This window comes from Malania oleifera, chromosome 12 (assembly GCF_029873635.1).
Source record: "Malania oleifera isolate guangnan ecotype guangnan chromosome 12, ASM2987363v1, whole genome shotgun sequence".
Lineage (NCBI taxonomy): Eukaryota > Viridiplantae > Streptophyta > Magnoliopsida > Santalales > Ximeniaceae > Malania > Malania oleifera.
The window spans coordinates 67,299,156-67,371,244 of NC_080428.1; the positions used below are offsets into that span (position 1 = coordinate 67,299,156).

General features: G+C 35.2%; 2 protein-coding genes across 3 annotated transcripts; both read left to right on the forward strand.

Moving 5' to 3' along the window:
* The first annotated feature begins 30,693 nt into the window (after positions 1 to 30,693).
* LOC131144946 (uncharacterized) lies at positions 30,694 to 32,826 on the forward strand. 2 transcript variants are annotated; one of them, XM_058093933.1, is made up of 4 exons: positions 30,694 to 30,788; positions 30,897 to 31,130; positions 31,252 to 31,325; positions 32,438 to 32,826. In XM_058093933.1, exons 2-4 carry the CDS (start codon positions 31,016 to 31,018, stop codon positions 32,588 to 32,590), a joined length of 342 nt encoding a protein of 113 aa, XP_057949916.1. In that variant the 5' UTR covers positions 30,694 to 30,788; positions 30,897 to 31,015; the 3' UTR covers positions 32,591 to 32,826. The 2 variants fall into 2 exon arrangements, with proteins under 2 accessions (XP_057949916.1, XP_057949917.1); XM_058093934.1 differs by lacking the exon at positions 30,694 to 30,788 and having other exon boundaries at positions 30,846 to 31,130.
* Positions 32,827 to 35,240: 2,414 nt separating this feature from the next.
* On the forward strand, positions 35,241 to 37,028 carry LOC131144947 (uncharacterized). Its single transcript, XM_058093935.1, has 3 exons — positions 35,241 to 35,509; positions 35,615 to 35,688; positions 36,661 to 37,028. The coding sequence occupies exons 1-3, from the start codon at positions 35,395 to 35,397 to the stop codon at positions 36,811 to 36,813; spliced, it is 342 nt and encodes a 113-aa protein (XP_057949918.1). The 5' UTR covers positions 35,241 to 35,394; the 3' UTR covers positions 36,814 to 37,028.
* The last annotated feature ends 35,061 nt before the right edge of the window (positions 37,029 to 72,089 follow it).

Here is a 72,089-nt window from a genome sequence, read left to right on the forward strand (position 1 = left end):
ACTAATTTCCTAGGCTATACTCCTCTTCTTGTTAATCCAATCAAAGCATTAATAAGATGAAAATTTCAAACTTAAGCTTCAGTGAATTTTTCACATCCAAATGGAACAAAATAAATACTCTCACTAAGCATCAATTGAAATTCATGTAAAAATTAATTGATGAAAATCTTAGATTAAATCAAGGTTTTGTTGTGCCTAACGTCAACAATAAAATAAGAAATAAGAGCAAACGATTTATCAATGATCCCTTCAATTTTCAGTTTAGCCAAATGAAAGTTTAACGATAACATCGAAGGAAAACTAATAAATCATGAAAAGCAACCGAGATTGAACCACAACCCAAGCTGTAAAACTTAGCCACCCATGTTTGCAATCCAAAATTTTTGGATCAAATTAATTCCACAATAACTCATTACAACAATAAAATAAAAGACAGCAAATTAAAAGAACAAGAGACTAATGTATACTAAATTAAAGCAACAAATTACTTCGATCTTGAAGCATTTAAAATAACAAACTAAAAAATAAGAAATTAATTAATCTAGTAAACTACTAAAACAATAAAGTAAAAATTAATATTCAATCCAACATTAAACTACTCAAAGAATGTATAAAAGCAAACATTAAAATAAAGAAATAAGAGAAGAGAGAGAGAGAGAGAGAGAGAGAGGAAGAGAGCGAGAGAGAGAGAGAGAGAGAGAGAGAGAGGGAGAGAAGAGAGAGAATAAGAGAAGGAGAGTCGTAGGTAACTGTGCTATTGTTCGGGTACTTCCTCCCAAAGCAGCCCCTGTATGGCGCTACCCCCAAGGAAAAAGAAGACCTCCTAAAAGAAAGCCTACGCCAAAACCCTAGCTGCCAATCCCCTTTTATTTTGGACCCATCTCACCTGGACATAAAGCCTACAGTGCATGCCTATGTTGTAATAACCCAAAAAATTGCTCTGATACCAACTATAGTAACTCGAAAATTTGCTTTGATACCAACTATAGCGACCTAAATTTTAAATAGTGGAAGACCTCAAATTCATTTATACTAGAGTACTAAAAACCTTATTATAACAATATCTCCAAAATAAAATTTAATACATCCTTAGAAATTCTAAAATATACAAGAATAACAAATTTAATATCTAATCTAAACTGCGCTTTTTAATCCCACCCAAACTTCCTCTACGCTATTCGGATTTCGGTTAGACTCCTAAGGGTATCTGAAATGTATGAAAATAATTGGGTGAGACACCTCTCAGTAAGTGTGGACTAGATTATTATTAATGTGTGGTTAAAATGAGTTTTAGTGTAAAAATAATTTAATTACAGTTTTATGTTAATAAAAAATTTATTTATAGTCTGTCAATGACATATATAATCAAATACTCGTACTTTTCTTCAAAACACCATTTATGCCTATCAAAGGTCATCATCACATAAATACTCAAATATGTACACAAGACTCCTTTCGTCTGATGCATGTCATGTTTAAACCCCATGACCAGGTTGTGCGATCCGAAAATAGGACTTAGCCTTGGTTGGCTAACCAAAGCTAAATCAAAGGTAACCCGTTTGTTAGTGCGACTTGCCTCACATCCTGGTTCGGAAACAGGTGTGAACTACCCTTTTTTAGGGCAAATTCACTATCCACCGCCAACACTTTCACAATAGAGTGACTACACTAATACTCATCTGTAACTACGATACCGAGCATCCACCACGCATCCGGCCCATCAGGACTCTTAAAATGTATAATTTCAATTTATGCAACAACATAATATAGTGGTCTCATCATTTCCTTAACATATAATTTGTAACATTATCTCATCAATATTCCCCATGAGCCACATAATCACTATAACGACCAATAATAATCATCATTTTCCATCGTACAATTTTTCATAAATCTCATCAATATTTCCAATCAAACACATATCAAATATAACATCATAAAATTTCAATTTGCTCAATTAGGAAACAAAATTAAATAAACTCATGCCACACAATTTATTCAATAATTATAATTTCACAAATTGCCTGCAGAATTTTCAAAATATATACTCGATAACTTTAATAAAAATGTGGGTATGATCAACTCTTTTTTTTTCAAATTTAATCCACAATATATTTAAAAACCCAAATATGATTGAATCCCTGTAGTATAATTTAATTCCAAAATATTCCCAAAAACTCAGGCATATAGAAATAAATGAATTCACATAAATATAATTAAATCCACGTACTCAAATTTAATTGGGAATTGTTTAAAATAAACCTGACATAATCTAGTCCACTTACACTAGCCTTGAAGTGGTGGCTACAATGAGCAGATGATGAAATTTCTCTGGTTAAATCATTGAAGAGTGGAACTAGGACTCGGGAATGATGTCTGTTCTTCTGGCGAAAAAATAGCAGAGAAATTAAGAGAGAGAGAGAGAGAGAGAGAGAGTGGAGAGAAATTAAGGGAGAGAGACGGCAGAAAGAGGGGGAGTCTCTATAAAGTTCTCGTGAAGCTTAGAAGGTTCAGGAGGTAAAACATATATATAATATTATGATATTATATTATATTATTTAATTAATTAAATAATTAAATAATATAATTTAAATACTTTTTTTTGGATTGTTCCACTAATCTTGTATATATATTTTTGGGATCGTTACATATGTGCATGCCCTCCCATATGGTTTCATCAAGCCCAGCTAACCCTTGCATTTTGAAGCCCATTAAAAATCTCACAAGCCTTTTGTTTTTGGTTCCCCCTAGGCACGGCTGCCCCTCACACACGTACACAAGCGCATGGGCCTCTTCAGTGCGTGCATGGGCCGGTCTTGTCATGTACACGGCCCCAAATCCTCTTCAGTTGCTGACAGCTGCCTTCTTTTAAGTCCATCCCCCAGTGCATGGCTCCTGTCACGACCTTTAGTGCATGCCGGCAGCCCATGAGGTCACATCCACGCAAGCTCACGAGCCTGCCTCTTCTTGCATTAACGCACATGACCCAACTCGACATCCCACTTCACTTCATGCATGAACCCCAACGTATCCTTTTGCATTCACGCGGCCTAGCTTCACGTAATGGCCTAGACGTGCAAAGCATGTTAAGTATAATTAATGAGTTTAGGAATACAGGAAATAAATTAATCCAAATTAAGTATCAATTGAGAGATTTATACATCATTTAATAAATCGATCAAAGTAATGGAGTGTAACAAAGCTCGCGTGCATGAGAATAAGGTTAGAATTCCAAGATTGACTATCAATAGAAATTAAAGATTTTAATCATAACAATTAAACTGAGACAACCGCACGGTCTTACTCTAATTAAAAATCACTGTATTAACGCCTTTCATGCTATTATACTTTAAAAGACACCCACTTTTTAATAATTGCATGTCATGCATGATATGGATTGACAAGCTCGAAATGATCATAATTTGACCATAGGGAAATCAAAAGACGGTCGACCGACATTGGATTTTTTGGTTTAATTCAAAAGCCTCGACCGTATGGAACCAAACAAGGACCATAGTTGACCTTAGGATACAAGATCTTTCATGGAAAAATCCCTCACTTAAAAACCATACTCATACATTTAAAGGGAAATTTTTTTAGGTCAAAAAGAGGAATTATATTGAATATTCAAAGAGCCTCGATTAACCAACATGTTGGCTTTATAAATTCCCTAATCAACCGAACAGGGAGAAAGTCAACTTTTTGACTTGTCTTGGTCGACTGAATCATGAACCACTGACACCCCTACTACTTGGTCGACCAAACCTTGTAGTTCAAATTGGCCTTGGTCGGATGAATCTATATAAATGGTTAACCAACCTTTGCCTTGGTCGACCGAACCCACGAAGGATTCAGAAACACCGTGATATGGTTGACGAAACCTGTAGTTCAAATTTGTCTCCATCGACCGAATCTCTCAGGTTGGTCAATTTTTACTACAAGTAAATGAGGTTATTTTTAACTAAAAATAATTAATATTTTTACAAATGACATTCGTGTCCCCAACAGTTATTTTTTCACCTAACTCTATATATATCCTTTCATTAGTCAAAATTAAAAAAGAGATTAGAGAGAAAATCCTGCCAAAAATATTTTTAGTCCTTTTCATTCTTACACTCTCCTACATTTGGTTTTTGACCAATTTATTTTGGAGAGCATTTATTTTGGGCATATCTTTCATTCCAAAAGTCATTACTCTCATTGTTATTTATTTTTTTAAATCATCTTTTTGAGAGTAAAATCTAAAGTTTTTCCATTTTGATTCATTGATAAATATTTTTGGAGGGGAAATTCTTTGAAGCTAGTGAATCTTGCACCCTTTCATTGCCAAAAACGGGGTTTTTTTTTTTTTTTTTTCTTTTTTCTTTTTTTCTTCAAAAGCTCATATTTGTTTTATTGCAAAAATCTTGTTGAGCTTAACCCTTGCTTTCCTTGAGTTATAATATTTGAATATCATTGTTGGGAAGATTTTTAAGGGTTCAAGATCTTTGAATATATTTATTGCACACTCTCTTTTTAAATCAAAGATCATATACATATATTTGGGCATAAATCATTTGAAAGAAAAGCTCTAGGTTCTCCTACGCTTTTATTGAAAAAATGATTTTTGGGGAGAAAATTTGTATTAAGGTTTAAATCTTTGAAGTGCATTATCATACACATCATTTTCAAAGATTACATTAAGAAAATACCTATACTCATATTGAGCTTCATTCCTTATCATTTGTGAGTGCATTGATTATATTGTACTTATTGCGGTACATATCTGTTTAGTGTAAGAAGCAATCTTTATTGTACACAAATATTTGATTATCTGTTGTTTTCCCGATGGGTGGTCGGAAGAGGGAGACTAGCACTGTGAATAGTCCCGAATTGCTCAAACTCTGTTAGGTGAGCACCAGACTGGTTCAGACTTGGTTAAGAGAACTAGGTGCACTTGGTAAGGTGTTGTAATCGGTGTCACTCCACCTGTTAAGCGAGAAATTAGTGAAATTAGGGACGTAGGCAGTATTGGACGAACCCCGATAACATTTCTTTTGCCTGATTTGAATTTCAATGTTTATGTTTTATCATTATGTATGCTTGTGAATTACTGAGCCTATTATATATGCTTTGAATATTTGCTCAATTAATTTCTTGAGGAATTGAGTCTGTATTTAGAAAGACCAAAGGTTGCGAAATACTGCTAATATCTAGTTTAACCTAAGAAGAAGTTTTAAAATTCCAATTCACCCCCCTCTTGGGAATACACAAATTCCAATACTCTAAAACCCAACCTATCTAACTTCCCAATTCAAAATTTGAAAACCAACGCCGAGTAACCGAGCCAAACCGTCGACGGGTCAGACATACCATCAATGGTTTGAAGTTGAGACCAAAGAATCAATGTAACAACATAAAAAACAGTCAACTGTTTCTCTGCACTTGGAAAAACCATCAACTGTTTCTTCCTGCATGTCAACTTTAGTGTTTTCTACTATGTTTTCTCTTTGTACATGTCTTCCACTCAACATATGAACCACATATTACAACAATGAAATTATTAGGAATATCCAAAATGAGATCCCTTGATGTATGTTGTTTGCATATGATATCATGTTAATTGATGATAGTAGGAGCAGAGTAAAGTTTAAACTAGAACTTTGGAGTCACATTTGAGTCTAAAGGGTTTAGGATAAGTAGAAATAAGATAGAATATATAAAATGTAATTTCAGTAAGGTAAGATGTAGCAACATAGAGAAGATTAAATTGGATAATCAAGAGATTAATAACACTGATAGATTTAGATATCTTGGATCTATTATGCAAGTTAAAGGGGAAATTGAAAAAGATGTAGTACATAGAATTAAGACGGGTTAAGTAAAATAGAGGAGTGCGTCAGGTGTGTTGTGTGATTATAGAATAACTTTAAAATTAAGAGGAAAATTTTATAAGACAACTATAAGGCCGACTATGCTTTATGGATCATAATGTTGAACAACTAAAAAACAATATGTACAAAAAAATGAAAGTTGCTAAGATACGTATGTTAAGGTGGATTAGTGGTTTAACATTAAAAGATAAAGTAAGAAATGAATAAATACACAATAATTTAAGCATAGCACAGGTTGAAAACAAGATACGGGACGGGCGATGCAGATGATTTGGACATTTAAAACACATGCCTAGTAGAGCACTTGTGAGGAGGAGTGAGTTAGTTATGGTTTTTAGCATGAAAAAGGGTAAGAGTAGGCCTAAAATAACTTACAATGAAGTAGTAAGGAAGGATTTAATAACTCTTAATCTAATAGAGGAAGATATCTAGAATAGGTGAATTGGTGGAGAAGGATTCATCTAGCCTACCCCACCTGGTGGGACTTGAGGCTTGTCGTTATTATTGTGTGTATTTATTTATTTATTTTTTCATTTTTTTTATTGTACTCATGAAAAAAAATAATCGGACATTTTGCTATACAAAGCTCCAAATAAAATGGGGTGTCTACGGTAACATTTTGTAATTATTAATAATTAAGTTTCATTCGTCTTTGTTAATATTTTCGTTGAATTTGTAAATACTGCTTTTATGAAACTTGTGCCCAAACCATAAATCAAAATTTCGGTTCTCCACTTACAAAATTGATTGTTTAAATATTCATATTATCTATTTCCATCATTGGAATATCCTAGCAATGTTATAGCTTTTTTTTTTTTTTTTTTTCTTTTCTATAGCCAAAAGATTAAAAAATGGTTTCTATTTTCTAGTAGGCTTTTTTACACGAGCTAAATAATTTTGACTACAATCTAAATTAGCTCTTTTTGACACCTTTTTTTCTTGTTTTTATTTATTTATTTATTTTTTATTTTTTACTTGTTTGTTCAAATATGACAAAGAGGTCAAAGTCAACCTTGATCATATATGATCCTTAAAATTTTATTAGTCAAACAATGCCTTAATCACATGAGATCCTTTAATAATAAATCCCATACTTAAGCTATTTGCCTAAATCATTACCCTAAATATGCTCATAAGGCGACAAGCACAAGTTGACTTCTCTAATCAAAGTAATCCAAAATTTATTCAAAATTGGACAAGAAATTAACTTGCAACCATGATGGATATCATAAAATTGTGTTAATGGAAAACATATATATTCGACCTTAGTTTTAGACTTGTATATATTTGGAAAAAATAAAATAAATTTCAATATTTGAATTCCAAACTTTAAACTCTCAAAGGCAAAGATGAATAGAAAAGAAACAAAGAACACAAACTAGAATAAAAGATTCTAACTTGTTGTCAATGTTTTTTTGTGACAATTATGTTTTTTTTATCCATTGAAAGAGACATTCGGTCCTTTTATGAAAATCGCCACTTTGTATCTCCTATCCCTGCTTTTATTTCCTCTTAAAATTTGGACATCCATACTAATTTATGCTATTAATCTTAGTTTGGAAGACGTCTGAATTTGAATTTGTGTAGATTTAAACCAAATATAATCCAAAATTGTATTGAATTTTCTCTATATTTACATCAGTGGTGATAATAATTATCTATACCCATTAACTCATCCATACCCATCATAAATAAAAGGCTTTGGGTACACCAATATAATTATATGAGTGTGCCCACTTAACCTGTCAACCAGTTTAAAATTTTAACCTTATTAATTGTTGCAACGTCCTGGAGAAGGTTCCTAAAATGGCGAGAAATAATAATATTGAAAATTGAATAAGGTCGTCGCTAACTTATTATTTTTTTAAGTGTGGTTAAAACACTTAATTACTACTCATTTGATTGAACACTAGACTATTTTTTTATTTTTATTTTTTTTAATTTTTTTATTTGAAGTTTAATTATGTGAGGGGAAGTATCAGCACCCCTTACACACCCATTCGACAAACGGTACCTAATTAATTATAAATTATCTCCAAATTGAATTTAATAGCCTTTACTTAACTCTTTTTTAAAAATAAATAAATAAATAAATGATTAAAATTAATAAAAGATAAAAACCTCAGTGCGATTTATGAATGTTTAATAAGCCTTCCAAATGAGGGGATCTTGTTAGATAGACCTCCTTCAGAGCTAATACAAGTAAGATCTAAAATATTTCAGTGTCCTTTTATAAATCATAGGGACACACACAAGGAAAAAGGGGCGAAATTATCAAGTTATACACAAAAAAAACTTTAAAAACATCCCCACATTTTTAAAATTTTTTTAGAGATTTTCTAGAATTTTTTAGCATTTTTCTAAAATTTTCTAAGATTTTTAAAGACTTTTTTTTTTATTTATTTCGGCTTAAAACTACCCAAAATTATTTTTTCTATTTTTCTGACTTTCAAAATATATTTTCTGATTTTTTCAATTTTTTTTTTCATATTTTTAGGATTCATTTTATTTTTTCAATTATAAAACTAATTAAAAATATAATAAATAAATAAATAAAAACGGTTTGGATGAAATAGACTGGTTTGACCAGTCTATACAGAATCAACCGGCTCAAGAAATGGGGACCATGTGTCAACCGAGAGTGTTAACACCTGATTATTTTATTTTTGAATTTACTGTAGCAAGGTAACGTCAACATGATGTCATCCTGCCATGTGGCATTTCCTGAGTGGCTTTGAAAGGACGATAGAGATTGCTGACGTGACAGCAATCCAACCTTCTAGAGAAAGCACAGATATAACGGCTGATGTTGCGAACATGTGTCCCACTTTATATTTTTTAAATTTTTTTTTATTTCTCTATTTTCTGCTAGGATGACATCAGTATGACGTCACCGCTGCCAAGTGGCAACTTATGAGTGCCTTCGAACCAATGACAAGAATTGCTGACGTGGCAACAATTTAACTATCCAATGAAATGCAGATCGGACGGTCCAGATGAGACCACGTTGCCCATAAAAACTTGGACCAGAACATGCCATGTGGACCCTATAGTGATGACATGTAGCCCACTAACCCCCCATATAAATATGGCTCTCTCTCTCTCTCTCTCTCTCTCTCTCTCTCTCTCTCTCTCTCTTTGTGTGTGTGTGTTTTGCGTGTTTGCTCTCTTTTCTCTTTCTTTCTTCATTCTCTCTCTTTCTTTCTTCTTTCTTCTTGATCTTCTTTCTTGTCTCCCTTTCTCACTCTCTATGTGTTCTACGTGGTCTCTCTCTCTCTCTTCTCTTCTCATCTCCCTTCTATTCTCTCTTCTCTTTTTTTGAAGCTCTCTCTCTCTCTGTCTCTCTCCTCTTCTTCTTTCTTTCTCACTCTCTCTTCGATTCCTCCCCCCCCCCCCCATCTTGTCTTTTCTTTCTTTTTGTTATTTTCTTTGTGTTTCTGATTTTTACTTTGTTTTCTATTTTGCAAGTAAAATTCTTAAAGGATGAAAGGTCCTCAAATCTTTCCAACCCAAGATAAATTATATAACTTATTACATAAATATACTACAATTCAAAAATCTATACATAATTTTGTAATTGTTGACACCTTGGTTCAAATATGTACGTAATTACGTAAATATGAGTTCACTCAATTGATTCGATTCAGTTATACATACCAGTTAATATGCACATATGTACGTAATTACACAATTACATACATATTTTTTAATCAAGTAATAAATCAAACAACCTTCAAATATGGGAGAAGAGCGTGACAATAATAATAATTGAAGATAATTATTAGTTTCACTTAATATTAACATTGAATTCGTATACTTTCAAATTAAATGGATAAATGAGTTTATCCGTATCTAAATGGGTATGGATCATAAATGGAATACATAACCCTCCATGGACAAAATTATGAATCTTCAAGAAGCAAAAAGAGAGTAAAAGGGAGTAAAAGGCAAGGCTATAATGAAGAGACATTTTCGTGTAATGCGAGGAGGGGTTTTCGGTGGAGGGGTTTCAATTTTGGTGGGTGATTATTGATTGATGACAAATGAAACGGACTGTCGCTCCGCTTAGATCCATGAAAAAGAGAAAAAGAGAAAAAGGGTCATGCATGAATGTATTGACCTTTAAAGGTTTTAAAGTTCATCACATTACACTGCCTGTCATTAAGGCCACCAAAGGTGATAATTGCTTGGGGTTGAAGTGTGTTTGATTTTTTTTTTTTTTCCTTAATAGGTTTTCAAGTGCATCATTTTGACCCAATGCATTTTGGTGGTAGTGGTGGTGGTGGAGAGGTGAAGGACCCATGGTGGATCTCGTGTTAAGATTTCATTTGCTAAAAGTGAACGTTAGGTATGATCTTGGGTAAATTTCTTAATTACATTCTTTCTTCTTTACTTTTTATAAAATTATATATATATATATATATATATATATATATATATATATACACACACGCGCGCGTGGGCATCGAATCATCGATGATGTAATGAAAAAGGACTTTTGATTTTTTGTATGATAGAAAACATTCTCTTATTGACAAAAATTTTGTATAGGTCCTCAAAAATTTTGGGGTTCTCAAATTTTTTTTTTAATATAATAATGTTAACATTATTTATGAAATTTATGTGTTTGGTGGATGGAGTGCACATGTAGTGTAGTTAAAATTATTTGATGTACTTAGAAAAAATAATTTTAAATAAAATTAAAAATTAAATAAAATATTAAGGACCTCTAATTAAATCATTCGCTTAGGGTCCCGTATTGTGAGAAGCCGCTCCTGTTATTGTGTGACAAGTTTAGATAATCTGTCGACATAAACAAACTAAAAAAAATTAATTGACCACGTGACTATAATTAGTGTATTAAGATTTTCCTTTGCTAAAATAATTATTAGATGAGATTTGGGCGGAGATTCTTCCACTTTTATTTATTTAGTTCAAAAAAATATGCAATCGACCACATGAGTCGAAAAAGAACCTCCTATTTTTGTTATGGTGGACAAAGATAAATATTGTCTTATTGTCCAAAATTTTCAAATAGATTCCACTAGTTTAGTCAATACGGTGTGAACAAAAGATATATGAAATTATAACACTCCTTATACTTTGGGATCATCACGACATTACATGTCCATATGAGAAGCAAGAATACTTGTCACCCACTTAAGAAAAACCAATAAAAGTAAAATTTTCGAAAAGTGATAAAAAGAAAAGAATCGATTAAAGATTCAAATAATAAAGTTCTAGCGAAGTTGTCACCCTTATTAAATTCAAATAGTCCCACATAAATTTCTTCACAATATTTTCAGAAATATGTATAATTTGGATATTTGAGACTATATATAGATGGTGGTTACTAATAAGTATCCTTGCAATATTTTATTTTAAGTTTATCTATCTTTTATGTCTATTAATATGACATTGCTTTTAGAAGCATAGAATTTAGATTTTAAACTTCGAATTTGTGTTCATTTAGACAAAATATAGTATCAAAATTTGAATTCAAGCTCTCACAAGTTCAAATCAGAATCCTAAAATTCATATTTCCAAACACTATCTTAACATCTTTACTTGCATTCTAGGTGTGTTCATAAAAATCTAGCTATTTTTTTCGTTACGCCTTAGATTACTAGTATTATAGAGAATAATGAACTAGATTTTAAATGTAGCTTGATTGAGCAATTAGCATGATTGAAAATTATTTTATTTTATAATTTCCTCACATAATTATTTTAGAATAGTTCAGTATTGAAGATTTTAACAAAGATATTCTCTTTAAAAAATATATATAAAATACTTAATATGAGCACGTATTTTCAAGAAAGGAAGTTAAAATTTAAAAACCAACACCAAGACTAATACCAAGTGTGATGACCCAAAAATATATATATATAATTAAAGCACAATAATAATAAAATAATAAAAATGGTCATTGATTTAATATCAATACAGAAGTGTTTTTCTGTAGGATCCTTAATTCCATATTTGATGCCTAAGAAAGACCTTATCTAAGCTAGTGCTCAGAGACCATTGCGGTTCAGTCGCTCCCTGGAGGTCGGCCTGGTCAAAATGGAATATCATAGGATAAACAGGATAGACACTGTTTGTACACGTAAATAAGTATATATACATAAAATAGTGTTTTGACAGACAGAATTTTTAAAAATACATAATAAGATGATAATAATATAGTTATCATATGTGGGGCCCATAAGACTATGTAGGGTCCACATGAGTCCTGGAGTCACAAGACACTGTTTATATATGTAAATAAGTATATAAAATAATGTTTTGACTGATATAATTTGTAGAAATATATAATAAAATAATAATAATATAGGTATCCTATGCAGGGCCCACAAGACTGTGTGGGGCCCACATGAGTCCCGAAGCCGTATGGAGGTTTACACGAGTCTCAAAACTATGTAGGATGCATAAAATCGTTTAAAAGTTATTCAAGTTACATAGGATCCATTCAAGTCTCAAAGTTGTGTGGGGCCCACAAGACCATGTGGGGCCCACATGAGTTTTCAAAATTCAAATTTAATTCTTGTTCAAAAATAAATAAATACTAAAAATAGTTTAAAAGTAAAAAAAATGATAATAATAATGATAATAATGATTAAGAAAAATAATAAAATAATAAAATAATTAATTAACTAATTGACTAACTAATTTGGTAAGTGGTTAATTAAAAATTTATTTAATGGGAATGGTGGCAAGCACTCCCACATGACCTCTATCCCCATCGCATACTCAACCCATACCTTGCCCATCCCTTACCCATTCTTTAATTTTAAAAAAATTATAATTTCACCCATCTCCATACACTTTTATAAATTTCATTTCTTCCCCAAAATTTTCCAATAAATAAGAAGCTCTCAACCTTCATTTTTCACAACAATTTTTCCAAGGAAGAGAAGGATTAGTGAGTGAAAGAATTTGTGGTGGAGAGAGAATTTTGAGTAAGTTCTCACTCACCCACTCTTTCCGATCTCATTTCTTAAAGATAGTTATTATGTTCGTAGCACGCGGTAAAAGAAGAAGGTAAGTAAATTTTAATTATGTTAGTTTTTTTTTTTATTTAAAATTCATACCCGAGTTTATTTTATAAGTAAATTTCAATTATGTTAATTAGTTCTACAAAATTTTAATGAGTTTATTTTTACGCGTATTTAATTATACCAGTTCTATCTTTAATATACTTGCATCTATTTTTGGGTTAAGAAATATTCTAATCCCTTCGGGTAAATTTTCAGCATTTATTTCTATTCAAAAATAAAATTATATATATTTTAACACAAAAATTGTGTGGCATGAGTTTATTTCTACGTTACATTTTTTATGAAAATATGAGTAAATATGTGATTTTCACGATATTATTTTAAATTACATATATTATAATAAGATAATTTTAAAACCCCTTATAGCAACGAAAGTTCAAAGTTATAGATGCTCGGTACCGCAGCTTAAAGTTTATATGGATCAGAGTGCACCCACACTGTTTACAGAGTGGTTATTTATGTTAGTAAATTTCTCCTGAGTGCACACCTGGTTCTAGACCAGGACTTAATAAGGAAAATCTCACTTAAAGTTTACATACGTTGATTTAGTTTGGTCGGCCAGCCAGCTAAGTCCAGTCTTCGGACCGCACAACCCAGTCATGGGGGTAAACATGACTTACGGCAAACAGGCCTAAGGGTGGTTTTTACAATATATGTTTATACATATTTAATTACGTGTACAAAGTTACTGGTGATTTGAAGGAAAAGTATAAATTTACATGAAAATGATCATTTTTTTTCCATGAGTTAGAAACATGGGTGTTGATACTTGAAAAAAGAGCATTGCTTCTTAAGTCAATTAAGTCGAAAGTTGGTGAAGAATCCTTCTCTCTTATGATATGCAAAATCAAGAATGCGCTCTTAGGAGGTCTTGGTGGCCTTTGGGGAATCTCTCCAATGCCTAATGTAGAAATCCGAACCCAAAAAACAAAAGAAATAAATAAGAAATGAAGAAATGGAATTTAAAAAGGGCAAAGCAGTAGGGTTCGTCGACGACTCCTTGTTTTCGTCGACGAATGCCCTTCTGTGGTTCGTCGACGAAGTTCAGGCGTTGTTGACGAAGAGATCCCGAACAACAGGAATTTCAAACTTAAGGTTCGTTGACGAATCCCTTCTTTCGTCGACAAACGTCCTTCTGCAATTCATTGATGAAGGCACCATTTTGTCGACGAAGACGGCCAGGTCAACAGTTTTAACTTTACTTCCCCATTAAGAAACTAAAATTTCTCTCTCTCTCTCTCTCTCTCTCTCTCTCTCTCTCTCTCTCTCTCTTTCTCTCTTTCTCTCTCTCTATCTCTTTATGATATCTCGCCATTTGTTGCCCAAATCGACGATCAGAAGTTACCACGAGAATCTACTGGAGTTTCTCTACAAGTCTAGTGGAGTGGATTTTTGAACGAGGTCTTTTCAGGCATCACCCCAAAGTTGAGGTAAGGGTAGAAATGAGCTATTTGTCTATCATTTAATTGATTAAATGGGTTGTATGGGCTTGAGGATGCTTAATGGTTATTATTTTGGGGAAATGTGTTTTCGGGGTTTTGGACTTCGTATCACCATAGGGTGGGTGTTAGGAGCATTGTAGGAACTCTCTCAGTAAATAGGCAAGGGGATTAAGTTAAGTCAGGATTTTTACTAAATATGAATGGATTAAACTGTTATATATTTATTTATTTATGAGTTCAAAGATTATTTCGAAAACCAATTGTTCAACGGGGATTTTACAAACCTAGGATATATGGTACGGTAATTTGAATAATATAAATGGTAGAAAATATGATTTATCTTACAAACTAAAAATACTGTGTATCTTTGGTTATCTCCTAGACTGTATTCAAATACTGAAAATGTGTGGAAGGTGAATGATTTTATGGTTTATTATGAAACCAAATTTGAGAATGATTGTGAAATATACTGGAACTGTTTGTGAAACATACTGGAACTGCTTGTGAATAACATAGGGATTTGATATGACGGCCGGGGGCCGGGTTCCATATGATGGCTGAGGGCAAGGTTTTATTTGACGGTTGGGGGCTGAGTTTTTATTAAATGGAAGGTGTAAAACAAAATGATTTAAATTATAGTTTTTATTACGTAAATTGTGTGATATGCTGTAGGAACCTTAGAGACTAGTTGTTATGTGAGTACGATACCGTTACTAGTGATTGATTATTAGACCATGTGCACCCACATAGTTCTGGATAGAAGTGTAAGGTGGTCTTTGCCGATAACCTGCGTAGTGATGAAGTAAGGGCATTGGACCTGCAGTTTGGTTGTGGATGCCTACAGACGGACTTGTAGAGGGATATTAGGAATAACTTCCCAAGAGGGGGGATGAATTGGCTTTTAAAAATTTCTTTTAACTTCTTTTAAGAATCCTTAACTTCTTTAAACACTTAACCAATTCTTTAACTTGTTTTTTTAATTTCACCAATCACACAAGAACTTAGTTCTTTTATCCAATCAATAACACAATTAAACAACCAATCAATTAAACACGATCTTCAAACCAAACAATCAATTTATTTGCCAAGTACAAGTTAAACATCAAACAACCAAACCAAGATATAAAGTATTTACCACTTTGGTAATATAAGATCTTGAGATTGTTTGTTTGTTTATATAAGCCCCGTGATTATGAATTTGAAAACCTTGTGAAGAATGTAATTTAATATTCAACAATCCTTTCACAAACATAATAAAGCTTTTATAGTCAGCCCTAGATATAAATTTTAATCAAGCCCTGTATATATGGATTTGCTTAATATGATGTTCAATACAACATTCAATCACTCTTTCGAAATATTCAAAACTCAAATAAACTTTCATTTAATTTATCTTTGAGTGTTTAACCAAGAAACGTACTCCCGTATGGTTTCCCCAAGATATGGTTTCACCAACGTACTCCCTTTCGGTTTCCGCAACCCAAATCAAAATTAATCTTTAAGTTTGCTTGATTTCCAAATATGCGTAGTATATTTGATTTTCAATTTAAATCATCCACGCAATTTAAATATGTACTGAAAATAAAGAATAGGGAAAGAGAGAGTGAGACGGAGATTTTTACGAGGTTCAGCTTATACCCAGCCTACGTCCTCGCCTTTGGCAAACCACCAAAGGATTACTAAACTTGTTCCGTTGACGGGTGGAACAAACCTTTACAATACGCCTTGGTTAAGGCTAGAGCCCGCCTTCTCCAAACGATATCCCCTCGTCCGGTCACTCCTTACATAGGCTAAAGCCCGTCTCTCTAAGCAATATCCCCTTGCTTAGCCAACGATCCAAACAACCCTTAGAATCGTCAATCTACAATAAACAAATCAAATATTTGTGTACAGATAATTTGCTCCTAAAGAGCTGATTAGTACAACAATTGAGAACTATATACTTCAAAGTAAATAACAATATGAATATTCAAATTAAAGCTCAAGGAAGTATATCACCAATTTAATTCTTTCAATGAATGAAAGATTTCAGAATTGTAGCACGAACTTGGTGAGTAAAATCAATAAGAACTCAGTAAGCTTCGTGTAAGTTGAGATCAAGAGAGAGCCTTGAAAATTTGAGAGCAATTTGAGAGATTTTGAATTTTTGCTGAATTTGAATTCTTGATCTATGATTCAATAATATTTGAGGCTTATTTATAGACTTTAAAAGTTGAGTAAATTAGTCCCAAAATGTTTTGAAATATCCCCCAAGATTCCATAAATTTTGAGCCATAAATAACCCCATTTAAAAATTTGACCGTTATGAGAAAAATCAGAACAGCAGCGTGGTAGTCGCCTGCCCCAAACCTCCAGTCGCCTGCCATGTTTATTTTAAAGGAATAGCAGGGGTAGTAGCCTGGCAGTCGCCTACCAGAACAAAGCCAGTCGCCTTCTACGACCACCCAGGCGCCTATCCTAGTTTAGGCAGTCTACTAGTTACACACATGCTACTGTCAGTTTCGTGCACCCTTTTGTTTTTTGGTCATAACTTTTTATTTGTAGCTCCAAATTTGATGATATTAGTTTCAAAAGAAAGCTAAGATAAAATCCTACAACTTTCATGTTAAACACTTTTTAAAATAAAGATTTTTTGATAGAGAAAAATACATCTCAATGTACATATAGAAAAATTAACAGCATTTTGAAAATCCTCTTTTTGATGCTTTTTATTCCAAAAATGTTTCTAACCTTTTTGAAATAATTTTTGACCTTATAAAAATATTTTCCAAGTATGTTTAAAGGTATCTAGGTCTAATAATTTAACTTAAGAGTTTCATGTATCCATATTGAAATTATTTGAAGTACTTACATGAAATTTCCTATAAACTCCTTCAAATTTCCAATTCTTGAATTCCTTGAGGTCTTTATGCTTGCTTCGTCATTCTTTGAGCTTTCATCAAGTTCTCTTTAATCCTCATGCTCTCATGATCTTCAAGATTTATCTTTAAATCCAGTTTTGAATCCATGCTTCAAGCTTCATATTGAATTCATTCTTTGTAGTACAAACTTTCATTAATTCTTTAACGCTTTATCCTTGAGTCCTGAAAATATATCACTTAAACAAAACATGTTAAGTTTTACTTGTTTGTTAGCATCAAAATAGGATATTAAGTCTTGTAAGGCCAACAATCTCTGATGACAAATAAGAAGCAAAAATTGGAGTGAGCCTTAAGAAGACTCTTTCTTTTAAATAGCATCATCTTACTAAAATTTGCAAGATCAATGTCAATTTCAAAACCCTTTTTACAATCATGTTCATCACTATCAAATACTTCTACTTTTGATATATATTATGTTCATGCTCAGTTTTTGTAATTTGCAATATTATGCTCAATTTTTGCTTTTAAAACTTCTCCCCCTTTTGACATCCATCAAAAAGAAAAAAAAAAATTATTAAGTTCAAGTAAAATAACATGTTGAGCATATCATTAAACATGCGTATCAAACATATGAACACACTCAATTTATTATTTTTCAATATAGCATGTATAGTGTGATATAACATTCAAGTATAAAAGTTGTAACTTCATTACTAACAGCTTTTTTTCTTTTAGACAATATTCAAGATTTCAATTGTTGATTTTATGATACCGATTTAAAATTGAATTCATGATATTTATTTAAAATTCATGATACCAAGAATTGATACCAATTGAAAATTTAATTCATGATACCAATTGAAAATTCTCTTAATTGATTAATAAGGAAACAATCATAATATAAGCAATATGACATAACACTCCCCTTGAATTCAATACATTCAGTTTTGTTATCAATTTTTCTTTCATCATCCTATGTATCAAAACATTGATCCACATCATGTATCAAATGTCAATGTCATACCATGCTCACAAATGTAATTATACTTGTCATGCTCAAAAGCAAATTTAACTTTTAGATTGTGATACCAAGTGAGCTTTTTAAAATTGTGATACCAATACAATTTTTTTTTTTTTAAATGTGATACCAAAAATATTCATGGATACCAAAGACTTTATAGATACCAAATTCATTATCACATTATACACAGCTCATAGATACCAATATAACCATTATATCTCTTATAACTCATGGATATCAATATAAAAACAGTAATTCTATCCATGTAATACATCAATAGCATACATGATCAAGAATTAATCTCATATCAGAATTCATGCTTATGTTCAATAATCTCATGCTCAAATTTTCAACATAGTGAGCCATAAATTTCCAATATAAGTCAAGTCAAGTCAAGTCAATTCATACACATGTAGCATATAGCATATTATATAGGCATGTAAGCATATAGCATGTAGTCTTTCATTCTCAAATATCTTTTTCTTAATCAAGATACTTATGTAATAAGCCCAATAATATTTTCTTAAGTTAAGCCTTGTAAAAATCATCCTATGATGTTTGCCAACAATACTATTTTTAATAAGCTTTTAAACTCATCTTTAAGTTTTGTTATTTCAACTAGTTCGATTGTTGATTATAAATTAAGTTACTTTTTCAATTTTTAAAGGGGAATGACTTAAGCCACGGAGTTTTTCACTTATGAACTAGTCTTTCATCTTGGTACTCATACTTTCTTGGGTCCAGTTGGTTTACCAAGGGATGATTCCTTAATTCTCCATACTTGTTTAATTTTCACACCCTTTCTCTTAAATGGACATTCAAACTTTATATGCCCCTTGTTCTTACATTGATAGCATATGGTGTTGGTGTAAGCATTAAAGGATGTGCTTGCATTATCTTTGGAGGCTTTTGAGAATAACCCATGTAAAGACTCTTTTTCTTTTTATTTTCAACTTCATTGAAACCAATGCCTTCTTTGTTTAATGACATTCTCTGTGAGCCAATCATCTTATCAAGGTTTTCTTGTCCTTTTGTAAAGTTGTGAATAATTTTATCCTTATCTTTGATTTCATTCTTGAGATCATTTAACTCTATGTCTTTCTTGTTATCAACTTTCTTTAATGATTTCTCTAACTCTAGAGATAATTTTCTGATTCTATCCTCTAATTCAGAAATATATATCTTTCTTATGTTCTATAGAGGACAGGGATCGAAGGTCTTCTATCATTTTTTCATTCTTGCTTTCTAATTCTTTAATTTTTAAATCTTTTTCTTTTTCAGCAAAGTGTTTTGTTTCTAATTCTTTTATTGTAGCATCATACTTATTTTATATTTTCATAAGTTTTGAATCTTTTTCATTTTCAGCAATCTTTAGGAATTCTAACTCTTTCATTAAACTTTCATTCTTATTCTTCAATGAGGTGTTTTGTTTATTTGTTTTGATCAGCATCTTATGTACTTTGAATAGATCATTTTGTAGTTCTTCATAAGATGGCATACTCTCATCACTTGATTCATCACTACAAGAATTATTTGAAGATTTAGTTGAGGAGCTTTCTTCATTATTCCATGCCATAAAGCACGTGTAAGCAACCTCTTGGTCACTTATTTCATTCTCCGAACTACTTATACTATCCCAAGTAGTGACTTTCATGGCCTTCTTGTTTTTCTTTTTAGACTCTTTCTTTAATAGTGGACATTCCAGTTTTATATGTCCGACTTTATTGCAATTATAGCATGCAGGAGTTTTATTTTTAGATTTCTTTTTGCTGATTTCTTCTTCTGATTCATCTAATTCAGATTTTTGATTTCTTCTCTTGAATTTGTTTCTCCTTCTTAGTATCCTTGCTAACTTTTTAGATATGAAGACTTCTTCATCTTCATCCATTTCACTACTTGAGTTTTCTTCTAAGGCTTTAAAGGCTATTTTTTCTCGGGCTTTGGTTTTCCCACTCTTTTCATTCATTACCATTTCGTATGTGAGGAGAGAACCTATAAGCTCATCTAAGGATGTATTTTTCAGATTTCTACCTTCCATGATAGCAGTAGCCTTTGGTTCCCACATGGAGGGAAGGCCTCTTAGAATTTTTCTTATCATCTCATAAGTAGTGTAAGTTTTTCCTAAGACATTTAGGGAATTGATTATGTGAGTGAACCTAGTAAACATATTTGTAATTGATTCATTCAGGTTCATCTTAAAGGCTTCATACTCACTTGTGAGCATATCAACCCTATTATCCCTAACATCCGTTGTTCTTTCATAAGTATCTTCTAGCTTATCCCATATTTCCTTAGCTGATTTACAAGCCATTACTCGATTAAATTCATTAGCATCCAAGGCACAATATAAAGCATTCATAGCACTAGCATTAACTTGTAGCATCTTATAGTCTAGGTCGGTCATATCATTTTTCTCTTTGGGAACTTGTTTTTCATCAACTATCTTAGTGGAAATTTGATCACCTTCCATGACAACTTCCCATACTTTCCAATTCATAGTTTGAAGATATATTTGCATTCTCTTTTTCCAGAATGTATAGTTCAAACCACAAAAGATAGGTGGCCTAATCGAAGATTGTCCTTCTCCAAAGGGAGTTACGCCAAAGTTAGTCATTTAGATCTTTTTATAGCTGCTATTTAATATTTGCTATAACCTTGCTCTGATACCAATTGAGATTAGGAATAGCTTCCCAAGAAGGGGGAGGGGGGTGAATTGGCTTTTAAAAATTTCTTTTAACTTCTTTTAAGAATCCTTAACTTCTTTAAACACTTAACCAATTCTTTAACTTGTTTTTTTAATTTCACCAATCACACAAGAACTTAGTTCTTTTATCCAATCAATAATACAACTAAACAACCAATCAATTAAACACAATCTTCAAACCAAACAATCAATTTATTTGCCAAGTACAAGTTAAACATCAAACAACCAAACCAAGATATAAAGTATTTATCAATTTGGTATTATAAGATCTTGAGATTGTTTGTTTGTTTATATAAGCCCCGTGATTATGAATTTGAAAACCTTGTAAAGAATGTAATTTAATATTCAACAATCATTTCACAAACACAATAAAGCTTTTGTAGTCAGCCCTAGATATAAATTTTAATCAAGCCCTGTATATATGGATTTGCTTAATATGATGTTCAATACAACATTCAATCACTCTTTCGAAATATTCAAAACTCAAATAAACTTTCATTTAATTTATCTTTGAGTGTTTAACCAAGAAACGTACTCTCGTATGGTTTCCGCAAGATATGGTTTCACCAACGTACTCCCTTTCGGTTTCCGCAACCCAAATCAAAATTAATCTTGAAGTTTGCTTGATTTCCAAATATGCGTAGTATATTTGATTTTCAATTTAAATCATCCACGCAATTTAAATATGTACTGAAAATAAAGAATAGGGAAAGAGAGAGTGAGACGGAGATTTTTATGAGGTTCGACTTATACCCAGCCTACGTCCTCGCCTTTGGCAAACCACCAAAGGATTACTAAACTTGTTCCGTTGACGGATGGAACAAGCCTTTACAATACTCCTTGGTTAAGGCTAGAGCCTGCCTTCTCCAAACGATATCCCCTCGTTCGGTCACTCCTTACATAGGTTAGAGCCCGCCTCTCTAAGCAATATCCCCTTGCTTAGCCAACGATCCAAACAACCCTTAGAATCGTCAATCTACAATAAACAAATCAAATATTTGTGTACAAATAATTTGCTCCTAAAAGAGCTGATTAGTACAACAATTGAGAACTATATACTTCAAAGTAAATAACAATATAAATATTCAAATTGAAGCTCAAGGAAGTATATCACCAATTTAATTCTTTCAATGAATGAAAGATTTTAGAATTGTAGCACGAACTTGGTGAGTAAGATCAACAAGAACTCAGTAAGCTTTGTGCAAGTTGAGATCAAGAGAGAGCCTTGAAAATGTGAGAGCAATTTGAGAGATTTTGAATTTTTGCTGAATTTGAATTCTTGATCTATGATTCAATAATATTTGAGGCTTATTTATAGACTTTAAAAGGTGAGTAAATTGGTTCCCAAATGTTTTGAAATATCCCCCAAGATTCCATAAATTTTGAGCCATAAATAACCCCATTTAAAGATTTGACCGTTATGAGAAAAATCAGAACAGCCGCGTGGCAGTCGCCTGCCCCAAACCTCCAGTCGCCTGCCATGTTTATTTTAAAGTAAATAGCAGGGGCAGTAGCCTGACAGTCGCCTGCCAGAACAAAGCCAGTCACCTTCCATGACCACCCAGGCGCCTATCCTAGTTTAGGCAGTCTACTAGTTACACACATGCTACTGTCAGTTTCGTGCACCCTTTTGTTTTTTGGTCATAACTTTTTATTTGTAGCTCCAAATTTGATGATATTAGTTTCAAAAGAAAGATAAGAGAAAATCCTACAACTTTTATGTTAAACTTTTTTTAAAATAAAGAGTTTTTGATAGAGAAAAATACATCTCAATACACATATATAAAAATTAACAGCATTTTGAAAATCCTCTTTTTGATGCTTTTCATTCCAAAAATGATTCTAACTTTTTTGAAATAATTTTTGACGCTATAAAAATATTTTCCAAGTGTGTTTAAAGGTATCTAGGTCTAATAATTTAACCTAAGAGTTTCATGTATTCATATTGAAATTATTTGAAGTACTTACATGAAATTTCCTATAAACTCCTTCAAATTTCCAATTCTTGAATTTCTTGAGGTCTTTATGCTTGCTTCATCATTATTTGAGCTTTCATCAAGTTCTCTTTAATCCTAATGCTCTCATGATCTTCAAGATTTATCTTTAAATCCAGTTTTGAATCCATGCTTTAAGTTTCATATTGAATTCATTCTTTGTAGTACAAACTTTCATCAATTCTTTAACGCTCTATCATTGAGTCCTGAAAATATATCACTTAAACAAAACATGTTAAGTTCTACTTGTTTGTTAGCATCAAAATAGGATATTAAGCCTTGTAAGGTTAACAAGGAATATAACCAAATTTCACACATACTTATCATATACAATGCACGCAACTCCGAAGTAAGTCATTCATGTAAGTTTCATCATTATATAGTCAGTAAGAATAGTATACTCGCATGAAGTTAACCAGTAGTACAATTCAGAGTTAATGTAGTTATATAAATTCACGTATAAATAGGCGAAATCTCAAAGTATGTGTAATGTATATGACTCGTCACACCCAGGATACCAGTGGACACTTACAGAATGGTTGTTTTGACTCGGCCTAACTGGTATACCCTCAAGAACACTAAAAAAAGATGGGTTTACTCATCATATGTGAGGAGGAGTGTCGCGATCAAACATTCCACATATTACAAGGAACAAACGCTAAATATATGGAGTGGACTAGTCTGAAAAGGATCTAACCTATTTGTGAGGTGTCGGATCTTTCACCCTATCATCTTCTCACCTACTCGCCATATCCAACCAAAACCACCATAGATCAACTAATTCACAAACCATACGTGAATACATTTGAGGCATTAAGCGGTTGAAGAGTTTTCATATGTGGAGAACATGTGTTGTGTCCTTTACTTTTTTGTGGTATTTGTGTGAAGCAGATATTAACCTTTCATTTCATGTGCATTTCTATTTTTCTTATTCTTTCTTCTGCTCATTCTTCAATTTCTATCTTTTCATTGTCAATTAGGACAATCATTACACTTCTTTCATTATCTTCATACCACCAATGGGAATTAAACTCGAACAATAGTCCATGAACTAAGTCTGTTTCTAGGGTGGCTCAGTCTTCACATCTTGAGTAGACTACAAGACCTAAGCTTCTATCTCCCTACTAGATACCACCTCTAGGCTTGCAAGTCAAAAAAAATAGAGACTAGTTTACAAAGAATCATCTAGAAGAAAAGAGAACTAAGTTTCATGAATTCTGATTTGATGTTAACACTAAAAAAGACAATAAATAGCTAAGGATACCTCACAAGGTGTCATAGTTGCCACAGGTGTTCTCTCAATATTCAAAAGGAACCCTAAGTGCAATGAATCACGTGAATGTATCTATTCAGTCTCATGAGATACCATGTAATTACAAGAGTTCATATAACCAAATTAACACGAATGAACTACCAATCAACCTTCATGGAGTTACAAAGTCATATAAAGAGATACTACCCATAAATGACTCAAGTGTGTAATTCTTAAGTTATATGCAAGTATGTGAAGGGTATAAGTCACTATTAATCATGACATAATCATCTATCTTCAATACTTTTTCTTTCTTTCTTTTTCTCTTTTTTTTTTAATTAATACTCAGCAAGTGGACGTGCACAGTGTCACATGTAAATTCTCACCCCCCAACTAAAGTGGAACATTGTCCTCAATGTGAAAGTGTAGGAGAAATAGAAAAACTGTGCACGGATGAACAAACTAATAGAGAAAAAAATACAAAAAATCACTACCAACTAATGCAAAAAAAAAAAAAAAAGAAGAAGAGAGAAATGCAAATAAAGAAAACAAATAAAATAAAAATAAAAAGAAAGAAAAGTAATGAGAGAGAGGTCAGAAAACTCCCCTAGGGTCTTGTAGAAGCAAGGCCTCTTCATTTGAGTCGAAGGGAGTCATGAAAGGTTTGAGTCGTTGTCCATTAACTGTGAAACTGTTGCCATTCTTTGGGTCCACAATCTCCACTGCACCGCGAGTATGAACATGTTTAATGATGTACGGGCCACCCCATCGGGACTTCAGCTTCCCAGGAAACAAATGTAACCAGGAATCGAAGAGGAAAACTTGTAGATTCGGGAAAAGGTGCTTGTCCTTGATTTTCATGTTATGCAGCAGTTTCATACATTTCTTTGCTAAACGAGCATTGTCATAGGCTTCTCTCCTGGATTCTTCAAGCTCACATACCTATAACTTTCTCAAACCTTTGGCATCATTGAAGGAAAAGTTAATCTGTTTAATAGCCCATAATGCACGATGTTGAATTTCAGCGGGTAAATGACATGCCTTATCGTAAAATAACTTGTAGGGACACATCCTTAAATTCATCTTGAATACAATTCGGCCCAGACTGCATCAACTAGTTTCTCTAACTAGACCTTTCGATTAGGACAACCCGTCTTCTCAAGTATGATCTTGATCTCTACAAAGAATTGATGCTTATCCTGTGTTACCCCATGTTTTGGTGCTCGATTGGTGGCAAGATAGTTCACTATATCATCAAACCAAGGGCTACATGACATGTCGGTGATAGGATAGATAATGTCAGAATCTAACATCTTCAACACTTCTTTCTTTACCACCTTCATCATGGTTGGGTTCAGCCTCCATTACGGATCACGGACTGGTATTGCTTCTATCTCTATGGATTGCTCCTTTGATTCAAGTAACTCTCTAATCGAGGGAACTTTTTGATCAAATACCTCAGGTTGCTCAGGAGCTTCATTCTCAAATGCACCATCAGAAACAAATGCCGACAACAGTTCTAACATATCCAAGTCATCTACCACATCTACTGCGTGTACCTTTGAATCATCACACCCAGTTAGCGTCTTATTAAACACGTTCATCTCCAATGTCATATTTCTGAATGTAAGCTTAAGTACTCCGCTTTGACAATTAATCAAGGCATTGGAAGTAACAAGGAATGGTCGCCCAAGAATAATAGGTGCCCGGTAGATGTTGGAAGCAAGCTGCTACATGTCCAAAACCACAAAGTCCACTAGGTAATAAAATTGTCAACTTGTACTAGCACATTTTCAATAACACCTTGTGGAGCTTTTAGTGATTTATCTGCCAATTGTAGCATCATGGGTATTTTCTTCAGCTCACCTAAGCCCAACTGTTCGTATTTTGAAAATGGGAGCAAGTTCATATAGCTCCCCAAATCAAGTAAGGCTATCCCAATACGAGATTTACCAATCATGATAAAAATAGTGAGGGAACCAAGATCTTTGACTCAATATCAACACACTAACTTGCTCGGTCAAGAAAACTTTCTTTTTCATGTTCAATTTCCTTTTTACTGTGCACAGATCCTTTAGAAATTTTGTGTATGTAGGAACTTGTTGTATGACATCCAAAAGTGGAATGTTGATCTTCACCTGTTTGAAGATTTCTTGAATCTCAGTGTGATACTTATTCTTCTGACCAGATGTCAATCTCTGATGATAGGGTACCACAGGTTGATACTCCTTAATAGTCACACCGTCCTTATTATTTGACTTCTTGGAATCTAAGCTTGCTTCATCTGATTTTTCATTTCCTTCGTTTGTCTTAGTTGCCTCTTCAGGTGTTGGAGCAGCTGTTTGTTGATTAGTGGGCATTTCAGGATGGAAAACCTCTTTTCCACTTCTCAAGGTAATAACTGCCTTTGCCGTTTCAATATAATCCCCTGAAATGGTATGCACTGGTTGCTGTTGTTGCCAATATACTTGGGGACTAGGCTGAGACTGTGCAGAAAATTTTCCTTTTTCTAAGGTATTCAGCTGTGTACTTATCTTATTCATGGTGTCTCTTAGTTCACTGATGGCTTGAGTATTCTGACTGTGGTCGTGATGTGAATCTGCATGAATTGTTGAAATATATTCGCCATTTGTGTCATGCTATCATCAAAATATTTCTTTGATGGAATATGAGCCAAATTTGGTTGAAATCCCGAAGGTGCGTAATTCTAAGAGACCTATTGCTATTGAGGAGCTGCAACTAAGTGATATAGTGGCTGCGGAGGTGGTGCATAAGATTGAGGAAATTGCTGCAACTGTGAGGAAGATGGACCACACTGATTGTTCCTCCATGATAAGTTCGGGTGATTCCTCCATCCCGGATTATAAGTGTTTGAGAATTGCTTATTTTGAGATTTGTTTATCTAATTTACTGACTGCATTTGATTAGATCCTTTCTCCTACAATACAGGAAAAAACGGACAATCCTCCACCGATTTCGTAGCTTTCACTTTCTCAGACTCCATGACTTCTATTTTTTTAGACAAAGCAGTAACAAGAGCCCGTAAATTAGTTTCCTCTTTGATCTCGTATCTACCTCCACCACTGATTACTCTGAGAGGTTGTGCTGCCATTGGTGCCCGTTCATACCGTGTGTTCCATTGTTGGGCACTTTCAGCTAAATAATCAAGGAATGATAGAGCCTCATCCGGTTCCTTGCTAAAGAACTCCTCATTGTACATAGTCTAGACAAACTATTTACATTCAAGGGGTTAGAGCAGTATAAAAATATATCACTAACCTCCAAGATTCGAATTCGTGATGTGGACTTATATTCATTAGGTCCTTGAATCTCTTCCAGCAAGCTTGGAACGTCTCGTTACCTTTTTGCATGAATTGACTGATCTGCTCCTGTAGGTACTGAGCTCTCTACAAAGGAAAGAAATTATGTAAGAACTCACGCTGCATTTCAGCCCAACTAGTAATAAAGTTAGGTCTCAGAGATTTAAACCAGATTTTTGCCTTATCTTTCAAAGAAAAGGGAAACAAATGAGGTTTGATATACTCATCTGTTCTAGCCCTATTAATGTAAGTGGTACAAACCAACTCAAAATCTGTCAAATGCTAGTATGGACTCTTAGAATCCATCCCGTGAAACTGGGGTGTGACGCCTTGACCCTCTTAAACTCGGGTTCGATGTTATATCTGATAAAATCCCCGATAATCCATAATCCATGATATACACAGCGGAAAACATTAACATAATCTCCATATAATATAAAAACCATAATCAATAATACTGGAGTTTACTACCCCTATATAACATCCTTTCTATCCATCCAACACCTGCATTACCATAAATACATACCTCTCCACACATTTCAGTATTTTCACAATCATTCCTTACTTAACAGCCTTAAAACGTAAAGACATAAAACATAAATATTTGCATTCCCAAACTATTATAAAAAAATATACCCTTTCTCTTTATATTTCCCAAAAAATATTAAAACACCTCAAGCTCTCTAAGCTCAATCTTGAGAAAATCCTGAAAAAGATAAATTCATATTCGGGTGAGACATATCTTAGTAAGGGAAGAAACCATATATTAAAATAGTGTGTGGCCAACATTAGTCGATATAACAACAAAATATTTAACATTTTAAAATCATTAACATAATTTCTGAAATCATTCTGTGAACCTAATCAATCACATGCAAAGATTTATCTCACGAGATTACTCGAGGATAGGGGTGATTACTCGCCCATACAAGTAACACCCCTCTGCTTTGATATTTAGATAACCCTAAGGTCAGTAATAAAGCATACCGAGGCACTTACCTTACTCTGTAAGCCCTCAAGTGTTAGATTGATTTCGTACTCATACCATTCAACAATAGCTTACTGGCAAAGACCCTAAGAATAGAGAAATCTACCCGCCCATACAAGTAGGTTCCCTCTGCCCTGGTATGTTATGCAGTTACTGCCACATCTGAAGCTATTAGTGCACTCGCCTTACTCAGCCAGCCCTCAGGCGAAGAATGCGCCCCGCCAAAACGTAACATGTTCGACATACATAAATACTTCTAATATCATAATACATTATTCTTTTCTGTCATTATTCAATCATACACATCCGTTCATGTTCATAACTTAAACATTGCATTTCATTTCACTTTAAGTGACTTTTTTCGATTTTACATTATTCACATTTCATACTTTATTTCCATTCCATTCATTTCTCATTTCATTTCATTTCATTTCATTTCATACCTTACCCAACATTTTTCAGTTGTCATACATTTACCTAACATCTTTCAGTTATTTTACCTAACATTTTTCAGCTGTTACACATTTACCCAGCATCTTTCAGCTGTTTTACCTAGCATCTTTTGACTGTTTTACCCAATATTTTTAAGCTGTTTACCCAGCATTTTTCAGCTATTTACATGGGTGCATTAACACACACAAGCAGCATACTCCATATCATGTTTTATTCACAATGCATTACTTACTTAACCTACATCTCATACATTTAACATATATTTGCACAGAATCTCATGTCACACAATTTAGTAATAAAATTCATACATTGCCTGTATAATAAGCCAACCAATATTTAACGGTTATATACCGAAAATACCTTTCATTCCTTACATAATTAGCTTTCATTGCCTGTAAAATAAATCAACCAACATTTAACAAGCTATGAAGGGTAGCTTGGTCGGTGGGCCCCACAAGCAACTTGATTTTGAGCTAAAAATGAGCAGGTCAGTTGGTGGGCCTCATTGGCAGCTCAATTTTGGGAGAAGTGTGGTAGCATAGTTTGTAAGCCCCATAGGCTATTCAATTTTGAGCTTAGAAGGAGCAAGTCGGCTAATGGGCCCCATGGATATCTCAATTTTGAGCTTAAAAGAAGCAGGTTGATCGATAGTCTTAAAGGTAACTTTGCTTTGAGCTCAGAGGGGCGAGTCGATTGGTGGGTGTTACAGACTTGGGGTGAGCATAATTCGGTGAAAACCGAAGGTTCGGGTAAAAATCCCGGTTCAGTCGGTTCGGTTATAATTCTACAAAATTTCGGTTAATCGATTTCGGTTTGGTTAAGGGTAAAAAAAATTTTGGTTAACCGATTAACTGAATTATTAATTAATTAGATTTTAAATATAATTTATGAATATAAATTTTTCTTATGCAAGTGCATTAAGGAGTTTAATTGACCTATTTGGATTCTTTGTTCTATGGTAAAATTTTATTTTCATTAATAAAATTAATAAATAAGGTATTTAATTAAGTTGGATTTGGTTTTAAAAAAAATTTATAATTGTATTATATTTCTAGCAATTAATTTTAAATAATTTTGGTTAAAATCGGTTAACCGAATTACCCGAATGGGCAATTCGGTCGGGGTCGGTTCGGTTAATGATATTATTTAACCGAATTTTTCGGTTAATTCGGTTAATTACCCGAATTTAACCCAACCGACCGCTTGCTCACCCCTATTACAGACAACTTAGTTTTGAGATAAGAATGACATGTCAATCGGTTGATTCTCAAAGGTAGCTCAATTTTGACTTGGAAGGGGCAGTTCAATCGAGAACTCGACACTAGATTGTAATTGTATCCGTACATGGGGAAAGTTCTAAAATATTTTATTTCAATCCTTCAAAATATAAATAAAATATTGACTTAATTAACCATAAAGATTGAAGAATCATTTAATTTTACTTTATAGTGGGCTTAATCACCGATATCATGATTATAAAAATTAATACAAATTGGGGGAAATGAAAAGACGCTTTGCCATCCACTCACCACTTCCATGGTAAGTGTGATTACACTTTAGTGTTGAACTGTCCTTGTATTTTGACATTGACACATATATATAATATGTATCATGATACCCTCCACTTGTAATTCCATGAGAATATCCTTATCTCTTGACTAGCTTAATACATCAAAGTTAATCAATTGCATTAATCTCGAAGTTCACTACTGAGTCATGTATGTTTTTAGTTGACTCCACTTCAGATACCAACCCACACAGAGCCATCCTCGTGTAAACTAAGATAGCCAGTGGAAGAGTAATTCATTACGCATGTTAGGTATTCCTCCATGCATTTATATAATATCGTATCATCTTTTTATTATATGTTATAATTAAGCATATATCTTTGATATTTTTGTGTGTGCGTGTCTATATATACCTATAGCTGGAGAAGTAGAAGGTAGGACGAGACATCTCATAGAAATTAATTAAGTCAAAGTCTGAGAAGATTGATCGATCTAGCAGTAGCAGGACTGTACGTACGTGAATCGTAACTAAGAAGAGATGGAGTTGGAAGGACGAAGAGCGACGTGGATTCATCTTCAACTTCTAGTGCTTGTGGTGGTTCTTCTGGGTTTCTCTCACTTCATCTCCATCATCAATGCTGTTCCAGTTTCGAGTACTGATCAATCTCCTCACCCCCCCCCCCCCCCCCCCAAAACTCATCATTCATATATATATACATATATATATATATATATATATTTCTGGGAAGATGAATTTTTTTTTGGTGATTACAGGGACAAGAAATCTGGAGAATCTGGGTGGAGATCACAATATTATTCATCAATCTGATATTCAGAATGCCCCTCAGGTATCTATATTACATGGATTAATTATGTGTTTTTTTTTTAAAAAAGAAAAAGGAAAAGAAACTCTTTTGTTCTTGAGATGTACCCTTTCTTTACGAACTAGTTCTCTCTCTCTCTCTCTCTCTCTCTCTCTCTCTCTCTCTCTCTCTCCTTCTTTGTGAGAGAGAACCTGAGGTGGGCAGGCCCTTGGGCTCCTTACATACCTCCTTGCCAAATTTAGAGTGAACTGACCACCACGCCTACTCTAACCAATAATGAATAGTCTAACGATTACCTTGTGAGATATCGAGTGCAACCTTAAGTCCCTCATCCACTCTTACACTTGACTCTCATTTCCTTGGACTATCTTTCCCTCCCTCTCTCCTTTAATAATCATGCATATCAATTGTTTATACACACACACACACACGCACACACACAACCACACCACACATATAATTTAGTTGATGTTTTAATAAATATGTGTAATGCTTCAGAATATATTTTGGAAAATATTAAAAATAATTTGTCCAGTATAATATTTTAGATTGATAAAACATTTGTTAATATTTCTAGAGCACCAAAACATTTATATGAGAAGCTTAAATTATAATTTAGGCAACTTGCATTCATTAAAGTGTATGTCTTTTCTGGGACACTAGACCCAAGAAAGATTGGTATAATACCACATTGTGTAACAATAAAATTAAATTACTTTTGATTTGAATTAATCAAGTTTTTAGTTAACTTTAGTATAAATAAGATGACATTGTAACATTTTTCTATAGATTTAACAAGATTTGTTATGAGCATAAAATTAAAATTTTTATATTAACATAGCATGCCTTTGCAATCATAAATTTTTTTTATCCCATCCCCATGTTTCACCAAGTTATGGATTTGGATTTGTATTGAATTAAATAAGATGTAATATATCTAAATTCACCCAAATCTAAATCTAAAGTTCAAAATTCATGATAACATTAGAGTAGACATCTTTATATATATATATATATATATATATATATATATATATATATAAAATTTACTAATGCAGTATTATACACTGTTTAAAGCAGATATTCACATTAATTCTTATATATTTATAATGTTTTTGTTCTTATAATGGAACCAGATAAGTAATAAAGAATCGACGAAAGAAGAAAAAGGCGGCGATGGCAACATAGAGGGGAGACTTTTAGAGAACCTTCATGACTATTCCGCCACACCCGACAACGGTCATGATCCGCGGTCGGGACGAGCAGCTAGCCATGAGAAGAAAGATTAATTAATTAATTAATTAGTCTTTGGGATAAATTTAAGCTTTTGTTTTTATGAAATCTAATGATGTACTAGTTTCATTATACTTTGATTGTTCAAAAATAGTTCATGTTAACATCCTACTGAAAATAGTGTCACACTGATTTTAAAAAGATTGTGAACTATATATATTATTATATATTGTTATTGTTGATGTACTGTAGTTATACATAAATAATAAAAATACTTTAATCCTTTAATTAATATTTTAATTTTATTTTTAATTTAGTACCTTTGCATGTAGGTGATGAAAAACATTCTTTTAATTAAGGTTAATTTTAAATTTTCAGCGGTCATTCTTTAGTTGGGATAAATTTTGATGATGTTAGGAATTGGTCCGACACAAGATCCAATTCTTAAACTACTAATTAATAGATAAACATCCCACTTTACTAACAACGTACACAAACAAAAAAAGTATTTAGAAAACTTAGGTTAGTCTTGAGAGACCTCTCTAATACTTAAAGTCTTCAAATTGAAAGAATACCCCTTTACCTTTTATATGATCATACCTTCTATTTTTATAAATGCATGTTTGATTAATCTGTATTTAATTAAAATTTGATAATCACTTACAGTCCTCTTGAGAGAAAGGCAATTTATTATAAAACTCAAAGGTTGTATCAAGAGGTTGGTTTGTGACTTGGTTAGCTGATGAAGACTTTCCTTTCTGTCGAGACTTCGTGAATTTAAAACCTGGAGAATAGCCATGTACTTTGTAGCATTTATCAACCGTGTGATTATCCAATCCACAATGAGTACAAAATAATTTGGCTCTCCTTTGTTGCTAATTTTTAGGAACAAAATTGTGGCTTGATAAATTTGATTCTTGAATTTTACTCATAAAAGCAATAGTGTCAATTTCCCTAGTTTTGCTAATTTCTCTCGATTTCTCTTCTTGGATCATTAAAGAAAAAACTTTGTTTATCTCTGGTAGAGATTCCATCATCAAAATTTGCCCTCTAACATGAGAAAAACCTTCATTTAATCCCATCAAAAATTGAATGACATGTTGTTTATCTTGATATTTCAAGAATTCCCGAATGGCATCACAAGTGCGGGTTCTTAGAAAACCACAAGAATAGGTGGGAATTTGATTGTAATTAGCCATTTCATCCCATAAAGACTTGAATTTCGTATAGCAATCTCTTACCGACATATCTTTTTGAGTCGGCATTGATAAATCTTTCTAAAGTTGGAAAATTCTTAGCCCATTTCCTTGTGTAAACCTATTCTTGAGATCTTGTTACATATCCTTTGCAGTTTGGGAGCAAATGATGTTGGCTCCAATTTCTATTGACACTGAGCTGATGATTCAAGAAGATACCATATTATTGCATCTTTCCTACAGAGCATTCGAAGCATCTGTTGAATCTGGTTGAGTTATTGTTCCATTCACGAACCAAATTTTGTTCTTTGCCTTCAAAGCCATCATCATGAATCTGCTCCATGTATGGTAATTCTTCCCAATGAGGACATTTGAAACCAACATTGCACTTGGTGAATCACCACTCTGCAAGTGGTATGGATTACTTTCATCATTCGTATTATTCATCGAACAGATGAAGTGGACATGGCAGTGGACCTTCTTAATTTTCTTGCTCTAATACCATGAAACAAAGTGCTGATAACAATGGAAAAGAAGCTGAAGACTAAAGTAAGAAATCAGAACTTTTCTTTTATTCCACACATCCTTACAAAATATAAACTCTGTTTTTATAACTAGAGGAAGAAGGAGGAAAGAAAATAGAAAGAAGAAACTAAAAAACAAAAAAATAAAACTAACAAAACTAACTATTAATGTTATGTTATATAAGCCCCATATATTAATTTTGAGCTTAAATGGAGCAAGCCGACTAGTGGCCCCCATAGGAATCTCAATTTTGAGCTTAAAAGAGGCAGGTCAATCAACAGTCCTAAAGACAACTTCGCTTTGAGCTAAGAGGGGAAAGTCGGTTGGTGGTCGGGTGTTACAAGCACCTCAATTTTGAGATAAGAATAACAAGTCAATCGGTGGATCTTCAGAGATAGGTCAATTTTGGTTTGGAAAGGACAGTTTAATCGAGAATCCTATAATAGATTGTAATTGTGTCCATACATAGGCAAAGATCTAAAACATTTTATTCCAATCATTCAAAATATAAATAAAATATTGACTTAATTAACCATAAAAATTAAAGAATCATTTAATATTACTTTATGGTGGACTTAATCACCGATATCATGATTATAAAAATTAATTCAAATTGAGGGAAAAGGCAAGACCCTTGCATTTGCCATCCACCACTTCCATGGTAAGTGTGATTCCACTTTTGGGTTGAACTGTCCTTGTTTTTTGACATTGACTGTATCATGATGCCCCCCACTTGTAATTCCATGAGAATAACCTTATCTCTTGACTTGTCGGTCAACAATGGCGTAATGCATCAAAGTTCATCAATTGCATTAATCTCGAAGTTCACTACAGAGTCACGTATGATTTTAGTTGACCCCACTTCAGATACTAACCCACACAGAGCCATCCACGCGTAAACTAAGATAGCTAGTGGAAGAGTAATTCATTACGCATGTTAGGTATTCCTCCATGCATTTATATAATATCATATCATCCTATTATTATGTATCATAATTAAGCATATATATATACCTATAGCTGGAGAAGTAGAAGGTAGGACGAGACATCTCATAGAAATTAATTAAGTCAAATTCTGAGAAGATTGATCGATCTAGCAGTAGCAGTACTGTACGTACGTGAATCGTAACTAAGAAGAGATGGAGATGGAAGGACGAAGAGCGACGTGGATTCATCTTCAACTTCTAGTGCTTGTGGTGGTTCTTCTGGGTTTCTCTCACTTCATCTCCATCATCAATGCTGTTCCACTTTCGAGTACTGATCAATCTCCTCACCCCCCCCCCCCCTATATATATATATATATATATATATATATATTTTCTGGGTAGATGATTTTTTTTTTTTTTTTTGTGATTACAGGGACAAGAAATCTGGAGAATCTGGGTGGAGATCATACTATTATTCATCAATCTGATATTCAGAATGCCCCTCAGGTATCTATATTACATGGATTAATTATGTGTTTTTTTTTAAAAAGAAAAAGAAAATATTCTATTGTTGAGATATACCCTTTATTTACGAACTAGTTCTCTCTCTCTCTCTCTCTGCCAAATTTAGATTGAACTGACCACCACCCCTAATGAATAACGATTACCTTGTGAGATACCGAGTGCAACCTTAAGTCCACTGAGTCTCATTTCCTTGGACTATCTCTCCCTCCCTCTCTCTTTTAATAATCATGTATATCAATTGTTTATATATATATACACACACACCCACACCACACATATAATTTATTTTATGTTTTAATAAATATGTGTAATGCTTCAGAATATATTTTGGAAAATATTAAAAATAATTTGTCCAATATAATATTTTAGATTGATAAAATATTTGTTAACATTTCTAGAGCATGAAAATTGAAAACATTTATATATGAGAAGCTTAAATTATAATTTAGGCAACTTGCATTCATTAAAGTGTATGTCTTTCTAGGGACACTAGACCCGAGAAAGAAAGGAAAATCTTATGTATAATACCACATTGCGTAACAATAAAATTAAATTACTTTTGATTTGAATTAATCAAGTTTTTAATTAACTTTAGTATAAATAAGATGACATTGTAACATTTTTCTATAGATTTAACAAGATTTGTTATGAGCATAAAATTAAAATTTTTATATTAACATAGCATGTCTTTGCAGTCATAAATTTTTTTTATCCCATGTTTTGACAAAGTTATGGATTTGGATTTGTATTGAAATAAGATTTAATATATCTAAATTCACTCAAATCTAAATTTAAAGTTCAAAATTCATGATAACATTAGAGTAGACATATATATATATATATATATATATATATATATAAAATTTACTAATGCAGTATTGTACACTCTTTAAAACAGATATTCACATTAATTCTTATATATTTATAATGTTTTTGTTCTTATAATGGAACCAGATAACTAATAAAGAATCGACCGAAGGAGAAAAAGGCGGCAATGGCAATATAGAGGGGAGACTTTTAGAGCAACTTCATGACTATTCCGCCACACCCAACGATGGTCATAATCCGCCGCCGAGACTAGCAGCTAGCCGTGAGAAGAAAGATTAATTAATTAATTAATTAGTCTTTGGGATAAATTTAAGCTTTTGATTTTATGAAATCTAATGATGTACTAATTTCATTATGCTTTGATTGTTCAAAAATAGTTCATGTTAACATCCTATTGAAAACTATATATATTATTATTATTATTGTTATTATATATTGTTATTGTTGATGTACTGTAGTTATACATAAATAATAAAAAAACTTTGATCCTTTAATTAATATTTTAATTTAATACCTTTGCATATAGGTGACTAAAAACATTCTTTTAATTAAGGTTAATTTTAAATTTTCAATGGTCATTCTTTAGTTGGGATAAATTTTGATGATGTTAGGAATTGGTCTGACGCAAGATCCAATTCTTAAAGTACTAATTAATAGATAAACACCTCACTTTACTAACAACGTAGACAAACAAAAAAAGTATTTAGAAAACTTAGGTTAGTCTTGAGAGAGATCTCTAATACTTAAAGTCTTCAAATTGAAAGAATACCCTTTTACTTTTTATATGATCATACCTTCTATTTTTATAAATGCATGTTTGATTAATCTGTATTTAATTAGAATTTGATAATCACTTAGGGACTATGATAGGCTATATAATGCCTATTGTATTTTAAATGTGTTTATATATCAACACATAAACTAAGGAGAAGTTATCATCTTCCTAAGCATATATGTTGGATTTTTCAATCCATCAAAATAATCAAGTTTCCATAAGCTCTTGCATTGGCTCAATTAACAAAAGAAAAATGATCAAATTACGTACGGTGATCAAATTACGTACGGAAAGTACTTATAATTAATGGTTTCTCAGTGTACAATTCAAATTTTTCTAATTATAGGATGTCATATTAGTATTTGCTGAGGTATGGTTTGGTGTGGATTTTAATGGCTTGACTCCCACACCATTTTACTCATCTAATATAAGATATTGTAATTTGTGAGTTTCAAATCTTACGTAAAAGAATTAATTTTTTTTTTTTGCAAATATTTCTCATCTATTATAGACATAGACTGAGGTAGGGTGCTAACTACCACAACAAAGTTAAAAGACAATTCACCTCACATCCCATACTCTTCTTCTTTTTTTTTTTTTTTTTTAGAATTTTAATTTTTTAGGCAAAAGACATTGACCTCCTCTGAAGTTTGACAAAAAGACAATGATCTTCACTAAGATTTTAAGAATTTCAGAAACCTCCATTGAGCTTTACTCAGGGGAGGGCTGAAACATTTTTGAAACCTCAGAAAAAGTCTCTATCTTTTTGTCAAACTTCAGGGACGGTCGATGTCTTTTGGCCTAATTTTTAATTATATAATTAATCAATTAATTATTTTTTATTGGGTAAAAGTCACTTACCTCTCCTGAAATTTGGCGAAAAAACACTAACATCTCCTGAGGTTTCAAAAATTTTAGGGACCTTCCCTGAAGTTTACCAAAAAGATATAAACTTTTCCTTATATTTTACCAAAAAATAAATCTTTTGAGATGATATTTGTGTCTTCTTGTCAAACTTTAGTAGAGGTTTGTTGCATTTTTGTTACCTCAAGAGAGGTTAATGAAATTTGGAAACCTCAAGTGAAATCCCTATTTTTTTGCCAAATCTCAAGAAAGGTCAATACCTTTTGTAGAGGTTTGTCGCACTAGATCCTTGATTCCAATCACTAATATTATTAGCATATAGTTATCATTGGGAATATTATCAACACTGGAATTATCTTATAGGGTTACAGATTCTCCGTCAGTATTTACCATCTTGTCACATATTTTCAAAATTATTTTTTATGCTTTTTTGCAAAATGCTTGAAAACCACCTCCTGGAAGATTCACAAGCATAGACATCTTTTTCTTTCTTTTTTTCTTTGTTTTTTTTTTTTGAATAACGCTGGGTGTCCGCGTCCGTTTTATGGTCCACGACTAATCCCACGCCCTGTGATGCTACCCCCCACACTACGAGGAGGTAAATTAAAGAGCCAACCGCAGGAATCGAATCCGGGAGGGGAGAAATCCCTGATCTCGTGAAAGGCACTCCCAGCATCCGCCCTACCAGCTGAGCTACACCATTGGGGCCATAGACATTTCTTGACTGAATTGAAAGTTGGAGTACCGAAAATTCAAAGTACCTGTCTTATCTGTGTAAATGCAAGTTCCCATTGTCTCACATACCGATAGATGCCTCACAAGAACCTTATCATTCATTATTTTTTTCATTGCAAAAGGCCAGACTTAATGTTAGTTACTGCAAGTCATAGCCCTTCTGGAATAGCAACTACAATAATGGTAATTGCAATAATAAAAAAGAACCGAGAATCGCCATAGATGATAAACAAGAGGAGTGGTGATGAGATCTCCTGAAGCCACGACGAGAACAGGGCGATGAGAAGCGAAAGATCGACACCATGATTAGCTCCCGATCTGCTGATTTGTACACTCACGAGCAGCTCCTGATTTGCCGCACCAGCTCAAAGTCCCTGAAACTCAGCCCTGTTTCTCGACAAACAGAGGCTGGGCGAATCGCTTCGTAGGCAAAGTCCGACGCCTAATGAGGCTTCGGCACCAAAATTTTCGAAGTTCTGTTTGAGCTGTGGAGGAATCAGATACGGATTAAAAGGGCAATGAAATTTAAGTCCAACGATGGCGACTCTCGAAGACGAGAATATGGAGAACCTCCGCAATCTCTCCTCCTCCTACAACGATCTTGAAGAAGCGGTCGTGATCCTTGGCAAGGTCACTGGGAAAAATAATCGGTGCGAGTATGTCACGTTCAAGCACGTCAACGGTGCCTTGCTTACGATAAAAAAGCCAAGTAAGAAAATTGACGGACAAATAATCGGAACCTATCTTGCGGTATTGAAAAATTTCGGATCTAATACGAATCTGACTGCAATTGATGCTTCTATTGACAGGATTTATGTAGCCAAGGCGCCTATTCTCAAGGTATGGTTTTTTTTCCATCACATAATATAATTCCAAAAAAAAATAAAATAAATAGATGCCACAGTTTTGCTTGAAGAGCTCCACCTTGATGGCTAATAATAATTAATAAGATGTTCTATAAGTCATTTAATTGATTGAACAATGACCTATACACCAAATGCATGGTGGGGTCAGCAATCATGATAGTTGTACTGCTAGTAAAATAAACAAAGCCAAACTTTGAAATTTAAATGGGTTGGCCGAATGCACAGTAGGGTCGGCAATAATGACTTCTGCACATTCATATGCGCTGAATAGTGAATTTGAAATTACAATTGGAAATTTGATTTGAAATTGCAACACAGACCACCGCAACAATGCGCTAAACACTGAAGTTGCACAATTGTAGGAATTGCAATAGGCAAAACGCCAAACAACAAGATCAAGCTCCTTGGTGACACATTGTCGAGCATCTAGAGCTCAATTAGCTAAACAATCCACACCACAATCAAAACAAATAGTAACAAAATCGTCGTCATCAATGGTAGATATCTCGCAGATCTCAATCTCAAATTTTAATCTGCCATGGGCATGAATCACTTCAAAATATGCACTCGCAACCCTATGTAAATCTAACATCGGACTCAAAGATCAATTGGAATATAATCGAATAATCTGAGTTTATAGACCCCATAGACGACACAAAAATATTCTATGAAATCTATAACACCACATGCTCACCTGCAGTGCCATTTGCCACAAATGATCGAACACTTGGTGCATACATGTCCAAACCGTTTGAAACAAATCCATCCTGAACCGATTTCGAATCCTAACTGATATTGAAAATACCAGAACTCATATCTTTAACCCTAATGAAATCAAAATTATAAGAACCTGTCGAATTGAACAACTATTATGGCATCATAATCTAATCGTCCACGCCATTGGAGTTGTAATCCTTGCAGATCCAAGCTTTCTCTGACTTAACAGACTCAACATGGGATTCATTAGTGCCTTCGGTACCCATAGATTCAGAAGCACACACAACTTGACTTCCCATAATCTTTATGGGTTTGTCAACAAACATGTCAAAAAAAAAAAAAATAAGAGGGGCCGGTGAAATTGAACAAAGCTACAGAGGGGTTATCATTCAACTCCAAAGCAAATCGGAATTCAAGATCTTGCCACTCCTTAGTTCGAATAGATTTGCTACTACTACTGCAAGTTGTAGTGCTCTAGCCGTCAAAACATGAGAATAAAAAGAAATATTCATGTGGCCAGTGTAGCGACCTGCTATTTAACTGGGGTTTTTTTTTTTTTTTTTTAATACTATAACATTTAAAATGTTCTAATACCATACTGGATTAAACTCAATCATCAACCTAACCAACAAGAAGTAGAAATCAACTAAACATAACCATACGTAGTTATATACAATACCAGAGTGCTAAAGTTTTTTTCAAAATATACATATATGTCTATTTTACAGAATACCCTCAATTGGTTAGGGCTATACAAAAATACTCCCAAAAATACTCACATTACTGTTAGGGCAATACTGAGGTCCCTTTATCTACTCGCCTGATCTGCTCGCCTACCTCGATCACCTGAAAAAAAATGTTAAAGTAATTGGGATGAGTCAACACTCAGTAAGACGAAATATGTTATTACTAATGTGTGACAAATGAGTTACAATACTATGAAAATCTATTACTATATAGTCATATATCACTGAATTTGTAAAGTACAATACCAGTAATATAATCTTCATCTTTTATCTGTTGCTTAACATTTCTGTACTTTAGGTTTCTACTCAAAATACTTCTAATATATATATATATATATATATATATATATATATTCTGTTTCTGTAAACCTGTATAAATATAGTAATAACTGTAAACTTCCATGTGGATAACTGTGTGTCATGATTTAACCCCTCATCACCGGGTTGTACGGCCCGTAGGCGGGATTTACCCTGAGTGATCAACCAGGAATAAATCACTATATTCCATAGTCTGATCAGCCCGCCTCAACCCATATCTGATGGGGAGCATGTCCACTCGTGGGCTCTATGCGATCGACCTTTATACCACGTATTATCTGAATAGGTGGTTACACTCTATTTACTGTATGTAACTACGGTACCATACTCTGTAAACTGTATGGTCCAACGGGGTCTGATACTATATAATACATCTCTATATACAACTATATGTTTTACCATAATTCTGTAATAACTGTATAAACCATGACGCTATGGAAAACTATATCTATATCAATTGTGTTTCTGTAATTAACTGTAAATCTGTATGTCATGGTATTATAAAACTGTATAATCATGGTATTTCTGTAATTGCTGTAAAATATATTCACTTTCTATATATTCCGTAAAACATAACTCAGGAAAATACTATAAAACATATGTTTATACTATATCTATATTCTCAAGTCATACAGTAATTCTAAAACATATTAATCATACTTGATAAACTGTATAAATCTTTACTGTGAATAATACTCTGGTAGAACATTTTTAATTTTATCCTAAAATCATACTCAAATAACCTACCATAACATATTTCCCTTACTTGATTTCTAATAAAACCCTCCTACTGTAACGGGTCCTACACCCGCAAGGTTCTCCACTCAACACCCTGAAAACCATAAATCTTAGAACAAAACATTACTATTTCTACGTCTATTACATTTCTTACAACTTCTGAAAACCCAAATTCCAAATAAAAGACCTTACTTTAGATTTGAAATGAATTCTGACTTCGTTCCACTAACGATCCGCTCCGGCAGACTTGAAGAGAACTCCACCAGGAGTGTCGTGGTGGCCTCAGATCATCGATCTGGTGATTGACAAGATCGAAATCGAAGAGAGATAGAATAGCGGTCGTAGGAGGGAGGGAGGGAGGGAGAGAGAGAGAGAGAGAGAGAGAGAGAGAGAGAGAGGAGAGAGCGGCGCTGTATTTCTGAATTCATTCAAAGTTTTGCACTATTTATACTGTAGGATTCATTGATGAGCCACGTCACCTCGTTGACAAGTCCTGTAGAAAGTTCGTTGATGAATATACACCCTCGTCGATTAATTTCAGACCTCCAAAAATTCCTCTCTCGGTATCATCTTGTCGACGAGATGGTACTTCGTTGACGAGGTCCTGAAGAACCCTCTTCGACGAAATCCTTGTGTTCGTCGACGAGGCTTGCAGAAATTTCTTGAAATTATCACCTCCAAAATGCAATGTCATCGACGAAGTCAGTTACCTCCTTCTGTTACTGATTCCATTTCCCTCCCTTTTTAGTATTTAAATACCATTATTACTCGGGTTGTTACAGCCAGCTTCCACATCGATACAGAAAGGAGCCTTCAGAACATGGAAATCTTCGTCATCACCAATAGTGACAACAGTATATGATTTGCATTCTTTTTTCTCCTTTCCACTCACTTTCATTTGAGGTTTCAGAATGGAGGAGATATCTTCAGAACACTTCACCGTTCCTTTCCTATAGTCAGAGAAATCAAAATTCAGTGAGTGTGGAATTAGCCCATGGAGAGCGTCCCTCCTAGAGAGTTTCCTTCGATCAAGTTAGTTGTAAGTCTATTTAAAATCCAGCATGATTATCACACTTTAACATCTTCAAAACATGAGGCTGGCATTTCCGTTCGAGAAGACGCTCTTGCCACACATTTCAAGGCCCTACAGAAGGAGAGATGCACATATTTATTGAAGTGTTGAGCCGTCATCCTTGCCTGATTCTAATGGTATGGACTTTTCTCCTTCAAGTTGGTTTCTTTATGCAAGAACCTAATTTTTTACACTAAACTTGCATACAATTAATTAATGACGATGTAAATTTTATAATCTCTATGAAAAGATAAAAATGATACTATGGAGCCTATAATGGGTCATTTAGTGTCAACTTTTATTTTTATAAAATAATGAAATAAGGAGAGTGACTTGTCCTATCATTTGAAAATCACAATAAGGTTCTCTAGTAGATAGATTGTCAAAGAAGATCCGGCCTAACTGATGAGCAATGCTCATGAGGTTCGAAGACTGCCCAAAAGATGAGCATAGCTCATTAAGCAAAGAATAACATGCCCAACTAACGAGCGACACTCGTGAGACCCAAAGACTACCCAAAAGATGAACACATCTCATTTGGTAAAGAAGAATTGGTTCAACTAACGAGCAACACTTATGAGGCCTGAAAACTGCCCAAAAGATTAGCACAACTCATTAGGCGAAGAAAAACTAGCCCAATTGACGAGCAACGCTCGTGAGGCTCGAAGACTGCCCAAAAGGTTAGCACAGCTCATTAGGCAAATAAGAACTAGCCTAACTGACGAGCAATGCTCGTGAGGCCTGAAGACTGCCCAATAATGAGCACAACTCATTAGGTAAAGAAAAACTGGCCCAACTGGTGAGCAACGCTTGTGAGACTTGAAAACTATCCAAAAAATGAGTACAACTCATTAGGAAAAGAAGAATCGGTCCAACTGACGAGCAATACTCATGAGGCCCGAAGACTGCCCAAAAGATGTGCATAGCTCATTTGGCAAAGAAGAGTCGGCCCAACTAATGAGCAATGCTCGTGAGGCCCAAAAACGGCCCAAAATACGAGCACAACTCATTTGGAAAAGAAGAGTCGGCGAGGCCCAAAAATGGCCCAAAATACGAGCACAACTCCTTAGGCCAAAAGCGAAAAAAAAAAATATTTGCATAACTCATTAAGCCAGAAACAGCACAAAACGCCTCCCGAAGAGCTGCTTGGCACAAAAGTCTTGCAAAAAGCTGCTTGATAAAAAATGCTTTTGAAGAGCTGCTCAGCATGAAAGATAAGCACAACTCAAATGATGAGGACAACTCAAAAAATGAGCACAACTCATTAGGTAAAGAAAAACCATCCCAAATGATGAGCGAAAATTCACGAAGGTAAGGTAAAAATGGTTTGAAAGTTGCTCGCCACAAAAAGCTTTGCAAAGAGCCCCTTAGCACAAAAATCATCGCAAAGAGTTGTTTGACACAAAATGCCCTTGAAGAGCTGCTCAGCACAAAATACCCCTTAAAAAACGGTTAGGCACAAAATACCCAACAACAATCGGCTTGAAAAAGTCAACTCTGCTCCAATTGGCTCGGGAATCCACATACACAGAATAGTCGGCTTGGATAAACCGACATTGCCATGGTTTTGGCTCGGATAAGCTGACGTTGCCATGGTCTCGGCTCGGAAGCTACATACTCGGCAATAATCGGCTCAATAAAAGCCAACATTGCTTCAATCCCAGCTCGGATAAGCCGACTACCCACCAACATTAGCTCAGTATGCCGTTTGGCTTGGGAAGCCAAATATAGGGAGAAAGCTCGCCAAAAAAAAATTAAAAAGAAAAAGATAGGACAACTTTCGAACTTTGGAAACAAGCTTCAAAAATTCGAGATTGAAGGGGGGCAACTGATATACCCCAAATATATCACTTATCATAAGTCCAGAGAAGACTAGAGCCCAGCATTAATAAGAGCAGTTACCACCCAAGTCAACTGCTCAGCCAGAGTAGTTGATGCCAGCTCCATGATGATCAAGGCAATTTATGCCAACGCTATAACAATTAGAGTGATTCACGCTCGCGCCATAATTTGCCAATAAATGGCATATCACCATTGGGTCAAACTCCATCTCTATAAATGGGGATTCAGAGAAGAGACTAAGGTATCTCATTTTAAAACTCTACTTTATTGTTGCATAAAAACCTCTCAAGCCAATCTCTGACTTAGGCATCAGAGAGATCCCCCGGAGTACACCCTGGGTCCTCCAAGCCTTACTTATTTATCTTTTTTGAGGTGGTCATGATCAGAGAGCTTTCAAATAATTTTAAAAGTCTAACAACTAGTATAACTGTTGATATCTTTCATTGGCTTAGACTTTGTGAAAATTGATTATATTTTGCAATGCATAATTCTCATATTTACTGCATGATGATGATTACACTTATGTTTTATACTGGAGCTGCTTGAGTTTCCTAGTTGTGGATAAATTGTTAGGTTTTATAAACTCAAAAGAGATCATTTTTATATAGGAATTTTTGAGAAATGTCTTATTCTCAAACGTCTTGCTACCAAAATTTTTAAAATTCCCAAACTTCTCATGTATACAAATGATTATTACCCAATGCCTGAGGCTTTTAGTTTCATAGCCCATTTTATTGTTGCCAAAAGGGGGAGATGGATAAGAGGGCAAAAATTGGGTTGAGTTGAACTTACGTGAAAAATTATTTAGAGTTTTACATGATGCATATTGTTAGGGGGAGTCTTCTAAGGCTATACCCATTTTTTGCATGATATATTTGACATCATCAAAAAGGGGGAGAATGTTGACCTTATAGGTCACACCTGGTTTTGATAATGACAAATAATTAGGTATTTGATAGTTGTCAAGTGTTTGTGCAAGTTTAAATGAGCATCTCAAGAAATGACACTTGAAGCAACATGAAGACCCTGAAGACTTTAATTTGTATTACCAATTCAATTTATGTAATATGAGTCTGTAATAATAACTTAGGAAATGGTCTGTATTAATTACTTGCATATCATGCATATAGGATATATGGTAAGCTCAGTAAGACCATATTCTAGGTCCTAACACTCTCACACAAATCATACAAAATACAGGAGTGTTACAAAATGCACTTAAATTGAATAATATTAGGGACATTAAGAGAGCTCGGGTGACCAAACCCCAGGAGTTCAAAACTCCTCGGGCGTCTGAACTGTTGAAAAGTTAACAGTTGACTTAGACTCTCAGGTGACCAAACTGTTTTGTGCATACTGTCCACAGGCGCCTGAACCACCTGAAAGGGACATTCCACCAAATCGGGCGATCGAGCCTTTTAGTTCAAACTGAGCCCCGGGTGACCGAACACACGAGTTCAAGCTACCGAACCTATGACTGGGCACCCGAAGTTACGAAGCAATCTTTCTGACTTTGATTTGGGCCACCGAACTTGAACTAGGGCTGCCAAAGGAATTTAAATAGCTTTTATAACTATGTCTATTCAGGCGACCGAACCACTGTTTAGCCACCCGAATCTCAGCGGTTTAATATTATTAACTGCGGTAAAATTGGGTTAAGTTGGGTTAATTGTGTTTAAATAATTTGAAACTTTTCTAAGAATTCCCAACAAGTCCCAAACGGTTATATTTTTTACATTGCCTATAAATATAGGCTTATTTGCAAAGATTAGCAATAATTAGCAATTTGATTAGTTAAAAAATCCTCTCTTTTCAAAACACACTCTTTGTCCAAATATTCTCAAATATTCACTTCCTTGATACATTCTGAGATTGTGAGAGCATATTTAGAGTGTTTGTGATTGCTAGACTTGCTATAAACTCCCATTTATGTGATTGATTGTGATCTTATTTTTTGGGGAGTTTAGCTTAGGTTTATCCCATAGATTTTGATATTATAAATCTTGTGTTGGGATAAACTAGTAAGCTTAGGATATTTGCATTGTTATTGTAAGTGTCCAATAACTTTGATTTTTGTTGTGCAAAGATATTTTGAACAAGCAAAATATTTTCAAACTAGTATTGTGCTTATTTCATTGAAGAAAATCTTTTTGAACTAGTTTGAATATCTGATTGATATCTTTGGAATATTCATTTACTACTAAACTGTGCTTTGCTTAGATTCCAAGATATTGCTTGTATTGAACACTCTTGAGCATTTCACTGATTATACCATATTGAGTGTTGATAACACAACTATTTGCATCACTGAACTTACACTATATCCGTATCATTGATGTGTATATGAATGCACGTATTGGGTACATATCTGCTACATATTACAATTGATTTATTTTACTTGCACTAAATTGACTTTAGGGTTGTAAATATACTGTTGTTAGGAAACTGACCTAGGGGATTAATTTTTAAAATACCAATTCACCCTCCCCTCTTGGAATTACGATAAAGTTAACAATTTTTGCTCATGACAGATAGGACAAGATCCTTAAATTTTTTTTCAACATAGAGAGGTCAAATTATTCCTTGATAACACAAACCCCTCAATAATAAATCATTTAATTAGATTATTTCCTAAATCATTGTCTTAAATATCATCACAACGCAAAAAATACAAGTTTACTTCTAATTTAGATAATTCAAAATTTACTCAACAAATTATCTCAAGATTGGTCTGAAAATTACCATATGACAATACTATAAGGTTGTATCATTAGGAAGCGTTTATATTTGATCTTATATTTTAGACTTGTATAGATTTGACTAAAATAATATATATATATATATATATATATATATTTAAATTTTGTTGTGGGATGAAATCGGTGATGACCAATAAGACTATTCCCGGATCTCTGGTGGCCTAAAAAAGATGGAAGCAGAAAGACTTGGAGGACCCGGGGTGTACTCCGGGGGATTACTCCGATGCCTAAATAAAAGGAATGCTCTGGAGAGGCTAAATGCAACAATAGAATGGGTTGAATGACTTACCTTGGCTTGTTTGCATCACCCTTCTTTATAGTGGTGAGGTTTGACCCTTGGGTTGATATGTCATTATGACACGGGGGCGTGGATCACTCCGGAGGTTTAAAGCGCCAACGTGGATCTCTCCCTTCATTATTGGATTAGAGTTAATTACTCTTACCAAAGGATTTGACTTGGGTAGTGATTGCTGGGTTTTAACTTCCTTTTATAAGTTGATATATTTAGGGCATATCAGTTGTCCCCCCCCCCCTGTTACTAAAGTTTGAAAGTTGTTACTAAAGTTTGAAAGTTTGAACTATGTTACTAAAGTTTGAAAGTTGTTCCTGTTGGGTTTTTGTGGAGCCTAGTTGTGTTTGAACCATGGTCATGACCCCATCCAAGGTAATGATGTGTGGTTTCTTAATGGAAGATTTCTTACTCGGACTTACTCCATGGAGCAAAGGCTTGGGCCAATAGGCCCAAGCGGCAGCGCTCTTGGACTAAGCTGTAATGCTTATGGACAAGCCTTCTTGTGGCATTTCTGGTTTTGCCGAGCCGAACTCAAGGGGGCATTGCCTAGTACAAGCCGAGGTGGAGGTGAACACGGCTTTGCCAAGTTGATTTGCTGAGCCGAATTTTCATTGAGTATTTGTGTCGAGCTGCCCTTGCCAAGCTGTCCTCGCCAAGCTATTTGTGCCGAGTTGTTCTTGCCAAGCGGTTTTTGCCGAGCTGTTCTTGTTAAGTAGTTTTTTCTAAACTATTCTTGCCGAGCAGTTTTTACCGAGCAGTTTTTTCCAAGCTGTCCTTCATGGGCAACTTCTGCCGATCTGCTCTTTGCCAAGCTATTTTTGCCGAGCTATCCTTCGTGGGCAGCTTTTGTCGAGCTGCTCTTCAAGGTACTTCTTGTTGAGTTTTTTTCGCTGAGCTGCTCTTCGTGGGCAACTTCTGCCGAGCTGCTCTTCAAGGCACTTCTTATCGAGCTGTTTTTGTCAAGCTGCTCTTCGTGGGCATCTTCTGACGAGTTGCTTTTTAAGGCACTTCTTGCCAAGCTATTTTGCCGCGATGCTCTTCTTGGGCATCTTCTGCCAAGCTGCTCTTCAAGGCACTTCTTATCGAGCTACTTTTGCCAAGCTGCTCTTCAAGGCATTTATTGTTGAGCTGTTTTGTCGAGTTACTTTTCGTTGGCATCTTTTGTCGAGCTGCTCTTTAAGGTACTTCTTGCCGAGCTATTTTTACCGAGCTGCTCTTCGTGGGCATTTTCCGCCGAGCTACTCATCCTGACATTTCTAGAAGAGTTGTTTGTCATATTATTTCTTGTCGAGCTGCTGTTCATGGAATTTTTTTCCGAGCCACTCTTCGTGGGCAAGTTTTCCCGAGCCGCTCTCTAGAGTATTTGTGCCGAGTTGCTCTCTGTAGCATTTTGCCAAGTTGCTCTCTAGAGTTTTTTTTTTTGTTGAGCTACTCTCTGGGGCATTTTTGTCGAGCCACTCTCTAGAGCATTTTTGCCGAGCTGCTCTCTAGAGCATTTTTTTTCCCCAGTTGCTCTCTGAAGCATTTTTACCGAGTTGCTTTTTAGAGCAATTTTGCTGAGCTGCTCTCTAGAGCATTTTTGTCGAGCTGCTCTTTGGAGCATTTTTGTCGAGTTGCTCTATGGAGCCATTTTGCGGAGCTGCTTCTGGCGAGCTACTCATCGTTGGGTCTTTTTCGTTTAGTGACTCTTGCTCGCTTGTTGGCCGTTATATGGCCTCACAAGATGTGCTCGTCAGTTGAGCCTATTTTTCTTTGCCTAATGAGCTATGCTCATTTGTTGGCCATTCTTCTAGTCTCACGAACTTTGCTCGTCAGTTGGGTCAATCTCGCCTAATGAGCTATGGTCATTTGTTGGGCAATCTTCTGACCTCACGAGCTTTGCTCGTCAGTTAGGCTGATCTCTCATAATGAGTTATGCTCATTTGTTGGGCAGTCTTTTGGCCTCACGAGCTTTCCTCGTCAGTTGGGTCGATTCTTCTTTTCCTAATGAGTTGTGTTCATTTTTTGGGCTGAAATCGAATAGCGTGAGAGACAATGTGGTTATATGCAAAATTTGATAATTTAATAAAGGCACACAAAATGTTCGAGTACATGACCGTCAGAGATGCAATTTTATGGAACAATTTTCTTGGTCATGCTAGATTAGGTCAGAACCCCATAGGGCATTGGTATGCGAGACATCTAGGAGGTGTAGGACCGGAACTTACTTATATGTCCTAATCCCCTAGGGCTGCTGTGCAACTTGTTACTGTCTTGCCCTTTACCTATTTTAGAGACCTCCCCCATATCCTTCGAACTCTTTCTTTTCAAATAAGTTCGCTCTCTTCTTGTGTCCATTACCTCTTCCAGATTAATATACTTCTGTGCTCTTGCCATCAGTTCCCCTATGTCAGCTGGGGCTATCTTTCCTAGAGAAGAAAGAAAGTTTCCTAGCTGAAGAGTCGTGGTCAGGGCTTCCAATGCCACTCCAGTGTCCAGGTTGCGGATCTCCACGGTCGTGGCGTTGAAGCGATGCATGAATTTCTTTAACGTCTCCCTCTTTCCTTGGACCATACTCATTAGGTGGGATATCGTTTTGACAATCCTTCGGCTGCTGAGGAAGTGGCCAGTGAACAATTGTTCCATCTATGAGAAGGAGTCAATTGATCCAGGCCGCAGGGTCCGGTACCAATCTCTGGCACTACCCTTAAGGGTTGCCACAAAAGCTCGGCACATAATGACGTCAGGAGCGCGTTGCAGCTGCATCAACACCCTAAAGGTATCCAAGTGGTCGATTGGATTGGAGAGATCCTCGTACCTTTCAAAAGTGGGCATTTTGAATCTGCGCGGCAGTGGGACCTCCATCACTTCTCTTGTGAAGGGCGGCTTCGAGGACCTTAGGGACGCTTCCCCATAGAGGAGGTTGGTCTTCCCTTCTTTCCTCATTTTTTCTATTTGCTCTATTCTCTTGATCTTTTCCTCCAACTCCGAGGATCTTTGTTGGTTGATGTCTACGCAATTCGCATCTTCTACCTTTTTGGTAGGGAAAGTTTTCTCCTCACTCCCTTTTGGCTTATATGTTTTCCAAGGTGGATCGAGACTCATCTGTTGTTGAGGTGGGGCATATTCTTCCTGACTCTTTTGGTGTAAAAGTAGGTTGCGCATGTCCTCCATTTTCTTATGGAAGGCGAGGAACTCTTCCCTGGTGACTCGTGAAGGTTCTGCGAGTGTAGAGTGGATTGACGAGGGTGACTTTTTTCCGGCAGGGCCAGAGCTTGAGTCGTGTGAGGTTGACATTTTTTAAATGCCGAAGGAGGAGCAGGATGAGTGCCTCTCTGGAGCTATTCCCACAGACGGCGCCAACTGTTGCTGGATGAAATCGGTGATGACCAATAAGATTGCTCTCCAATCTCCGGTAGCCTGAAAAAGATGGAAACAGAAAGACTTGGAGGACCTGGGGTGTACTCTGGGGGATCACTCTGATGCCTAAATAAGAGGAATGCTCTGAAGAGGCTAAATGCAATAGTAGAATGGGTTGAATGACTTACCTTGGCTTGTTTGCATCACCCTTCTTTATAGTGGCGAGGTTTGACCCTTGGGGTGATATGTCATTATGGCGCGGGGGCGTGGATCACTCCGGAGGTTTAAAGCGCTAGCGCGGATCTCTCCCTTCATTATTGGATTAGAGTTAATTACTCTTACCAAAGGATTTGACTTGGGTAGTGATTGTTGGGTTTTGACCTCCTTTTATAAGCTGATATATTCAGGGCATATCAAATTCACATAAATTTAAGATTCAAAGATCAAATTCAAACACTCAAATACAAGATAAATGATAAAAATAAACAAAAAATAAAAAGTTGCTTGGACTGCAGCAGCTTACTATGCTTGGAAGCTTAAAAATGCAATAATTATCAAAGATAATGTTGCATAATTACGTTATACGCACACACATCAAATACAAAATTTAGAGAAAAATAAAAAGGAGAAGAAAAATACGAATTTTTTTTACATGATTTAACAATGTACCTATATTCATAGAGTCCCTGTGTAATTTTCATTATCAAATGAAAAACAGCCTTAGAGTTTCAACTCTCAACTATAATGTGTATATATAACTTGTAGATACCTTAAATGGTCCGGACCCTTATATAATAAAAAATAAATAACATTTTATTTATAATACACATACAAAAAAAAAAAAAAAAAGGAGAAATACAGAGAAAATAGAATTACAGGAAAATAAATGTTACATAAAAAAATAATAACTAAAAAAAGATAAAATAAAATAAAATAAGAGGTGGCCAGCAATCGCCAATCTACAATTTGTACTTAGCCAGCTTTCGGTGGAGGATCAAAAAAAAAAAATGAAGAAGGCAGTGGAGGAGGCATTTTCTTGTAACGCGAAGATGGGGTTTTCGGTGGAGGAAGCTAGCTAGCTTCAATTTTGGTGGGTGATTAAGAAATGAAAAGGACTATGTCACTTTGCTTCCATTCCATGTATAATAATTAATTGCCCATTGCTTTAAATATTATATATTAATTTCTTGCATTCAAGAAAAAAAAAAAAAAAGGAAAATGCATGTATGACTTTTAATGCTTTCAAAGACCATTTACATTAGTATTAGGACCATCAAAAGTGATCATAGCTTGGGTTTGAAGAGTGTTTTATTTATTTTGACTAAATGCATCTTGGTGGTAGTGGTGGGGGAGGAGAGCTGAAGCACCCATGTCACCATTGTCTCATGTTAAGATTTCATTTGCTAAGAGTGAGTGTTAGGTATGATTAGCATGAAATTTCTTTATCTCTTAAGTTCTTTTTAATTTATTCTTTAATAAAAGTATGTATGCAACCCATCAATGGGTTGAGAAAATAAACCCTAATTTCTTCCAAGGTAAATATTTTTTTATTGATCAGAATTCCGTGTAGGTCCTCCTATTTCAATACCTATGGTGTGAAATATATATATATATATATATATATAGAGAGAGAGAGAGAGAGAGAGAGAGAGAGAGAGAGAGAGAGAGAGAGAGAGAGAGAGAGAGAGAGAGAGAGAGAGAAACTTATAACGCTCTTAACATCTCAATGGAGGATTTTGATCGCAACACGCGTCTTACTTATGTGACAAATTAGATAGTTTGTTAAAATAAATAACTAAGAAGAACTATGCATGCATGTAATTGTGTGACTGTGAGTGCCTATTATGTAAGACTTGGCTGAAAATTCTTATATGTTTTTTTATTTTATTTTTTTGTAACTCTACTTGAGATGTGCTCAATGTTAATCTTTTTGTATGCAACCAATCACAAGCTAGCTAAAGCATGATAACATTAGATTCCTAGTCACCAACGAAAAACTTGTCATATATCTATGATTTGAAATGAGCAATGAGTTGCACTTATACCACCTCGACATAGAGAAAAATGGGCGAAATTTGGTATTACAGCCATGGCAGCTTAGAAACTCATTTAGAGCCTCTATCACTCCTTGAACGATGGATCTCTTTGTTCACCTACAGAGGTTCTAGTTCTACACTAAGTATGCTCTATGGTTGCCACATTTATGTGGATCCTCCACACCAGAACGGTAATGAACAAAGCATCGAACACTTTGATTCTATCCTAATATCCTTGTCCTATTGATAATCTATCAGGGTAAAAAGTATTGATCTAGGTCATTGCATCGAAGTGGTGGACCTTGTTAGTGCTCAGGTACAATATCAATTATGTGATGATTTTTGCATTGTTTGGAGGTGGTGTGTGAAGAAGTTAGTTCAAGAGATTAAGATAGACTAGCAACATGGAATCTAGCAGCACACATGAATTATTTTTTAATTTTTGATATTGTCGGGTGTCCTGGGCTTTATGCACTAGACTAATCTCGTGCCTACGACAGCCATGCCCTCGACCAACACGTAGGAGGTAAATCGTGAATGTGTGTTGCAGGCGGCAGGGTTTGAACCTCAGACTTCACCTTTGTCCAAGGCCGTCTGATGTAAGTCCTCACCACCTGAGCTTATTCTCGGAGGCAACACACATGAATTATTGTGTAGAGATATAGTTAAGACAATTATTAGAAGAAAAATTTGTAGAGATCCCGAAGAATTATGGTATTTAAATAATAAAAGAATGAGGAAAAGGGAATTGTAAAGGGGGTCACAGTAGGTCCTCGTCGACGAACGCTTTGGCTTATTGGGATCATCGAAGAGGACACGTGTCTCGTCGACGAGGAGTTACCGGGAGGGTTATTTCAGGGCCTGAAATTCGTCGATGAAATTTATGAGTTCGTCAACGAACTCCCTTCTTGACCTTGTCGATGAAGTGACGTGTCTCGTCGACGAAGGTAAGTGTATAAGTATGCTAAAATCATATTTCAGTGCAAGAAATTTGCATGTGGCTCTTTTTCTATCTAGGTTTTTGCCCCTTTCACCTTCTCTCCTCGATTTCGACCCCATTTTTCGCCGGATTGACTATACGAACCCGCCACGTCAATCTTGGGAAGATTCTCTTCAAATTTACTGGAGTAATCCATTGGTTAGGCCAACTTGGGAACCATCCCAAAACCAAGGTGAGTGGATTATTTGAGTATTTTCAGTATTACCCAGTTCAATTGAAGTTTGATTCTACATTATATGCGAAAATACTAGGGTTTTGTGAAGTAAAATTTAGATATTATATTTTCAGGAATATGGTATTTTGGGACCTGGTGGACAAGGGTTGAGGACCCCAGTGGGTGGTATTTCAGGAGCCCAGGTACAATGATATATGGATTATAGTTTAGGATTTGTGCATGTGTGGATTTGAGGACAATGTATATGATAATTTTTTAGGTTAATTCAATTGTTTGATTTGGAAAATATACGTGTGTTAACTCAGGATATTGAAATTATGAATCCCACATATGTGGGATTGCAAATAATAGTTAGTGCTTAGATAGTCAGGTAAGGGATATATGTTATGTTAGGAATATTAATATGATAGTCAGCAGAAATTATATGTTTTACCAGATTATCACTATTCAGATTATAATATATTTGTATAGCAGAAAATACAGATTTTAGAACAAGTGAATTTATTTATTTAAATTGTGCGGCATGAGGTTATAGCAAACTGGTACAATATTTATACAGTTTACAAATACCATGTTTTACAACGTATTAGGTAGAAAATATCATAGAATAAATATATGTTTTATAAAATGATGGTTTTCAGTATACATATAAATAGAAATTTTACAGAAATTCAAAATACCATGACTTATCTATTTTCCATGATACCATGATTTAAAGTATATGTATAGAAACATATATTTACAAGCATATTCAGAATACCATGATTTCATTCAGATAATCAGATATAAAAACATTAAATGTTTAGCCAGTTATTCAGATTAGTAGATTAGTTTTACAACGTTTTAGTTATTATAAAATTATGTAAAACAATAATATAGATATATCAGTTATATATATATATATATATATATATATATATATATATAGTATCAGACCCCGATGGACTAGATTCAGTCAGCAGAGCACGATATCGTAGCTATATTCAGTTCAGAGTGCAACCACATTACTTAGATAGTATGTGGTATTCAGCAGTCGATAGTGCCTACGTTGTGGACAGGCTCCCCTTCAAATAAGGGTTGAGGAGGCCAATCTAACTTTCAAAGTTCAATTGACTTACCCTAGTCGGCCAGCCAGGATAGGTCCCACCTTCGAACCGCACAACCCTATCATAAGGGGTTAAATCATGATTTTCAGTTATCCATCTAGGGAAATTGTCTCAATTATTATATTTACAGAAACCATAGATATACAGATGAATATTAGAAGTATTATGTTTAAAAAATTCAGTAAAACAATTTATGTTAAGCAGCATAGGTATAAGTTATAATGAAATGTTATATGAGTTTCGTAGATTCAATTATTTATGGTATTTCCAAATTAGTTTTATAATGAGTAAACTCACATGTCACACACTAGTAATAGCATATATCGTCTTACTAAACATTATCTCATCCGAGTGATTTAATATTTTTTAGGTGATCTAATTAGGCGAGCAGATCAGACTCGCATATAGAGGGGACTATAGTACTGTTCTTATAATAATCCCAAAAAGGGTTATACAAGATTAGTGGGGCGATTCAAAAATAATTAATTAATTAATTAATTAAGTTAAATTTTTTTATAAAAAAAAAGAAAAAAATAATAATTATTAAAATTTATTTTTATATTTATTAATAAAATATATTATTATTAATATTAATTAAATATATTATTATTATTATTATTATTATTATTATTATTATTATTCACTCCTTAAGCTTCAAAGAAGCTTTAGGAGTTGTATTTATTAAAAAAAAAAAAAAGGCGTAGAGATCCAGCCCCCCCCCTCTCTCTCTCTCTCTCTCTCTGAATTCTCTCACTCTCCTCTCGTTCTCTCTCCCTCTCTCCTCAGTTACGTTGCAGATTCTCGCCCGATCGAGAGTCAGAAGATACCGTTGAGCTCCATTCTCCGCTGCCATCATTTCTACCAGAGCGGATCGGTGGTAGGAGCAACGTGGACGTGTCTCCTAGGGTAAGCCAATTTCTCCTTTTTTCTTTAATTTCTTACAAATTGTAAGCCTGACTAACGAATGGACACCACCATGAGAATCTAGGGATGATTCTCTACAAGTCTAGTGGGACGGAATTCTCGTGGGGTCGTCGTGGGTAAAATTCCAAATTTGTGGTACGGGGGTTATTAAGGGGCTTCTTTTTTATTAATTAGCATTAATTTTAAAATGCTAAAATATTATGCATCTGGAGTTGAAATAGGATTTCTGAAATTTAGTGTCCGGGTAAGTATCGCGGGTGTAATTTCGGGACCCGTAGGCAAAATTCAGAAAATTAAGTGGGAGTCTCAAATATTTGTTTAAATGTTAATTTGAGGAATATGGAGCTTAGGGAAGGTTAGTTGAGTATTATTTTGGGGGAAATGAGTTAATTAATCTGGAAAAATTGTAAATTGTAGGAGTTGAGTTTTGGGCGCCAAGGGCGTATGATTTGGGTCCTAATGAGACTCTCAGTAAGCCAAGTAAGTGGAATAGATTATAACAGTATTTTTAAAATTACTATTTGAATTAATTTATGAAAATGAGCATATTGTATTTTGTTTAAAAATTATTATGATATAAATATCATAAAAATTGTGTGGAATTTGAGTAATATTAATTTGTGATGCTTTGGGAGTCCGAAATTAATATATTACGAATATTAGATTAAAACTGTGTGTCATATGACATATGTTGAAAAATGTGAAATATACCGATGGGTATTTTCTGAGAAAATATTGAAATGAGAATGATTGATGTGATTAGTGGAAAATAATGAAATGTGGTATTTATATATGAGTGGAAATTATTTGCATGAGAAATGAGTTTGTACAAATTATTGATATGAGTAATTTGGGAAAATATGAAAAATACGTGAAATATGATATATGTTATTACGAGATGATGAAATTTGCACAGAAAATGATGAGAATATTTGTATCGAACTGAACTGTGATATACTGAAATATGATTGATAAAATGTCAATATCGCATAATGATTGCGGGTATGTGGTAGTGAACCCTGATGGATGGTTATGATATTGAGCACGGTACCGTTGCTAGTGGTGTTAGTGCAACCACACGGACTCTTGGAGCGTGTGGCGTGACAGTCGACAGAGCCATTTTGTAGGGTTGTGGGCTCCCCTGAGTCCGAATCAAGGCTATAGGCCAGCCAATCATACTATAGACGCGATATGTGATATGATATTTGATCTACTTGGGTCGGCCAACCGCGGTTAAATCCAGCCTTCGGGCCACACAACCTTGACCCTAGGGGGAAGCATTGTAACGACCTGCTATTTAACTAAGTTTTTTATTTTTATTTTTTATACTAGGGTATTTAACATGCTTGGATACCATACTGGATTGAACCTAATCATTAACCTAAGTAGCAAGAAGCGGAAATCAAATAAACATATTCATACATAATTACATACAATACCATAGTGTTAAGAGGTTTCCCAAAATACACATTTAACTGTTCCCCTAATATCCTCAACCGGTGAGGGCTATACAAAAATACTCTAAAAAATATACTCACTCTCTCTGACAGGGCAGTACTGTGACCCCTCTATCTGCGAGCCTAGTCCGCTCGCCTAACTGGCTTACCTGAAAAATAATTTAACACTGGGACGAGCCAAAGCTCAGTACGATGAAATATGTTATTACTAGTGTGTGGTAAATGAGTTACAATACTGTGAAAATCTATCACTATACAGTCATGTATCACCGAATCTGTAAAGTACAAAACTAGAAATACAATCTTCATCTTTTACCTGTTGCTTAACATTTCCGTACTTCAGGTTTCTATTTGAAATACTGCTAATATATGATATATTTTTGGTTTCTGTAAAACTGTATAAACATAATAATAACTGTAAACTTCCATGTGGATAACTGTGTGTCATGATTTAACCCCTCATGACAGGGTTGTGCGACCCGTAGGCGAGATTTACCCTCGCTGGCCAACTAGGAATAAATCACTATACTCCATAGTCTGGTCAGCCCTCCTCAACCCATATGTGATGGGGAACCTGTCCACTCGTGGGCTCCATGCAATTGACCTTTATACCACATATTATCTGAATATGTGGTTGTACTCTATAAACTGTACGTAGTTACGGTAACTGTGCTCTGTAACTGTATGGTCCAACAGGGTTTGATACTATATAATACATCTCTATATACTACTATCTGTTTTACCATGATTCTGTAATAACTGTATAAACCATGATGCTATAGAAAACTGTATCTATATCAACTGTGTCTCTATAATTAACTGTAAATTTGTATGTCATGGTACTGCAAAACTGTATAATCATGGTATTTCTGTAATTATTGTAAAATACATTCACTATCTATATATTCTGTAAAACACATCTCTGAAAATATCGTAAAGCATGTTTCTATACTATGTACATATTCTCAAGCCACACAGTAATTTTAAAACATATTAATCATATTCGATAAACTGTATAAATCTCTACTATAAACAATACTCTGGTGAAACATTTATAATTTTATGCTGAAAACATTCCTAACATAGCATATTTCCCTTACCTGTTTCCTACTAAAAATCCCCTTCTATAACGGGTCCACCACCCACAGGGTTCTCCACTCAACACCCTGAAAATCATAAATCTCATAACAAAACATCAATATTTCTTGACCTACATCATTTCCTACAATTGCCAGGAAGCGAAAAAATGAATAAAAGACCTTACCCTTAATTTGGGATGAATTCCAACTTCATTTCACCAATGATCCATTCCGACAGACTTGAAGAGAACTCCGCCAAAAACGTCGTGGTTGCCTCAGATCGTCGATCCAGTGACTAACAGGGCCAAAATTAAAGGAAGAAGGAGGAGGAGCCATAGAGGAGAGAGAGAGAGAGAGAGAGAGAGAGAGAGAGAGAGAGAGAGAGAGAGAGAGAGAGAGGGTTAGGCTGAAATTCTGCAATTAAAAATTAGTTTAGGGCTATTTATAATGCGGAATTCGTCGACGAGCCATGTCATCTCGTCAACGAGTCCTTAAGGAAATTCATCGACAAACCTTACCCTTCGTCGACGAAATTTGGAGTAGCCCAAAATCCTCGCTCGGTATTTTCTCATCGACGAAACAGGACCTCGTTGACGAGATCCTGAAGACATTCGTCGAAGAATCCTGGAAATTCTTTGAAACTGCTATTACCTCTAAAATATAATGTCGTCGACGAACGCGAAGTATTGCCTCCTTCTGTTCCTATTTCCATTTTCCTCCCTCTTTTTTTTAAAATACTATTATTTTTTTTGGGTCACTATAAGCATGACGTGGATAGAAAGATCCTCAGGGTTGCCATGAGTTACAGACGCGATGTTGGTATTTGATACCAAGGATACTCATGAGCCAGAAAATAAAAATGGAAACGGAAAGTGAAAGAATGATAAAATTGGCTAAAATGAGAAATGAAAGGAAGAATGGAAATTGAGAAACAGAGAATGATAAAATTGAGAAATGGAACTGTGTGAGTTAATAATATTAATAATTGAGGTGAAGTGAAACTCTCCACCTGGGGGCTTACTGAGTAAGGTGAGTGCACTGATAGCTATCAGATGTAGTCATACATGCCTGCATAACGTGTTAGGGCAGAGGGAAGCTACCTGTATGGGCGGGTAATCTTCCCTATTCTCAGGAACTTCGAGGTAAATATGTGTTGAAAATTATTAAATTTAAGAAATGGTTTTAAAGCTTATAAAAGCTTGTGTTGTATATCTATATGATTATGAGAATGTGTATATCAATGTATTTTCTCAGATGAAACGATGGTTTGAAAAGTAAAGTGTATTATAACTGAACTCATATGGCCACACACTGTAAATAATTTATTCCTTCTTACTGAGATGTGTCTCACCCAAATTATCTAAATTTTTCAGGAAACATGAATAGATTAGGTGATAGAACTCCGTGATCATAGGGAGCTGGGACCCTGACACATTCAGGGTGAGTTTGGACTAGGGAGGTGTGATTCCCTAGTGTTGTATTGTTTTTGGATATGAGATAGTATTGTGTATTTATGTATGTTGATACTTTGGGTATTGTATTATGGATGTTATAAATATACCATCTTTCGCTATTAGGTTGTATAAATAAAATAACTCTTTACCTAGTACCCAATGCGGGTCGGGTCATCTGAATGGGAATAGGGTTGTTGACGTGGCCGATTTATGGATGTTATTGTTGACAAATGAATATTTATTTATTATTAAAAAAAAATTGGTACGAAAATTGGGGCGTCACAACCCTAACTATAGGGTGAGTATTTTTGGGTAGTTATTTTGAGTATTCCCTAGGTCTAGATGAGGGTATTTTGAGTATTGTTGTGTATGTATATTTTGGGAAATATTTTGACACTCTGGTATTGTATATATGGTTATGGTGATACGTATTCTTCTTCTCGCTGCTTAGGTTGTTTACGATGTCTCAGATTCCACGAATCCTATCTGGTCCGTGATATTAGTTAGTTTTATATTAAAAGGTATCAGATTAGTGAAATCTCATAGTATGTAAAAAAAAATAATAGCAAGAAAAAGCAGGTCACTGCAGTTTGGTATCAGAGCCTAGGTTGCTAGGTTCTGTAGACTTTAGAGTGTAGCGGAAGCAATACCAGAGTATAGGGAAGAATTTGAGGTTTTATTTTGTAGTCTGGGTACAGGATTTTCATGGTGGTTTCTGTGTCTTTCCTGGGGTGACGATTTTAGGAAAGCCATAGTAAACTATTGTCGGGTTGTGTGTCTAGGTTATAGGATTTGATTTCGAATTTAGAACATGGGGAATAGTTAACAGTGAATATGAGATTTTAGTTGAATGAAATAAATTAGATTTGTACGAGAGATGGGATCCTTAAATAACGTTGTTTGTCTTTTTAGGATGGACCTAGGGAACAGTGGAACGAATGCTGGGAGTGATAGAGCAGGACCTTCCAATATGGGAGGTGGAGATACTGATGCAGTATTGCGCAGCGTCACCCAGCATTTGATGGCTGAGATGGCTAGGAGCTTAGGGGAGCATAGCTGCACGATCGAGCAGTTTACGAGAATGAAGCCCCCATCTTTTGCTAGAGGAGCTGATCCAATTATAACTGAAAATTGGGTCCAGGACATTGAAGAGATGTTGCTAGTGCTTCCATGTACAGAAAAACAGAAGGTGGTATTTGCGGCATTTAAACTGACAAGAAAGGCAAAACGCTGGTGGAGATCAGCGAGGTTGATTGAGGAGCAGAGGCCGAATCCAGTGCCAGTGACATGGAGTTGATTCAAAGAATTGTTCTTCGAGCGATATTTCCTTACTATCGTTCGGAGCGCGAAGGTAGCAGAGTTTATGCACTTAGTTCAGGGGCAGATGACAGTATCTCAGTACACAACTTAATTTATTGAGTTGTCTCGATTTGCCCCGCATTTGGCACTAGATGAGGAGAGCAAGGTAAGGAAGTTTGAAGAAGACTTGAGGTAGAACTTGTTTGAACAGGTTATCGATTTCCGGGTTCAGACATTCGCAGAGGTCGTAGATAGGGATGCAATTATTAAGAGTGGCATGCAGAAAGGTATCACAGCTTAAAGTCAAATAAAGAGGTCCACGCCTCAGGGTTTTCTGGAAGGTTCCAGTCGGGGCCCATGGAGAGGAGACTATTATAAGGGAGGTCAAAGACAGACGATAGGACCTCGTGAGAATCAGAGGGTGCAGACCCACCCCCTGTGTCACACATGTGGGAAACGACATCTGGGAGAGTGCCGAGTTAAGAGAGACGTCTGTTATTAGTGTGGGAGACCTAGCCACATGGCACGAGCATGCCCAGGACCACCGATCCAGGTTCCATTTCCCAAACCCTACCGTGGAGGGTATCAGGTGCCTCGTGGAGGCCAGTAGAGGAATATAACTCCGGCGAGGGTATATGCGTTGACGCCAGAAGACGCTAAGGCAGCTGGAGACGTTGTCACAAGTATCTTTACTATTTTCCCGTATCAAGCTATTGTTTTATTTGATATAAGTGTCACCCATTCTTTTGTCTCAACGAGGTATGCTAAGTTACTGGGATTGAAACACAGTTGTTAGATGTTGAATTGGGTGTAGCCATACCGGCTGGATCTACTATGAGATGTGGAAGGTACTTAGGAGTTTTCCAGTGGCCATCCAAGGGAAAGAATTACCAACTGATCTTGTGATACTAGACATGCAAGGATTTGATGTAATACTGGGTATGGATTGGCTGGCAGAAAATCATGCCAGTATTGATTGTCATTAGAAAGAAATAATTTTTAGACCCCTTGGTGAGCAAGAATACAAACTTGTGGGTTCACGTGTGTGTGCCTCGCCACAGTTGGTATCAGCCATGCAAGCAAGCATACTACTTCTGGATGGAGGTGAGGGGTTTATGGCTTTTTTAAAAGAGATGTTAGGAAATGAATCGAAGCTTGACAGTATGTCAGTGGTAAGGGAATTTCTCGATGTTTTACAAAAGAGCTACTTGGGTTGCCTCCCGATCGTGAGGTAGATTTTGTTACAAATTTACCTCCAGAGATAGCACCGATCTCTAAGGTTCCATATCGTATGGCTCCAGCTGAATTAGGAGAATTAAAAGACCAGTTACAAGATCTATTGAATAAAAGGTTTACTAGACTGAGCGTATTGCCCTGGGGAGAACCAGTGCTATTCGTAAAGAAGAAAGACGGGTCTATGAGGATGTGCATAGATTACAGGGAGAAAACAAGGTAACCATTAAGAACAAATAGCCTCTACCCCGTATAGATGATTTATTTGATCAACTTCAGGGTACACGAGTCTATTCTAAGATCGACCTCAAATTAGGCTAGCATCAGGTGAAGGTTAAAGCAGAAGATATCTCTAAGACAGTTGTTTGAACAAGATACGGGCACTACGAGTTTTTGGTGATGTCGTTCGAGTTAACTAATGCACCAGCAGTATTTATGGATTTAATGAATCGGGTGTTTCATCAATATCTAGACCAATTCATGGTGGTTTTAATTAATGATATACTGGTCTAATCGAGGAGTTTTGACGAGCATGAGGCATATTTACAGCTGGTACTTAGACGCTCAGGGAAAAGAAATTGTATGCCAATTTTAGCAAATGTGAATTTTGGTTAGAGAAAGTTGCGTTTTTAGGGCATGTTATATCAGGGAATGGAATTTCAATGGATTCCAGTAAAATAGAGGCAGTGGTAAATGGGGAAAGGCCGAGGAATGTTCAGGAGATTAGGAGTTTCTCGGGATTGGAAGAATATTACCGTCGGTTTGTAGAGGGATTTTCAAGACTATCAGGGCCTCTAACACGAGTGACCAGGAAAAATGTTAGATTTGCATAAGATAATGAATGCGAATAGAGCTTTCAAGAATTAAAACGGTGGCTCGTCAGTGCACCAATACTGACGATTCCATCTGGAGGTGCTGGCTGTGTAATTTACAGTGATGCTTCTTTGAAAGGGCTTGATTGTGTGTTGATGCAGCATGGTAGGTGAAGCGACCCTAATTTTATTTAACATAAAATGTAACATACAGATAAAATGGTCAACCTGAACCCGTGAGTAACGGGGACACCTGTCAATCAGAGCGGAAGCCTAAGCAACAGTAAAATAAAATCTCAATCATTCAACCATGAAACATAATACCAGAGTTATTTACATTCTCAAAATACTGTATTTATTTACAATCTTTCAAAAAGTCAAAAATGACACTAGGACCTTACAACAAAAATCTCCTAGTCCTAGTTCAACGTTTACCCTTCTAGTAGGGAAGCTCCACTCACTCAACGATGGACTTGACCCACCGGTTTCTCTGGATTTCCTGAAAAATGTGTTAATGTTGGGGGTGAGACGCTTCTCAGTAAGGGAAAATAAACTAAATACAGTTGTGTGACAACATAAACATTTAAAGTGTTTATATATATACAGTATATTTCATAATTCTGGAAATAACCATAATATCATAGTGGATAATCATGTACTTTCATATTTGCTAATAAATCATAACATACATAAGCATCTGTTATAACTGCAATACTAAAAATATACACAGGATGAATAGCTAGCAATGTCATGTATTACCCCCCATGACGGGTTGTGCAGCCTGAAGGCGGGACCCGACAATGGCTGGCCGACCACTGTCGAATCAAATATGTCTGTAAGTACGATGGGCCCGCCACACCCTGATCCGGACTGCCAGGTGGACGTCCACACTCTACTGAAAGCCACATCAACTATCCATCTCCCATCCCTTCGTGGGATGGTTAGCACTAATCTGACGTAGATATCTGATCTACATATATAGCTATGGTACCGAGCCCTGAACAGAACTAAACTAACATCCTGATTGTAATAACATATAAAAAATGAACATACATAACATCATCACAACCTCGTGCCAAAAACATAGATACGGCCTCGTGCCGAAATCATAAATACATGGCCTCGCGCTAAAATCGTAAATACAGCCTCGTGCCAATAATATAAATACTTGGCCTCGCGCCAATGACATAAATACGTTCCAGGTATTTACATTCTGAAAATATCTCATTTTTCATATATTCGTCAAACTCAGTATAACATAACTCCTCTTTTCAAAATACCTAGAAATGTGTTTGCTTGTAAAATCATTCATGTCTTGATTCACTTCACATAAAAATAATGTTCATGCCACACATATGCCGTTTAAAGTCATGCTTCATATTCTAAAATCATCATTTCTGGCATCTCATACATACATATACATTTTCATCATAATAGCAGTATTTTCCAAACATACATTTCATATGTAATATACAAAGATAGCATAGGTTTTTCTGAAAATAAATGTGCTCATAATTAATAATAACATGCGTGGAAAATAACTGCTTTAGTTTATTCTCTTACTTGGCTACTGGGAAAGCCCCTAAAATATCCTAGCCTAACCCCTGTATGACTTCCTGATCAATACCCTGAAACTCAAAACTCTCAGTATTAAACATCAGTATTTTCATGCGTACATCAATTTCTATGACTACCATAAAGTCTAATTTGGCTTAAAAAGCCTTACCTCAACCCAGGGATGATTTCCAACTTCGTTTCCCCAACGATCCGCTCCAGAAAACTTGTAGAGAACTTTGCCAGGAGCGTCGTGGTAGCCTCAGATCTTCAATCTGACGTAAAATTAGCCCAAAATCGAAGAGAGAGAGTGAGAGAGCCGAAGAGGAGAGAGAGAGAGAAAGAGAGTGGAGAGGAAGCTTCATATGATGTTTAAAAATCGGATTTTCATATATATAGACAGCAAAATTCATCGACGAGCCCAATCTTCGTCGACAAGTTCTTCATAAATTTCGTTGACAAGACCCTGTATTCATCGATAAAATTTTGGCTGCCTCAAAACCCCTCTCGGTATTTTCTCATCGACGAAACCCTGTGTTCGTCGACAAATTCAAGCAATATTTATTTCCCTCTCTCCTTATTACTCAAATTTCCATTTTAATTTCAGGTCGTTACAGTAGGGTTGTAGTATATGCTTCTCGACAGTTGAAAGAATATGAAAAGAACTACCCCACCCATGATCTGGAGTTGGCTGCAGTGGTACATGCACTAAAGATTTGGAGGCAGTACTTGTATGGTGAGAGATGCGAGATATTCTCTTATCACAAAAGTTTAAAGTACTTCTTTACGCAAAAAGAGTTGAATATGCGGCAAAGGAGATGGTTAGAACTTATCAAGGATTACGATTGCACCATCAGCTACCACCCAAGTAAAGCAAATGTGGTCGTTGATGCACATCAGCACCCAATTCATATGAACTTAGAAAGGCTCGGCGTGGAGTTAGTGGAGGATGATCCTTAGGAATTTATTGCCAATATAGTTGTGTTGCCTACACTATATGAAAAGATTAAAGTCGCTTAGGGGGATAACCCAGAATTAGCAGAGGTAATATCCAGAGTATAGGATGGTCAATGAGAGGAATTTAGCATTTCTGACGACGAGGCTCAGAGGTTTCGCACCAGATTGTGTGTGCCTGCGAATGATGATATTAGAAGAACTATTCTAGAGAAGGCTCATAGATCTCTATACACGGTTCATCTTGGTAGTACTAAAATGTATAGAGATTTGTGAGAGTGTTTCTAGTGGAGAGGCATGAAGAGGGAGATTGTAGAATTTGTACAGCAATGCTTGACGTGCCAATAGATTAAGGCTGAGCATCAGAGGCTGGCAGGGAAGTTGCAGCCACTTTACATCCCTAAGTGGAAGTGGGATCACATATCCATGGATTTTGTTACTGGGCTACTGCCGGCACTGCATGATTAGAATGCCATCTAGGTAATTGTTGATCGACTAACGAAAATAGCCCATTTTTTACCTATTAAAGTTAGCTACCCTATGAACATATTAGTAGAGATCTACATTTAGGAGATTGTTCGATCCCATGGAGTGCTAGTATCTATAGTCTCGGACTATGACCCACATTTTATATCACAGTTTTGGAATAGCTTGCAGGAAGCTTTGGGTCTCAATTAACATTCAACACCGCCTTCCATCCTCAGATAGATGGTCGGATAGAGAAAATGATTTAGGTACTTAAGGATATGCTGCGAGCGTGTGTATTGGATTTTGGGGGTAATTGGACCCAGTATTTGTCGCTAGTTGAATTTTCCTACAATAAAAGCTATCACGCCAACATAGGCATGACACCTTATGAGACACTTTATGGTAGGAGGTGTCGTTCTCCTTTATATTGGGATCAATTAGTTGAAAGACGAGTTTTGGGGATAAAGATAGTGCAGCAGGCATACGATAAAGTCTGACTTATTCGAGATAGAATTAGTGCAGCACAGAGTCGGTAGGAAAGTAATGCAAATACTCGCCATCGGGAATTGGAATTTAAAGTCGGTAACCATGTATTTTTGAAAATGGCACCACTAAATGGAGTCACGAGGCTTGAGAAGAAGGGTAAGTTGAGTCCTAGGTTTATTGGCCCATTTGAGATACTTGAGAAGGTTGGGCCAGCTGCCTATCGACTAGCTTTACCACCTTCTTTGTTCAGAATACATGACGTATTTCATGTTTCAATGTTAAGGAAATACGTCCCAGATCATTCCCATATTATCAGTTATGTAGAATTAGAATGTAGTGATGCTCTAGCATATGAGGAAGCTCCAGTACAAATCTTAGATAGAAAAGAATAGGAATTGCGCAGTAAAAAGATACCACTAGTAAAAGTCTTGTGGAGGAATCACGCGGTGGAAGAAGTTTCTTGGGAGCTTGAAGAGGAAATTAAACATAAATTGTAACGATCTGCTTACTTTCCATGTTTTTTTTTACAATGACACTCTACATGCTTTGATATGATACTGGGGAAAACCCAATCATTAACCTAAGTAATGAGAAGCATAAATCAAATAAACATATCCATATATAATTATATATAATACCAGAGTGCTAACAGGTTGCCCATAATTTACATATATCACTGTTCCCAAAATATCCTCAACTGGTGAGGGCTATACAAAAACATTCCCAAAAATATACTCACTTTCTACTTATAGGGCACTACTGAAGCTCCTCTATCTGCGAGCCTGGTCTGCTCGCTTGCCTAGATCACCTGAAAAATTATTCAACACTGGGATGAGTCAACGCTCAGTAAGACGAAATATGCTATCACTAGTGTGTGACAAATGAGCTACAATATTATGAAAATTTGTTTTCATATAATCATGTATAACTGAATATGTAAATACAGTTTAAGTAATAAAATCCACCACCATTTTCACGTTGCTTAACATAACAATAGCGTAGGTTACTATGCAAAATACTTCTAGTGTACATACGTATGTTTCCTGTTCTGTAAATCTGTATATACGTAATAGTAACTGAAAACTTTCCCTGTGGATAACTCTGTGTCATTATTTAACCTCTCATGACACGGTTGTGCGGCCCATAGGCGGGATCTACACTGGCTAGCCGACCAAAGTAAATCACTATACTCCATCGGTCTGATCTGCCCACCTCAACCCATATCCGATGGAGAGCCTGTCCACGTCGAGGGCCTAGGTGATTGACCTACTAGCACGTATTATCTAAATAGGTGGTTGCACTCATAACATAACATAATATCTATAGCAACGGTATCTGTAACTGCATAGTCCAATAGGGTCTGATATTGTATCGTATATCTTTATATACCACTATCTGATTTACCATGATTTTGAAATAACTGTAATAACCATGATGCTGCATAAATTGTAACTGTAATTCATACGTCATAATACTGAGAACTGTATAATCATAGCACTGATAACTGCATAATCATAGTACTGTAATTCGTATAATCATGGAATGGAGATTCGTATAATCATGGTACTAGAATTCGTATAATCATGGTACTGAAATTCATAAAATCGTGATACTGAAATTCATGAAACATATCTTCGTACTATATTCATATTCTCAAGCCATACCATACTTTAATACATAATTTTCATAATTTAATAAACTGTATAATATTTCAAAATTTCCTAGCATAGCATATTTCCCTTACCTGACTACTGAAAAGCCCCTATGGTTTACTACCCTAACACCCATAGGGCCTCCTACATAACACCCTGAAAACAACATTTTTCATAAAAGAATATCAGTATTGCTTCGCCTACATCATTTCCTATAACCATCATAAGACCAAAAATGGACTAAAAGGTCTTATCCTGAATTTGGGATAAAATCCAACTTCGTTTCACCAACAATCCACTCCGGCAGATTTGCAGAGAACTTTGCCAAGAGCGTCGTGGTGGCTTCAGATCGTCGATCCGGCAACTGGCGGGGCCGCAATCGAAGAGAAGTGAGAGAGACCGTAGGAGAGAGAGAAGAGAGAGAGAGAAGCATGAAAATGTGATAAAAATTTGACTTTTCACTACTTATAGGGCCAGATTCGTCGACAAAACACGTCACCTCGTCGACGAGTCCTTCATAAAATTCGTTGACGAACCTCACCCTTCGTCGACAAAATTCAGAGTAGCCCAAATCCGTTGCTTGGTATTTTCTCGTCGACGAGACGGGACCTCGTCGACAAGATCCTGAAGACCTTCGTCGACGAATCACTGTATTCATCGACAAAGCCTGGAAATTTTCTTCAAATTATTATATTCTCCAAAATACAATGTCGTCGACGGACGCTTCCTTCTGTTACTGATTCCATTTCTCTCCCTCTTTATTATTTAAATACTATTATTCTTCGGGTCACTACAAAAATACCCGCACCTGTTTAGTGGAGTACAATAGGAATATGTAAGTTTAAATAATGATAGTTTTAATTTGGTTTGTACGGTGTAATTGTAATTTAGAATATACATAGGATAGGTAGTGTTTTTAGTTTTTGGAGAACTTTCTTTTGTGGTATAATTATAATCTCCAATAACTATTTATGTAACCACGGTATTCCTCTACCACAAGTGAGGGTAAGTAATAAAATAAGTAGCTTATTTTCTTTAAGGGATGGTGAATTGCTCAAATAGTAAATTTTGAGGACGAAATTATTATGAGGGGAGAATGTAGAGACATGAAGAATTATGGTATTTTAATAATAAAAGAGGGAGGAAAATGGAATTGTAAAGCGGGTCACAGTAGGTCATTGTCGACAAAGTGGCTTATTGGGATCGTCGACGAGGACATGTGTATCGTCAAGGAGGAGTAACTAGGAGGGCTATTTCAGGGCCTGAAATTCATTGACAAAGGCTATGAGTTCATCGACGAACTCCCTTCTTGACTTCATCGACGAAGTTACGTGTCTCGTGGACGAAGGCAGGTGTATAAGTATGCTAAAATCGGATTTCAGCGCAGGAAATTTGCATGTGGTTGTTTCTCTCTCTAGGTTTTCATCCCCTTTACCTTCTCTCCTTGATTTCAGCCCTATTCTTTGCTGGATTGACTATCCGAAGCCACCAGATTATCTTCAAATCTGCTAGAGTAATCCGTTGGTTAGGCCAACTTGGGAACCATCCCCAAACCAGGGTGAGTGGATTATTTGAGCATTTCAATATTACCCAATTCAATTGAAGTTAGATTTCTACATTATATGCGAAAATGTTGGGGTTTTGTGAAGTTAAATTAAGATATTATATTTTCAGGAATATGGTATTTTGGAACCTTGTGGAAATAATAGTTAGTGCTCAGATAGTCAGGTAAGGGATATATGCTATGCTAGGAATTTTAGTTTGATAGTCAGTAGAAATTATATATTTTACCATATTATCACTATTCAGATTTATATATATTTGTATAGCAAAAAATACAGATTTTAGAACAAGTGAATTTATTTATTTAAATTGTGTGGCATGAGGTTATAGAAAACTGGTACAGTATTTATACAGTTTACAAATACCATGTTTTACAATGTATTTCGCAGAAAATATCATAGAATAAATATATGTTTTATAAAATGGTGATTTTAAGTATACATACAAATAGACATTTTACAAAATATTCAGAATACCATGATTTATCTATTTTCCATGATACCATGACTTACAGTATATGTACAGAAACATATATTTACAAGCATATTCAGAATACCATGATTTCATTCAGATAATCAGATATACAGACATTAAATGTTCAGCCAGTTATTCAGACTAGCATATCAGTTTTACAACGTTTTAGTTATTATAAAATCATGTAAAACAATAATATAGATATATCAGTTACATATGTATATAGTATCAAACTCTGATGGATCAGATTCAGTCAGCAGAGCACGGTACCGTAGCTATATTCAGTTCAGTGTGCAACCACATCAATAAGATAGTATGTGGTACTCAGTAGTCGATCATGTCTACGTTGTGGATAGGCTCCCCTTCAGATAAGGGTTGAGGAGGCCGATCTAACTTTTGGAGTTCAGTTGACTTACCCTAGTCAACCAGCCAGGATAGGTCCCGCCTTCGGGCCGCACAACCTATGAATATTACAAGTGTTATGTTTAGAAAATTAAGTAAAACAGTTTATGTTAAGTAGCATAGGCATAAGGTATAATGAAATGTTACATGTGTTTCGCAGATTCAATTATCTATTGTATTTCCAAATCAGTTTTATAATATGTAAACTCACCTACCACACACTAGTAATAACATATATCGTCTTACTAAGCGTTATCTCATCCTAGTGATTTAATATTTTTTAAGTGATCCAGTTAGGCGAGCAGAACAAGTTCGCAGGTAGAGGGGACTACAATACTGCCCTGACTGTAGGGTGAGTATTTTT

What these genes read in the sequence shown, in the direction of transcription:
- LOC131144947 (XM_058093935.1), top strand. Translation starts at nt 35,395, where the DNA reads ATGGAGATGGAAGGACGAAGAGCGACGTGGATTCATCTTCAACTTCTA. An exon ending in CAATGCTGTTCCACTTTCGA is followed by an intron (nt 35,510 to 35,614) that starts GTACTGATCAAT and finishes TTGTGATTACAG; the next exon opens with GGACAAGAAATCTGGAGAAT. An exon ending in ATATTCAGAATGCCCCTCAG is followed by an intron (nt 35,689 to 36,660) that starts GTATCTATATTA and finishes TAATGGAACCAG; the next exon opens with ATAACTAATAAAGAATCGAC.
- LOC131144946 (XM_058093933.1), top strand. Translation starts at nt 31,016, where the DNA reads ATGGAGTTGGAAGGACGAAGAGCGACGTGGATTCATCTTCAACTTCTA. An exon ending in CAATGCTGTTCCAGTTTCGA is followed by an intron (nt 31,131 to 31,251) that starts GTACTGATCAAT and finishes TGGTGATTACAG; the next exon opens with GGACAAGAAATCTGGAGAAT. An exon ending in ATATTCAGAATGCCCCTCAG is followed by an intron (nt 31,326 to 32,437) that starts GTATCTATATTA and finishes TAATGGAACCAG; the next exon opens with ATAAGTAATAAAGAATCGAC.